This window comes from Akebia trifoliata, chromosome 8, assembly GCF_017979445.1.
Source record: "Akebia trifoliata isolate Shusen 1 chromosome 8, ASM1797944v1, whole genome shotgun sequence".
In the NCBI taxonomy this organism is placed as follows: domain Eukaryota; kingdom Viridiplantae; phylum Streptophyta; class Magnoliopsida; order Ranunculales; family Lardizabalaceae; genus Akebia; species Akebia trifoliata.
This window is the reverse complement of record NC_141382.1, coordinates 37,104,557-37,159,062: the sequence shown is the minus strand read 5'-3', so window position 1 is coordinate 37,159,062 and position 54,506 is coordinate 37,104,557. Positions and strand designations below refer to the sequence as shown.

Sequence of the window (54,506 nt, the reverse complement as noted above, 5' to 3'; positions counted from 1 at the left end):
ATTGAATTTGATTCTTCATTAGAAACTGACAATTGTAGATGTCCTTGGCATCTTGATTCAGTTCCTTCCTCCTCTTCTATTAATATGCTCCAACTAAATGTTCTGAACGACAATGAGAAATTAATGTTAAAAATATTAGATGACATACAAGACAAAGAACAATGTGATCACTATATGTTTCAAATCTTAGAAAATGTAAAAAGCAATAATAAATCTTTACGAAGTTCAAAGTACTAGGAAACCCTATTTATTCAAGACAAGATATTTGTTCTTGAATTCATAAAATTCCTCAAAAAGCTGAAGATCAAATTCTAACCTTAGCTAAACTACAACAACAAATTAATCAATTAAAATATAAATCAAAGACCTTCGCGAACAAATATCACAAATACAACAAAATGATAATGAATCCAAATCTAATAAGTTATCTGATTCTGAGGCACAAACAAATCAATTTTTAAACACAATATACTTATTGAAAATGAAATACACATATCACATTAAAAATTCCAAAATTCTCTTAAAAATTTGTTGTCTTCATAGACTCTAGAGTTGTCCTTAATTGTGTTCGAGAAGGAATTATTCCTCTCTCCTAGTGCGAATCAACTCAAACCACTTTATTAGCCGCAACTGGTAAATCCATTTTCGTAAATTATAAAATCACAAATTCTTATATTTGTAAAAAAAACTCTATCTTCTAGTTACCATTTTAGTTGTTCCAAACCTATAATAAGAAGTAATTCTAGGAATACCATTTCTTCATTAAATCCAATCATTTTTAATGATTCCGAAAGGAATTCTTTGTAAAATTGAAGAAATTGAAGGTTTATTTAATTTTTTATCTCCTCCAGCTTATGGACAAGTAGATCTTTTAATAAATCTTATGCAAGTAAAATAACAACTTAAATTTGTTAATAATGAAAAATATTTTCACCACATAAAAACCACAATAAATACTCCTAATTTTCAATCAAAAATTAGATGTTTTGAAGAAAGACTCATCGAAGTTTGTTTTACAGAAATCCCAAGTGCCTTTTGGGACAGAAAAGCTCATCAAGTAGCCCTTCCATATATACCCACCTTTAATGAAAAAGATTACCTAACCAAAGCTTGCCTTATACAAATGATTGCTCAATACCGTGAATTATGCAAAAAGGAAATTCAAGATTTACCTGACAAACAATTAACTAGAAAAGCTAAATCCCCTTGGAGTTGCACTTCTTTCTATGTAGAAAACGCAGTTGTACTTGAAAGTGGCACTCCCCAACTTGTCATAAATTACAAATATCTTAACAAAATTCTTCAATCAATTCGATATCCCGTCCCTAATAAACAAGATCTTATTAATAGATTAACCAATGCAACAATCTTTTCAAAATTCAATCTTACATTTGGATTTTGGCAAATCCAAATTAAAGAATTTGATAAATACAAAACTACTTTCACTATTCCCTTTGGATGTTATAATGAAATGTAATGTCTTTTGATTTAAAAAATGCATCCAATGAATTTCAAAATATGATGACTGATTTTTTTCCCTATATTCAAATTTTCTCATTGTTTATATCGATGATATCTTAGTCTTTTCAGCTTCTATAGATGGTCATTGGAAACATTTATATTTTTTTTGCAAAGTTATTATTCAAAATGGTTTAGTATTATTTCAAAGAAAGATCAAACATTTTCAAACGAAAATCCAATTCCTAGGTTTCTCGCTGAAACACCAAACTTATACACCTGTAAATCATGTAATTCAATTCACTGATAAATTTCTCGATGAAATTACTGATGAAAAGAAACTTCAATGATTTCTTAGCTCTCTAAATTATATCCTTAATTTTATACAAAATCTTAAATAAGAACGAAAACTTCTTTTATGACTTCTTCAAAAAACCAAAAAAGAATGCTTCAAAATTGTCTGGACTTCAAATCACACCTTAGCAATTCAAAAAATCAAACGTGTCGTAAATATCCTACCCTGCTTACATATTCAAAATCCATATTTACCCAAAATCATCTAAACAGATGCCTCTGATATAGGATATGGTGGAATTTTACTACAAAAAACTCTTACAAATGAAGAACAAATCATTAGATATATTATAGGAATTTTAAATTCTTGTCAATAATCAAAAAAGAAATTTTAGTCATTGTCTTAACAATTTTAAATTTTCAAAGCAATATTTTAAATCAAATTTTTTTACTTAAAAGCGATTGCAAATCTGTAAAAATTATTTTAGAATAAGATGTCAAAAACCTTGCATCAAAACAAATATTTGCTAGATGACAAGCTTTACTTGCAATTTTCAATTTTGATATTGAATTTATTCTTGACTCTCAAAATTCTCTCTGAGATTTTCTTACTCGAGAATTCCTTCAGCAACCACAATGAGTTCTTCAAAAAGCAAATCAAAATCGAAAGGTTAGGAGAAAATCCCTATTGAAATTCAAATTTTCTCTCAAAATTTTCTCCAATCTCTCCAAAATTTGATCATATTTCCAAAATGAGTCAAGACATTTTTACCTTGTCTTCTCATCAATTTGAAGACTTGATGATATCTCAAATTTAACATAAGCTTTTTCCTTAAAAAAAAACTCATCAATCCTAAATAGCCAAATTTGTCTTCAAAATTTTATGAAGATATTCTGTCTCAATCACAAAACGTCATTATCTCCTATAATCATGATCAAGAAGGTAATCTTGCCTATTCAAAAATTAAAATCTAAAAAATTATCAAAACTCAAGAATGGAGAACTTCTCATTGATCATCTCATTATGTCAAATCCCTTTCAAATCAACAAATCCCTTATTGGGATTATATGAATGCTTGGGAATTTATCCTTCTTATTCAAAATTCAAAAGGTTCTCATTCCTGGCTCCTTTAATTTTGTCAAAATTTCAATAATCAAATTCCATTATGATTTTTCACCCTGTGGTGGCAAATCTTTGGTGCCTTGTTAGATATTTTGCCAAATCATTATTTGCAACAATTTGAAGACTTTAGTAGTTCAAATACATTCAAAACTGAGGAACCTAATTATCAAACAATGCTCTATTTCTCAACTTAAAAAATCCCCTAGATTCTCAAATGACATTATTCCTAAGAAATTTTTTACTCTTTCCCTACCCTTTTTCATAATACTTTTGTCAAATGATGGGATAAATATGATTCATCAAAAGTTATTGTCGATAATCCTCAAAAGAATATGAACTCCAAAGATTTTCCTCAACTTTCAAAAGTCTCAAAAGCTTCTTATGCTGCAGGCGCCAAGTGTTCAACTACTTTTACAGCAACATTGACGTCATTTCCAATAACTATCTCTCCTCACACCCAACAAACGACAAAACCCAAATCTTTTTTAAACCTCCAAATGCCTGTGGCCACAAAATAAACAAAAAATCTATAACATAAGTATTATTCCTCGACAATTTCCACTATTCATGAACAGTGCCTATCGTGGACTGTCAAAATTCTGCCACCTGGACCTTTTCAAACCTTCCAAATAGTGCTTCTTGATGCGTGCACGTTTACGTGTCCATCTAATGTTCGGACTTCAAAATTTTAGTTTCAAGTCCAACTCTATAAAAGGAGGATAAACCTCATCTTCAAGCATCGGCAAATTCCGACCAATATGCATCCTATGACCACCTTCTTCGACCATCCTCCGAGCATCTTCTCAAACCATCCTTTGACCAAAATAAGCAATAATTCTTCAACAAAACCAATAAAAATAATTTCCATCAAGCAAAATGATGAAGTTTCATATGAAAATATAGAACAGTCCATACAAAATTGGATAATCCCAAAAGTACTAACACATGAAATATATAAAGATAAATCAAAATTGAAAACTGATTATATTATAAATACCATTGAACAGTCCATGTCAATTTCACCCCAAATGAAAAATATTCATTTACTTCTAAAATAATTAATTGAAAAACTACAAAATAAACACTATAATAATGTTCATTTTGGCTTAATTCAAGTAGCCATAGTTCCCTTAACTAGAACATGTTTAAACATTTCTACCTTAGCACATGTCTGAGATAGAAGACATATTAAATTCTCAGATCAATTGATAGAAATGGTTCAAGCTCCTCTTAATGATGGACCAATATTTTTCTATTGTTTTTCAAATTTCTCAGTCTCTTTGATAGATCCAACAATTTCAAAATCCTTAATAAAGGTTTTAATATGCCAAAAGCTAAAGACATAACTGCAATTTATAGAATTTATTACAAATATATGATGTATCTCATTCCAAATGTTGCCTATTAAAGTCAAACTAAAGGATTAACTACACTATTCCTAAAAAAATTCAGAAATACAGTAATCACCCCTAAAAAAATCAAATGGGACCCTATTGACAAAAGTATATAAAGTATGTGGTTTTCCATTTTGATTTTTTATAAGATAATGAGTATACTTTTAATTAAGCAAACATATATTTACGTGCGATGCACGTGCACCCTACTAGTATTCTAAATTTCTAATGTTCAAGGGTATTGAGTTGTCAACCATTAATTATGAAAGTGCCCTTTTCTTTATGAGTCAATTAGATATGCCCCCTTCATGTTGTTTTTTCCAATATTAAAGATGTCCTTGGTGTTTTTAAATTGTTAACATGCCCACTACTTAGACTTTTTCCATGTGCAACCATCCAATTTCTTTTTTGAATGCCACGGGGCCATTATAATTAGAATTGATTTCAGGGTATTTTAGATCACCCCTGTGAAATTAACAATATTAGGTTTACCCACTTCATCGAAGGCCGACTTCTTTTTGATAAATTAATGATGAACTTTTAATTTTATTCAAAACACCCATCAAAATTTCACTTTAATTTGGTAGTGAAATATAAGATGACTTGATCAAGGGATAAACTTAATCTTGGTTCTATTATTTCCAAGTTATACTAAATCTAGATTAATTTCTTCTATGAACGCTACGGGGCCATTATACTTAGAATATATTATAGGGTATTTTAGAATACCCCTGTGAAACAATGATATTAGGTTTCCCGCTTCATTGAAAGTCAACATTCTTTTTTGTTGATAAATTAATGATGAATTTTTAATTTTAATCAAAATTTCACGTTAAGTTGACAATAAAAGGTACATGTACTTTTGATCAATGGATAAACTTAATATTGATCCTAATCTTGCATTTTGCGGGAAGGTAATTAATCTAATATTTCACATTTCAAAGGAAGGTTATGTTAAAATTCTTTTTAATTTTATTTACAATACTGTTCAATTAAAAACCATATCATTAATGAAGAAATGTTACTAGTTAGACAAGCCTTATAAAAAAAGGTTTAGGATCATGTGTTCTTTTCTTGAGGATAAATCTCAACCATTGAATTTTGTGTTTATAGGTTAGGATCATGAGTTCTTTTCCATGAGTCACTAGAACTTAACTCCTTTTCAAGAATATCCCTCCAACTTTATTACCTCTCCTCTACTACTCTAATTTCCAAGAATTCTCATTCAACTTTATATATTACATTTTCCTCTTCTCCCCTGTCTACCCTTCCGACTTTATTGCGTTTCTTTCCTCTGGTACCCTCTTAATCATTATATTCCCATGGTCATTCTTTCGAGAATAGAGGTAAAGGTAATCGAGATTTTTCATTATCGATTCGCTTAAGGGATAGGCTGAACCAATCCAACTTGGCAAGAAAAGTTCACAATTGATTTGCCCAAAGGGGATGCCTAGGACTGGCAATGATCCAAAATAAACCCGATGTCTGAACCGGTCCAAATCGATCCGATCCGAAAAAACATAAAAATTTTGGATCTTCAGATTTGATTCGGATTAGAATCTTAGATCCAAAGCAATTTCGGAATGGATTCGGATCTATCCCAATGCACTCCGAAAAAACTCCAATCTGAACATAGTTTCATAATTTTTTCTAATTCTTAATTTCATATAAATACATATAGATAAAACATTTTAGTCTTTCTACTTTCCTTCTATATTTGTAATTGGAAAATAGATTTTTAAAATCTTTATATGATTTTATATTTTTAAAGTTTTTTGAACATTGATCATTTGAAAATAAGGCATGTGTTCAGATTGGTTTCGGATTAAGGATGAAATGAATGGATCGGATTCGCTTCACATATTCTTTAATGCGTCAGGATCGATCGGGTACATTTTTATAAAATTTCAGATTGGTATTGGAGAGGTATTGATCTGGTACCAAACCGATCCGTTACCAACCCTAGGGTTGCCTATGCTGATATGCACAGGGAAATTCTAACATATATAGAATCAAGATCGAGGTACAACTATTTGACACAATATTTTTTTACAGCACTGCCTTGGATGTTCTCCAATGTTTTCAATGGTTTTTACAACACCATCAGGTGCCGATTTATTTTCTAAAATGGATGGCATCCAAATGTTCAAACAGATACTAGTCTCTCGAGGTATGTTATCCATCATGGATAAGAAGCTCTGTCTGTGCATCTAGCCAACCAACTCATCCATTTAGATCATTAGATTCATGATCCATCATTATGGTTGCTACCATGATTGTCATGTAATGCCTCATTTAATAAGTTCAATGAAAATACATAAATAAATCAAAGTTCATAGAATTTTGTCCTTTACAAGCCTGTGGCATCAGATCATGTTTTTGAATGTCATAACGTGATGTAGTAAAAAAACTTTACTTACTAGTCTTATTGACTAAGCAAAGTGTATTTCATTATCAGATGAGACATACTAGTCTTATTTAGTAAGATGGTAAATCTTATTATGGGTCATTGTGCCCACATTGATCACTGAATTAGGAATCAAACACTACATGCCTTTAGATTTCGATAATTAATTATTTGTACAATATCTTAAAACACTCTCTATATTTTATAGAATTAAATTTTTTTTTTTTTATGAAAATGTTCTAAGAAATTCTAGGAAAAAAATGAGTAATTTAAAAAGTCTTAAATAATTCTTGATATATTTAAAATTACACATTAATGAGAGAATGACTAAACATAACAAATTAAACGGGTTGATGCCGCTAACTCAGACCCAACTCATTTAATAATCGTGTTAGACGGGTTGACACTATTATGACCAAATCCCAATTAGATTTGACCCAAACCAACTAATTTCATGTCATTTTCGAGTCGTATTCGCAAGTCATATTAAGATTACCACCCCTCAATATCCTCACTAAGTGATAAATTAAATTTGGGTCCAACTCAAAACCAATTGGCAACGAGTGGAGAGGCCGAAGAATTTACTTATAAGGAGACAGACAAGGCAAGGAGTGTCTGATGTAGGACTAAACTCAACATGCCCCCCACAGATGTGAGCTGGACTGGGCTAAAACACGTGGAGATATGAATGGGTGACATGGAGGAGATAAAGGTCCGCTCTTATATCATGATAAATGTTGGGGTTGTAGGCATCAAAATTTTATGAAGGTTCTCACAAATTTTATAAATTAGAATAAAGTCCTTAGAAGTCACAAATAGATTCACACATCCAAATTGGGCTCCGTTAATTGGAAATAAACCTTCTAAAGATTGAGTTTTGGGTTTTCACAAATAAAGTCCATAATCTTATAATTCCAAGTGATACATATTAAATATTGGGCTTTACACCCAAATAAATGAGTTTGGCCCACCAACAATCCATAGAATCCTTATAATTGGATTTGGACGAATTTAGCCTTTAGATAAACCAATCAAAACTCCTTAAGTTGGGGCATAATTGGAAAGTTAAATTTACTTTAAGTCTATAAATAGCAAAGCCTCCCTCATTTAGAGGGGAATCTGGATCACTTTCTCTCAAAAGATAGAAGCTCTCCATCTAGAGAAGAAGAATTTTTCAAGTCCTTCTTCAGAGATGAAGCAAAATTCTTCAAGAGACTCGGAATTCAAATAAAAAGAAGATCACGTCTAAAGCCATTATTTGAAAGTCAAGAAGTCCTTCTCAGTCGATAAAACGCGAAACACGGAAAGAAGAAAATCTACAAAAACCCCTAAGAAATCAAGCACAAACAAATCCACCGCCAAAACAACCTTTTTAACTGATCAAGTGTGAAGCCCGAAGAAAAGAAAGTTACTCACGGTCATCTTTATTTTTGTACTTGACTATTAATTATAGGAAACCACTAAGATTTGTACCATCATTTTCATCAAAATCAATAAAATCATTTGTGATCTTATTTTACGAATCTCGAGGTAGATTTTGTGAAATTTATTTTTGATAAGGTTCCAACTCAAAACCAATTGGCAATGAGTGGAGAGGCCCAGTAGCTTATAAGAAGACAGACAAGGCAATGTGTGTCTATGTGGGACAAAACTCAACGCTAAGTTTTGACAAACTACCTACCCCAAGCTATCAATGGATCGAATTTGGATTTTGGTACTAATTGGCATTGAACAATATGGACCCGATTAGATATATTATTTTAATTTGTTCCGGATCCGAATGGAAAAATTAATATTTTTAGATTGAACCTAATTCAACAGGGCTTGATATTATAAAAGCTTATATTAAATACAATAAGGTTAGGATCCAATGACTCGTGAACAACAACTCACGGAAAAAACACATGATCCCAAGCATTTAAATACAAAATCTAAAACCAATGTCTTATTTAATTCAACAAGACATCAGTTTTAACCAAAAGCGATCTCTAGACTCTTAATTAATAGATGCCATTTAAAAAAAAATGATTATCTATAAATAGACATCAATTCCTAAGTTAAATGGTGTCTTATATTTTTCTGGAAAATTATAGGCTTTAGACATTGGATTTTTCTAAGAGATGTCTAATGTCATATCTAAAAGACACCAGTTCCATGAAAAATCTTACACATCGTTTATTTTATAAATTGATGTATAATATTGTTTTTCGTGTTGTGCCTATTTCAATTGGTGTACTAGTGGGTGTCAATATAGAAATCAGTACTGTGACACTACTAATTTTATGTGCCTTGGAACATTAAATCCATTATCCTCTTTGTGTGGGTAGTCCGTGTACTCTGACTTGATTATATATAGTAACATCATTTAATAATGCTTAAAAGTACATACAAAATAATGTTATTAAAATATTATTAGAGTTTGCACTAACCGAACTTTGTAGTGTTGCCTTCCTATTAATAGATATTTGAAGGGTTTTGTTATTCAAACATTACTTGTGTTAATACAAATTTCAATTAATGTTTATTAAGCTTTGATCGTCTTCCTGTAATCTTTTTCAAAACTTGTTTTTAAGTAGGTCTATCTAGTGGCATTAAACTTTCCATAGGATTTCGCTTTGCTAATTTGTACTTGTCGACATCAAATTTCAAGATCCTTCCTCGAGTTGAGCAAAATAAGATATGACAAAGGATTTGATTGATTTTTTATATATATGAAAATGAAGGTGATACAATTTCCAATACACTCACTAGATAAAGCATTCTCCACTGATTAATAGTCGGATATTTAAAAATGATGATGTGTGATTTTCTTCTCTCTAGACTTCACGCTTTATCAATTGAGAATGATGATTTTATCTTTAGAGAATAGATACGATATTGATCTTCTCTAAAAGCTAGAGTCCAAGAGTGTAGTTGTAAATCTTAGTTGTTTCTCCGGAGGAGGGCTTGTGAACTTCTTCTGCTGTGAATAAGAAGATTCTCTTTCGATAGATAATCTGATTCTATTCTTTGAGAGAAAATGATCTAGTTTCTCTTTTTGGAGAAACTGATCAAGACTTTTCTGAATGCTTAGACTTTGACATTTAAATAATTAGGTAAGAGTGATTTTTCAATTATACCCCCAACTTAGAGGATTTAAGTAAATTGGTCTAAAGGTCAAAATGATATCTTACCAAATTAGATAGTTTGGAGATTTTTAATGGTCCTGGCCCAATCTTTCTAATTACATGGCCCATGATCAAAACGTTTCATGTTTTGACCCAACCATTTGGTGGGTTTTGATTGTTTGATCATAACTAGCTAACCCAATATCTAATATTTAGACAAGTGAAGAGCTTTGGATTTCATCTGCGAAAATACCAGTCCAAATCAGAAAAGACTATTTTTAGTAAGTGAGCCTAAATTGAAGTTGCGGGGCCCATTAGTAGTCTCTAGGGACCATGTTTGTTCTTTATGAAAAATAGAAGGGTTATCTGTATTTTCAAGGAATTTAAGAACTAGAATAATTTTTTTTTCCTACAGTACTAATCTACTATTGTATGCTTATTAACAGATCGTGAATGGTAAAATGGAGTCATCCTGAATGTAGATATTGTATAATGTTATAATGGTGATCATAACTCAAAATAAGGTTTACAACTAACTGTTTTTTTTTTATTTATCAATTTACTTCATATGGAATTGTACTAAATGTGGTTAGATATTTTTTTTTTAAAAAGTGCAAATATACAACTGTGCATGGGCTAGGGATGTACATTAGGGTAAATCCCAACTGGACCGAACCAAAGTATGGCTAAAACTAAGACCAACCCGAAAATCTCAGGTTCGGGTTCAAGTATCAAAGGTCAAAACCGAACCCAGACCAAACCGAAATTCTAGGGTATTTTTAAGGTTTAGATAGAACCCAAGTTCAAAGGTTTGTATCGAAATATTTTAAAATAAAATGAGATTTACGGGAGTCAAACCTTGGATGTGGCATGGCCACCGTGTCTTACCAACTGGCCAAGTGTTACTTTGTGCTAAAATTAGTAAAAATAAACATAATATAATAAATCGGTTCTTGGTTTGGGATTCAGTCCTGTTTTGGAGGAGCAAACCTAGACTCGAACTGATATTCATCGGTTTTGATTAGGTCTTAACCCGAAAGGGTTCGATCCATTTTTCGGTCTGATTTTTGGTTCAGGTTCTGGATAAAATGTACATCCCTAGCCTAGGGTGTGTTCATATATTTTCTAAAACAAATATCAAAAACACAACCGCTGATCTAATAGTATATAGTGGTGGAAAAATCGGTCTTGGTAGACCTTTTCTTCCTTTGTAACGAATTTCAAAGTTTTAAGACTTTAGTGGGGGCTATAGCCCCCACTTGCCTACACGTGACTCTGCCCCCGGTAAGCTATCTACAAGACACATTTTGGTTTGAGATTAAAACATATCGGGCTCTTAACAAAGTCTTATCTATTTTAAATGGCAACTTGACGTATCTATTTACAATGAAAACATGCCACATATACACCATATGTTACTATAGGGACAAGACACCATTTTGGATTGCAACTCGTATGTTAGTGTGTAAATGTTTGAAGAAGAGTAGTAATAAATGAAGAAACGTAACCTCCATAGAAGTTTCATACATAACAAGCATGAAAAAATTGGAAGAGTAATAAGACATTTGCAAGTATTAAAGACCATGCTGTCCACATGTGTAGATATGTGGAAGATTGTAAGTCATTGATCTTGATGTTTGAATATGAATCATTGATATGAAGATTCAAACTGTGAGCATAGATTATTTCCATCCAATATTGATTATGGTCATCCTGTAGGGATGTGGATGTGACTATCGTCCTTAATGAACTTGAAATTTGATGTGTTTTGGCATGTTTACATGGAAATTACATAATTTCTACTCCTGACAATAATTCAGTCCACTCATACCTTCCATAACAAGAAAACAAGTCTTTATTTATGTCTGGAATAATGATTTTCTGATGCCCCCAGTCCCCTCTGGCACTCGCCCCTGATGTGGCATGTGCTAGAACCATAGATTCTTTTCCTCAGGATACACAACTGCACATATTTATGGGATGTACGGTTGTGTATCCCAAGGGAAAAATCTATGGCTCTAATCCATGCTACTTCGAGAGGCATGTGTCAGAGGGGGGCAATAGAAAATCAGGACTCTTATTTATGTACTCTCTTTGGGTCTGAGCTCAATACCTTCAACAATGAGGCCGGATTTCCACTGCATGCCTTTCACATCTTTAAGAGTCATCTGCAACTCTCCATCTCCTTTGTCATTGAAGAACTCTACCATCTTTATCTCCATCCACCCGTCTCGTCTCTCCATAGGGAACCGCCCCTTGGTATGGGGCCAAATCTGCTACGAATTGACCCAATATGGTCCATTTGGATCTGCTGCCTCCTTCGATCAGGGGACATATAAACAATATTGTGTCGTTGTCCACTCCCCACTTGATCTCCTTGACCTTCGTGTCCGACAAATTCTACTGAGACCTTTGCAGGTGAGCTATGGAGCCCATATTCACCCTCGATAAACTTGATCACAAGGTAGGCTCCATAACTTGTGTTTGGAGACAACAATCGAGTCTCAATCTTGCCTTGGATTTCAAGCCAACACACGTCCAACAGGTCAGCCATCTCTGCAAACCTATATAACATGTATGTATGTCAAAGTACATTATAAACGTTAGCATACTCTAATATCTAAGGTTTTCTATAAAAGACCTTAGAAAGCAAATTTTTGTCTTCAAGTAGTAAAAAATAATAATATTATTATCCACAACAATTTCACAAACATAGCAAAGTTTCAGAGAGTTCAGTAGTTGTCCATTGTTTAAGCCTTTGATAAGTTAAACCATGAACCTTAGGGGGCGGAGATGTCATTTGGACCAACATGGCAGTTCTCTTGTGGGCCAAATGAGTTCTTTCACAAACACACACAAATATATATATATATATCCCTTTCGCCACCCTACGCTTTACCAAATGTGTTTTGTCCTACATGGGCTATAAGTTTTGTAATAGGCTGATTTTTGGTGAGGATGATCTCTATGGTGAGGAGATCATCCTCACCAAAAATCAGCCCATTCCAAAACTTCTAACCCCATAAAAAATGGTTTACAAAAAATGGATGGTCCACGATTTTTCAACTTGTAAACATGGGGCTAGAAATTTCAGAATGAGATGATTTTTTGTGAGGATGATCTTCTAATCGTAGAGATCATCCTCACAAAAAATCAGCCCATTCCAAAACTTCTAACCCATGTAGGATAAAACACGTTTGGTAAAGCGTAGGGTAAAGTGTAGGGTGTTGAACATTTTCTTATATATATATATATATATATATAGATATGTATGTGTGTGACACAAACGTCCAATTAATTACAGTGTTGTGGGAGACAAACCAACTAAGACAAACATCCCATCAGTTGCATTTTTGTGGGTTAAACCTCTAGTGTGTGACATAAACGTTCAATCAATTACAGTGTTGTGGAAGATAAATCCAACTAAGACAAACCTCCCATCAGTTACATTTTTGTTGGTTAAACCTCCTATCAAGTTATAGTTAATGGGACTTATTTTATTTTTTTTCTTTATTCGTTACTTCTTATAATTTTACTACATTTTCTCTTTTACCCCTTTAATATATTTGATTGTTTTTCATCTTTTACTCTTTTAATTTCAATTTTTTTAATAATACCTCTCTAACTTTTTTTTTATATTTTTACTTTTACCTTTTTAACCCAAAAGATGATGCTCTTCTTCTAATTTTACTATATTTCTTCCTTTTCCCCTTTAATCCATTTTTTTTAGAATATCTTTTATCTGTTTAATCTCAATTTTTTTAATAATACCGCTTCCATTAAGTTATAGTTTCAAATTTTATGATAATATCCTTCAACTTTCTTTTTTTCGCTTTTACCCTCTCAAATCGAGAGAGGATGCTCATGCCATAGGCACAAATGAATTCTAGTATATATATATAGGGAAATGTGTGGCACCCTATTTTTTGCCCTACAAAATTTGTCCTACATGGGGTTAGAAGTTTTGGAATGGGCTGATTTTTGGTGAGGATGATCTCCATAATGAGGAAATCATTCTCACAAAAAAATCATCCCATTATGAAATTTCTAACCCTAATTTTTAAGTTGAAGAATCGTGGACCGTCAATTTTTTACCGTTAGTTTGTAACCACTTTTCATGGGGTTAGAAGTTTCGAAATGGGCTGATTTTTTGTGAGGATCCATTCCTTCCAAATTTTTTTAGCCATATAAGACAAAACAATTTCTATAATATTGTTTACCAAACGTTGTCCATTCCAAAACATTTTAGCCGTATAAGACAAAACTTTGTCTATAATATTTTTTACTGAACGTTGTCCCTATATCTATATAGTGGGGGGGGGGGGGTTGACTAACAATCTTCGGATGACAAAATGCTGCCAAAATGTTTGTCCTATGGGGTTAGAAAATTTTGATTGAGCTAAATTTTTTGTAAGAATGATCTCTATGGTGAGGAGATCATCCTCACCAAAAGTCCAATTTGAAACTTCTAACCCCATCAAAATTATTTTAGAGTTTTGAACCGTCGAGATTTTTTATCAAAAATATCTAAACCACTTCTGATGAACTTATAAGTTTCAAATTGGGCTGATTTTTGGTGAGGATGATCTCCTCACCATAGATATCATCCTCACAAAAAATCAGCACAATTTGAAATTTCTAACCCACATAAAACAAAAGTTTTGGCAGCATTTTGTCATCTTAAGATTGTCAGCCGAACGCTCCCCATATATATATATATATATATATGTGTGTGTGTGTGTGTGTGTGTGTGTGTGTGTGTTATCACGATACTCATAAATCTCAACCATTGGATTTTGTGTTTAAAGGGTTGAGATCATGTGTATGTGTTTTATTCATGAGTCATTCTTAGGAGAAACCAGATCTTGACACTCATATATATGGGTAGCATTCAATGACTAACTTTTTGGCAAAACATTTTTCAAAACATGAGTTAGAAGTTTTGGAATGGGCTGATTTTTGGTGAGGATGATCTCTACGGTGAGGAGATCATTCTCACAAAAAATCAGCCCATTCCAAAACTGCTAACCCATGTTTACAAGTTGAAAAATCGTGGACCGTCCATTTTTTGTAAACTATTTTTGATGGGGTTAGAAGTTTTGCATTGGGCTGATTTTTGGTGATGATGATCTCCTCGCTGTAGAGATCATCCTCACCAAAAATCAGCCCATTCCAAAAGTTCTAACTCATGTTTTGAAAAATGTTTTGCCAAAAAGTTTGCTAAACAGTTAGCCATTGAATGGGACCCCATATATATATATATATATGGGAAATGTTCAGCAACAAACATTTTGACAAACATTTTGGCAAAACATTTTTGAAAATATGGGTTACAGGTTTTGGAATGGGCTGATTTTTGGTGAGGATGATCTCTACAGGGAATAGATCATCATCACCAAAAATCAGCCCATTCCAAAACTTCTAACCCATCAAAAATAGTTTACAAAAAATGGACGGTCCACGATTTTTCAACCTGTTAACATGGGGCTAGAAGTTTTGGAATGGGCTGATTTTTGATGAGGATGATCTCCTCACCGTAGAGATCATCCTCACCAAAAATCAGCCCATTCCAAAACCTCTAACCCATGTTTTGAAAAATGTTTTGCCAAAATGTTTGTTGCTGAAAGGGACCCTATATATATATATATATATATATATATATATATATATATATGACAAAATTCTAGACAAAGCATTTTATCTTATATAAACTAAAAGTTTTGGAATGGCCTGAATTTTTGTGAGGATGATCTCTATGGTGGGGAAATCACCCTCACAAAAAATCTGCCAATTCTGAAATTTCTAACCCTAATTTATGAGTTGAAGAATTGCGGACTGTCAATTTTTTACCGTTAGTTTGTAACCACTTTTCATAGGCTTCCAAGTTTTGAAATAAGCTGATTTTTTGTGAGGATGATTTACTCACCATAGAGATCATCCTCACAAAAACTTAGTCCATTCTGAAACTTTTTAGTCATATAAGATAAAACTTTGTTTGAAACGTTGTCTAAAATTTTGTCTATGGAATGCTACCCATATATATATATATATATATATATATAGGGAAATGTTCAGCAACAAACATTTTGGCAAAACATTTTTCAAAATATGGGTTAGAGGTTTTGGAATGGGCTGATTTTTGGTGAGGATGATCTCTACGGTGAGGAGATCATCATCACCAAAAATCAGCCCATTCCAAAACGTCTAACCCATCAAAAATGATTTACAAAAATGGACGGTCCACAATTTTTCAACTTGTAAACATGGGGCTAGAAGTTTTGGAATGGGCTGATTTTTGATGAGGATGATCTCCTCACCATAGAGATCATCCTCACCAAAAATCAGCCCAATCCAAAACCTCTAACCCATGTTTTGAAAAATGTTTTGCCAAAATGTTTGCCAAAATGTTTGTTGCTGAAAGGGACCCATATATATATATATATATATATATATATAGGGTCAGGTTCAAACGACAACCATTTCAACACACATATAGACAATGTGTTTTGTCTTATATGGGCAAAAATGTTTGGAATGGGCTGATTTTTTGTAAGGATGATCTCTGTGGTGAGGAGATCATCCTGGAAAAAAATCAGCTCATTATGAAAATTCTAGACCGTCCAATTTTTGTTGAAAAATTATAGACCGTCCAATTTTTGTAAATCAATTTTGATGGGGTTACAAGTCTTGGAATGGGATGATTTTTTGCCAGGATGATCCCCTCATCACATAGATCATCCTCACAAAAAATCAGCCCATTCCAAACATTTTTGCCCATATAAGACAAACACGTTGTCTATATGTGTGTCGCAATGTGTGTTGCAGGAACCCGACCCATATATATATATATATATATATATATATATATATATATAGGGTCCCGTTCAGCACCCTAAGTTTTACCACACACTTTAACAAACGTGTTTGGTCTTATATGGGTTAGAAGTTTTGGAATGGGCTGATTTTTGGTGAGGATGATCTCTATGGTGAGGAGATCATCCTCACCAAAAATCAGCTAATTCCAAAAATTCTAACCCCATCAAAAATGGTTTACAAAAAATGGACGGTCCACGATTTTTCAACATGTAAATATGAGGCTAAACATTTCGGAATGGGCTGATTTTTGGGGAGGATGATCTTCTAATCATAGAGATCATCCTCACCAAAAATCAGCCCATTCCAAAACTTCTAACCCATGTAGGACAAAAAACGTTTGTTAAAGTGTGTGGTAAAACTTAGGGTGCTGAACATTTCCCATATATATATATATATATATATATATATATATATATATATAAGATGGCATTATGACGACCCCTATTACGACTCACATTGCGACACACCGTTTGTTTATATGGGTAAAAATGTTAGGAATGGGCTGATTTTTTGTGAGGATGATCTCTGTGATGAGGGGATCATCCTGACAAAAAATCATCCCATTCCAAAACTTCTAATCCCATCAAAATTGATTTACAAAAATTGGACGGTCTAAAATTTTTCAACTTGTAAACATGGGGCTAGAAGTTTCATAATGAGCTGATTTTTGGCAAGGATGATCTCCTCACCATAGAGATCATCCTCACAAAAAATCAGCCCATTCCAAACATTTTTGCCCATATAAGACAAAACGGTGTGTCGCAATATATATATATATATATATATAGAGAGAGAGAGAGAGAGAGAGAGAGAGAGAGAGAGAGAGAGAGAGACCTCAACTGTGGAAGAGCTCTCCGCCTCCAGTATTGGGTAGCGTCTTCCCATATGATTGAAAGATCTCTTGCTCCAAGCATGTAACACTTCTTCCCACTCTCTTTCTCCAGTCTAAAGCTCTAAGACATACACCAACATTTCAATTAAATCAACATGTAAGGGAAAAGGTTATTTGGAGCAACATTTGCTCTCCTCACTAAATGGTATAAAAAAAATTATAAAAAATATATATAAAAATTGGGACCAAAGCAGAGATGAAAGCCCAACCTAATTTCATAATAAAGTTGGATCGATTTGATTATACAAGGCAGGTAATAGAACCACTGATGTTTACAGATTAAAATGCAACATTGAAAAAAATAAAAACTTGTTCTCTTTTTAACATCAGATTTTCGGCATTCCTCAAACAGTCCTAGTGTTGTTTAATTTTGGTCCCACTGCACAATTACTCAATGAAGATAATTATGCCACTTGGAAACGTGCCATGAGATTGCTAAAAATAATCTTGGCTTTTATGAATGAAAGCCCATCCAAACCAATATCTGCATTGGTCGTTGCTAAAGGTGATACTTCTATGAAGTATTGATCGTCATCAAAATAATGACAAAGGATCACGACAACACTCAATTTGTGACTACAACAAACAACTAAGATATGTTAAGGCTATATGCTACATTGGGAGACATTGTTGAGAGCTCAAAAAATGTTGTTGAAGCCTCAACCATAAAACCCCAACTCACCATTGAACAATATCGATAATGCTCAAACTATGGAAAATCTGCTACTTGTGCTTCTTTCTCTTCTTCTATATGGATTATTGACACTGGCATGTTAGATCGTATCATTCCCACAACAAAAATTGTGGTTCACGTATCCACTTTCCATGCTAATAAATCTATTTGATTGCCTAATGGAACTTTTATTCTTACTACTCATAAAGGAAACATCTCTATGTCCTCTTGCATTTAAAAGATGTCTTTTGTGCTTCCAATATTTTCACTTTCAACCTCTTACCTAATAGTAAAATTACCAAGCCTTTAAATTATGCTATCACTTTCTTTCTTGGATTTTGTATTTTTCAAGACCTTTCCATGAAGAAGACGATTAAAATGAGTAGAGAACATGGTGGACTTTACCATTATCACTTTATGCCTTGACTGCTCATCAACAAAGTCCTCATGATGTTTGTCATTGGTGCTTATTAGTCCATCCCTCAAATTCTAGCCTTTAAATTTATGCAAAATTGTTGATAGAAATTGCACTCCTAATTTTCAATGTGATATTTTTCCTCTTGATAAGGATATTTGTTCACCTTTTTGACTAATATTGAAATTACTCATGCATCTTTTACTTTACTCCATTGTCTATCAGTTCTATTTCCAATGCACATTAATTCTTAACTTTTGTGGATGACTATTCTTGTTGCACCTATTATTTCATAGGAATAACTTTGAAACACAATTCCTTCTTAAATTTCATTTTTGTCATGCTTAATACTAGGTTTTCATGCCCCACCCAACAAATACGAATCAATAATGGTCTCGAATTCATCTTTGTAAAATCTTTAATTTTTTTTATGAACATGAGGTCTTTCATAGGGGTTTTAGGTGTAGTAAAATTCATAGTTTTATTCATTTATTTTGTTGAGGACAAAGTTTGAACTCAAGAACCATTGAGTGTTGTTTGTAAAGTGTAAAAATTTCCTTAATTGGTGGAAGATAAGTTAAAACAGTTTTTCTCTTTTTGTACAAGTTGAAAGTCAAAAATTATCTTTACTTTCTTGGTTATGAGAATTGTAGAGACAACTCTTCAAATCTTTAGTCCCACATCGGATAAATACAATAATATTATTTAACTAATAATGAATCTCTTTCTCTTTCTATTGTTTGAGTGTGAGTGAGAAAGAGAGTGGGCTTTGTGTGCACATAAGGGCCTAAGGCATTGTGGGACTGCAGCATGTTGGAGTTGATGTGTTGACCATTCAGATTCTCTAACATTCAGAAACAGTTGATCTACTAACCCGTTAGAGTTGATGTGTTGATCGTTCAGATTCTCCAACATTTAGAAACGGTTGATTTGCCTAATTTGTTAGAATTAATGTGTTGACCGTTCGGATCCTCCAACATTTAGAAATGAACTAATTAAGGCCCAAAAGTATCTACCATTACTATAGTGGACCGTTGGGCCTATTATCTATAAAACAGATCGTGCCCTAATTTTTGAGACATATAGGTTTCTGATCTCTCTCTTCTTCTCTACTTTACTGTTCTCTTCGAGATAAAATCTTGCATATAATCTTGTTGGTTGTACAATGTTCAATCTGATCGAGTTCACTATAGATATGTTATTTCCAAGTGTACAGTTAATAGACAGTGACTGTTGAATCTTGGAAACCAAATGTCTTAGATCGATTGCATTGAGGATTCATTCATAAGGAGGTAAAATTGGTTTTAAAGACAACGACTTCTCCATGCCTTAATTACGGATAAGTTCTTCCAATTTCTTCGTGTTTTTATATTATTCTATTGAATACAATCTACTATTTCAAGAACACAGCCAAAAAAACCAAAACCATAAATCACAACAATCTTAAAACTAATTGATCTAAATTCTATTTCGATTTTTACACTTTGAAACATGGATTATAAAATTGAACATGTGAAACCTGATTTGTTGAAACTAGAAACCTTTAATGGGAAATTTTATCGAAGATGGAGCCAAAAGATGCTCTTTTTCCTTGAAGCCTTAAATGTATTATTCGTTCTCAAAGGAGAAAAACCTGTAGAAACATACCCTAATCTTTAAAACTAGGTCAAGATAGATGGTATTTGTAGGAATTACATTTTATCTTATCTTGTAAATACTTTGTATGATATTGACTATGTATATGAGACTTCTAGAGAATTGTGGGGGACATTACAGAAGAAATATGCAACAGAAAATGCGGGTGTCAAAAAATATGTAATCAAAATATTTTTAGAGTTTTTAATTATTGGTAGGAAGTCAATTATAGACCAAGTGAATGAATTTCAAAATACCATTCGTTAATTTGTACTTAATGTTATGAATGAAAATGCATCGTCTTCTGCTTACCTTGTCGAGTCAATTTCTTTATGGCATGCTAGATTAGATCACACTAGTATAGGAAATTAAAGAAATTAAAAAAATTAGGTAATTTACTCAATCTAGAGATTAAGAAATTAGACAAATGAGACATTTGTGCAGAATCTAAATTTACAAATAAGCCACACTATAGTGTATCAAGAATCTCTTTAGAACTTCTTAGTCTTGTTCATAGCGATCTTGAAGATCTTAAAAATAAAGTCTAGAGGAGGTAAAAGGTATTATATTACCTTTATAGATGATTAATATAGATTTATAAGAGTTTATCTTCTTAGAAATAAAAAAATGAAGCAGAAGATACATTTTTAAAATATGAAAAGAAAATAGAGAATCATTTAGCTAGGAAGATTAATAAACTAAGATCTGATAAAGGAGGAGAATATGATTCTAATCTTCTTAGTCAGTTTTGTGAACAAAATGATATTATACATAAAGTCACGCCACCATATTCACCTAAATCAAATGGAATAACGGAAATGAAGAATAGATCTCTTAAGGAAATGTTAAATGCATTGTTGATAAACTTTGGTATGCCTATTAACATGTGGGAATATGCTATTTTGACAGCATGTCACTTAACTAATAGAATTCCTCATAGGAAGTTAAGAAAAATTCCTTATGAATTATGAAAATGATATGAACCTAACTTAGGTTTCATCAAAATGTGGGGGTGTCTGTATAAGGTAGGACTCCTAAAAACCAAAAAAAGAAAAATAAGACCTAAAATAGATGATTGTGCATTTTTAAGATACTCTTAAAATAGTACTTCATATACATTCTTAACCTTAAGATCAAATGAAAATGAAGTTGATAGCAATGTCATCATTGCAGTTAGGGATGCTGAATTTTTTTAGGATGTTTTTCCTATAAAGGTTAAAACTTCTTTAAACTCTAATGACAGAAGAAAAATGGTGGAAGAAGATGGAACACCAATTCTTGAACCTTTTCCTCAAAAGATAGATCTTAGGGATGTTACAGAAGAAATAAAATCTAGAAAGAGTAAAAACTTAGAAAAAAAACTAATTTAGGAGATGATTTTTATACTTATTTAGTGGATGATGATCTGTTATTTTATCAAGAAGCAATGACATCTCGTGATGCTATTTTTTTTTTGGAAAAAGACTATTAATAGTGAATTCAAGTCAATCATGTTAAATCATACTTGAGAATTAATGCAGTTACCTAAAGGCACCAAACCTATTGGATGCAAATAGGTATTTAAAAAGAAATTAAGATCAGATATATTAATAGATAAGTTTAAATAGAGGTTGGTTGCCAAAGAGTTTAAATAGAATAAAGGGATATATTTTTTTGACACATACTTTCCAGTCACTAGGATAACTACTGTTAGAGTTTTAGTCGCATTAATTTTAATTTACAAACTAGTTGTTCACCAAATAGATGTCAAAACGACATTCTTAAATGATGATTTATTAGAAGAAGAAATTTATATGGAGCAACTCGAAAGGTGTGTGGTTCCTAGCCAAGAAAACTATGTATGTAGGTTAGTAAAGTCTTTATAGGGACTAAAACAAGCACCTAAACAATAGCATGGGAAGTTTGATTCTACGCTAAAATTTGATGGATATATCTTTAATGATTGTGATAGGTGTGTGTATAGCAAATTTAATGGTAAATCGATGCAATCATTGCTTATACGTAGATGATATGTTGATTTTGGGAACAAATCTAAAAGTTGTTGAGGATATTAAATCTTTTCTAAAATCCAAATTTGAGATGAAAGATTTAGGAGAAATTGATGTCATGCTAGGGATTAAAATAACAAAGAAAAAGAAGGATTTGTATTGTCACAAGTCCACTATGTAGATAAAATTTAAAGAAGTTTGGGCACTTTGAGAGTGTACTTATTTTAACTGCTTTAGGTCTAAACATGAAGTCAAAAGGAGTATGCTAAGATCATAGGAAATTTATTGTATTTAATGAACTGTACTCATCCAGATATAATTTTTGTTATAGGGGTGTTTAGTAGGTTCACTAGTAATCCTAGTAGAGACCATTGGATAGCATTAGTGAGAGTTCTCAAATATTTGAGATGAACAATGGATATGGGCTTACACTTTAGTGGAAGCCCAAATGTGTTAGAAAGGTATAGTGATACAAACCGGATCTCAGAATCTGATGAATCCAAACCACTAGTGGTTATATTTTCACATTAAGTGGAAGAGTTGTCTCTTGAAAATTATCTAAGCAGACATGTATGGCTAAATCTACCAATGGAATCAGAGTTCATTGCATTAAAGTTAGTTGCCATCAGTATTTATTGATTGTGATAATCAAGTAGCTATAATCAAGGATATATATATATATATATATATATATATATATATATATATATATATATATATATATAATGATAAGAATAGACACATTCATCTTAGACATAATGTGGTTAGACAATTATTAACGGATGAAATAATTGTAATGACCTTGTGAAGTCAGAAAGTAATCTAGCAGATCCATTAACAAAACTACTAACTAAAGGGTTAATGAGTAAATCATCGTGGAGAATGAAACTACAGCCTATGTAAATAATTAGTTTGTGATGGAAACCCAATCTATATGAATGGAGATCACAAGAAGTAGATTTAATAGGTAATAACAAGTCACTGAACTAATTGGTCTAGTGAAAAAAAGTTAACAAACTCTTTGTCCCTTTCCTATGGTGTTAAGTAATACTTATCTATAACGAGTTAAAGATGAATAAAAGTTCTTAATAAAGTCCATAACCTTCTTGGGTGGTGTGTAATATTCATAGAACATACTTGATGGGCTAACCTATGTGAATATTAAAATAGGATCGCTTCATATGAATATTATGGGCAAGTATTCTAAAACATTCATAAAAAAACCAAGATTTGACACATGATCGAAAAGTGTCAAATCATAAGAACTCGATCATTCTTAGAAAGAAATATATATATATATATAATATAGTTACACCAAGTCCTTGTGAGTTATGTTTATCTATACTAAGTGTCAATTAAATCCAAAATACATTGACATTAGATATCTGATATTTCACCTTGTACAAGCAGCATTTCTTTTTTTCTTATTACGAATTTGTGGGGTATTGTTGTAAAATTCATAGTTTTATTCATGTATTTTGTTGAGGATAGGGTTTAAACTCAAGAACTCTTGAGTGTTGTTTGTAAAGTGTAGACCTTTCTTTCATTGGTGAAACATAAGCTAAATGAGTTTTTCCCTCTTTGTTTAAGTTAAAAGTCATATTATCTTTGCTTTCTTGGTTATAAGAGTTGTAGAGATAACTCTTCAAATCTTTAGTCACACATCGGATAAATATAAAAATAGTATTCAACTAATAAAGGATCCCTCTCTCTCTATTGCTTGAGTGTGAGTGAGAAAGAGAGCGGACCTCGCGTGTATAGGGGGGACTAAGGCACCATGGGACTGTAGCCCATTGTGTTAGGGGCCAACCCGTTGAAAAATCTTAGTGCACGTGTGTGCATACAATGCGTGTGCAAGGGGGTAAAATTTTACTCTCTTAGGTTCATTGTTTATTTTTATCTCAACTGTTGATTTACCTACGCGTTAGAGTTGATGTGTTCACCATTTGGATTCTCCAACGTTTAGAAACGGTTGATCTGCCTAACCCGTTAGAATTAATGTGTTGGCTGTTCGGATTTTCCAACATTCAGAAATAAGCTAATTAAGGCCGAAATGTATCTACCATTACTATAGTGGACCGTTGGGCTCTTTTCAACCATTGGTCCTATTGTCTATAAAACGGACTGTGCTCGAATATTTGAGATATATAGAAAAACCTTTTTGATATCCCTCTTCTTCTCTACTTTACTATTCTCTCCAAGATAAAATCTTGCATACAATCTTGCAACTTGTACAATATTCGATCTGATCGAATTCGCTGTAGATCAACTATTTCCGAATACTTGGTAAGCATATAGTGATTGTTGAATCTTGGAAACTAGACGCTTGAGACTGACTGCACTAAGGATTCATTCCTAAGGAAGCAGAATTGGTTTTAAGGACAACGACTTCTTCGTGCCTCAGTCATCGATAAGTTCTTCCACTTTCTTCATGTTTTTATATTATTCTATTGGTTATAATCTACTGTTTCAAGAACACATAACCAAAAAACTAGAACCAGAATTCACAACATTAAGGTCACGAATTCAACTTTACTAGGGAAGTGGTTGTAAAGGTTTGAGGATGAATGAACGAGTCTTTGGAGTATGGTAATTAAGGAAAAATATGTTGAGAAATTAATGAGTAGGAGAATGAGCAAGTTAAAACCTGTTTTGGTTGCAATATTTGGAAAGGGGTCATGAAAATGTACTCGAAGTTTAAGAAGTGGACCAGATTCAGAGTGGGGAGGGGTGACATGATCAAATTTTAGGAGGACTAATGGTGCGGTGCTACCCCTCTTTGTCTCCAATTCCCACGACTTTACACCTTGTTAAGGAAAAAGAATTAGCTAGTTGGAGCTTTTTAAACCTCATTGGAAGTGATCCCTTAAGGAATTTGAGTTTTAGGAGGGATTCCAACGACTGGAAGATCCAGGAGCTCAAAGACCTAATTAATCAACTTGAGCTCACCCCAAGGGAATTTTCAAGGGTAGATAGGTGGGAGTGGATATTCACCAAAGATAACTATTTTTCTGTAAAATCTTTTTTCTTGGCTTCATTGGTTCCATTCCACTTTTTTTTATGAGTTCCCTTTCTCACTCATTTGGGGTACTAAAGTGCTTTCTAAAAGTGTTCTTCATCTAGTTAGCTCCCCATGGTAGAATTCTCACTTTGGATCACCTCATCAAAAAAGGTTTTGTAACCCCAAACTTATGTTTTTTGTGCAAATCAAGTTCGTAGCCCACATCTTGTTGCATTGCCCATAGGGTTAGCAATGGGTCGGGTGTGGGTCGGATGAAGCTATTTCCACATCCTTATCCAAAATTATATCCGATTATCCATATCCAATTTTGTACTTACTTATGCTTAGGATATCCATATCCAGCTATTTTTCTATTTTTTAAAGGATATCCATATCCGACTTGAGGATTTCGAAGTCGGATATATATATTTGATTGTGAAAATGATGGAACAACCTTTACTTTAGGTTATACATATATTTTATTGTGGATGTACCGTATTAAACTCGGATAAACAAATATTTAGGTTGGATAGGATGCATATCTATATCCGATACTAAAATTTTTTGGATAAAAATTATTACGGATAAATTTACCCGAATTCTTAATCAGATAAAAAATTTGTACCCATACCTGAATAACTAGGGCAGAATGAGTTGAGTAAGCGGATATTTTCCGACCCATTGCCAGCCCTAATTGCCCACTATCTTAGTCTCTCTCAGATTACTTTTTTTTTTCTCTTTGGCTTAAGCTAGGTGTTTCTGAATTCGGTCTTGTCTTTTCTTCGAAGTTGGGACCTAACTATGTTCTCTAGGAAAAAGAAGATGCTATGGAATATCCTGCCTTTTGCAGTGTGTTTAGAAATTTGGTAGGAGATAAATAAGAGAGTGTTCCAAGGAGATGCGTCCTCTTCTCAGAAGATGATAATTAGCATATTAGGGTTGTTATTTTTTTTATGCAAAGTTTTCATTGAGTTTAAATGTGTATTTTTTGTGTTTAGGTAGGAGTTTTTGTGCTCTTCCTAGTTTTGTTTCTCTTTAAGGTTGGTCACCTCGACTATCTTTGCATATTCTCCTCCTTTTTTTCCAAAATGAAACTATATTCATCAATAAAAAATAAAAAAAATGGAACTTCATATACAGGCTTCCACAAAATGGTGTAGCCGAAGGCAAACACACACATCTTTTGGAGGTTGCCCTTACCTTTTTTACTTAATTTATTTATTTTTAAATGAAGGATATATTTTTAAAAATATTTAGGGTTTTGTTAACGTGTGCCCTAAGTGGAATAAATAGACATTGGGAATAAGCCTCTGGGGGTATTTTCAATACAAATATATTTTTTGAGGGTATTTTCAATACACACTTCAATTTCCCAAGAGAATTTATTGCACTTTAACGTGTGATGTAACCACAACGTTAACCAAGACCCAAATATTTATATCATTTATTGCATTGACATTTATTATTATTTAATATCCAAACAAAATGCCCCAACATGTTTTTAACAAAAAAAAAAAAAAAGGATTTAATATTCAAAACTTCAAAATACCCTTGCATTTTTTATATATTAAAAATAATAATTAAGAATATTGATTTTTTGACGCCCCCTCTAACTCACACCCCTGCACACGTGCTAGGTGGGATGGTAAGTGCGGCCCACCAAAGCAAAAAAGTAAAAAACACACCCTCTATATGCCCCCTAACGTGGCATGTGCTAAAACCATATATTCCTTCCTTGGGATACACAATTGCACATATTTATGGGGATGCATAGTTATATATCCCAAGGAAACAATCTGTGGTTATAGCCCATGCCACGTCAGGGGGAGTAAAAAAATCACGACTCAATAATTAAATAAAAAAATAAGTAGGGGTATTATTGAAAAAATACATTGAAAGATGCGAATGCCTAATGTTCAAGTTATCGCTGAAAGGTTAATACGCGTTCCAGATTCGTAGTTAAAAAGAGGGAAAATACCTTATTGCCACCATCGATGAGAATGGGATGATCGCACAAATGGAAATAAAGCTCTTTCTTGGAGGAGAAAGCCAAAGTAGAAGTAGAAACTGATCTAGAGATGATCTCCTCATAATCCAACGGTAGAAATTTCTCCCATACAACATCTGAATCTGAAGCGGATTTGAAGAACGATGAAACTAGCGATGATCTACATGCATCTCGAGGACTTGTCAAGGAGAGGGCATATGAGATGCATTCTTCTGGTAGGATGTCGAAATCCATCTTTCTTTCTTCTTCAATCTCTCTCTAAGTTTAGGGTCTCTGTTTGATTGCAGAAACTTCTTTTAAGTTGTCACAGTGGATTGACCAGTGATATATAGGTGTTTAAAAATCTCCTTTGAATTTTGTGTGGGACCCACTTTAACTATTTTATTATTTTTTTCCTTTTACCTTTCAAATTTATTTTCACTCCTTTAAATTTATCATATTTCTTCTACTACCCCTTTTAATATATTTTATTATTTTTCATCTTTTATCCCTTTAACCTTAAAATTCTTTAATAATACCCTTCTAACATTATACTTTTTTTAACTTTTATGCCCTTAACCCTGCTATCAAACTTTAATTTTGTGGGACCCACTTTATTTATTTTAAACTCGACTTCTTACAACTTAATTATATTTTCTCTTTTATCTATTTAACCCACTATATTGTTTTTCATCTTTTACCCCTCTAATGTTAGACCCATTTAACCCACTTTATTGTTTTTTTCATTATCCCCTAAACTTTATTTTCACTTTTCTAACTTTATTAGATTTTCTTTTTTACCCTTTTAACATATTTATAATATTTCCTCTTTCACCCTTCCAACTTTATTTTTTTCACTTTTATACCCTTAGCCTTCCCATCAAACTATTATTTTGTGAAACCCACTTAATTTTTTTTACACTTCAAACCTTATAACTTTACTAGATTTTCTCTTTTATCATTTTAACATACTTTAATGTTTTTCATCATTTACCCTTTCAACCTTAAATTGTTTTAATAATAACCCAAACTTAATTAGGCTTGATCCAAACCCATTAATTTCTTGTCATTTTCGAGTCGTTTAGTGAAAAAGATAAGGGTGCGTTAGTCTTTTACATAATAAATACATTTATTATGCCCTTAATAAATACCTTTGTCATATTGACATTGATTGTTCAAGCGTTTACTACAATTTTTTTTATTTAAATCAAAAGACTAAAATACCCTTAACATTTATTATGTAAAAAGATAAAATATACCCTTATCTTTTTCATTAAAAGACAAAATGCAGAGGGATATTATTGAAAAGAGAATTTGATAGACAATGCCAACCCCAACTTTTACTTATTACACCCCAATTTCTTAATTATTTATCACACCACTATTAGATATTTAAACATACACTATACAAAATTTTGGATCAAATTATAATTTCAACATTATAATACTCGTAGAAACAAATTCAATAATTGTTTACAATTATGATTACTCATATAAAATCCAAAAATTAAAAATCTAACAAAAAAAAAAAAAAAATGAAACAGTTTCTATTGGCACCCCAACTTTTATTTGTTCTCAACAATTCATTTATTTTCTTTAGTTTTAATTGGGGTGTAATAAGTAAAAGTTGAGGTGCCAATAGCAGCTCTCTATAACAGATGGTTGCAAATAGCAGCTAACTGGCAGGAGATTGGATTGATCTCCATCATTAGAGATGATCAAGGTAGGAACTTTCAATGTTGTGATACATAATTTTTTTAATTTTCTTAAACAGTCTTATAGTCAATATCCCCATAAATAATCTGTAGTTTTATTTTGTAAATTTTTTTAAAGAATCTTTACGTGGTCCTTTGCAAAATAATTTTAGTAAAATGTGATTTAGAAGATTGCTAAAGTAACTTCAAGGGATTAACTATAACCAAATCCAATGAAATTTGAGGTAAATATCCAAAAGAGATCTAACAATTTGGGGTGATGGATCTGATGTAGCCTCCATCTTCATCATAGAGAAGCTTGACCATGATGCATAGAATGCATATAAGAAAGGAAGTACTGTCATAGGATATATATTGATATATCATACCATGTTATACTTAAGATTAGGAAAGAAATTAGGGTCAAATTAAGTTATGAGTCTTGATAATCTGACTCACTTTTTTGCACGCTCCCTTCACAGAACCTTACTAAACCATAAAGATCTGTCCTTGTGTATCTTGAAGCAAAGTATCTACGGTTTTGTGAAGGGAACGTATAGAAAAGTGAGTCAAATTATCACGAATCTTAAATTATAGTTAAAAGTTTACTTCTTGGATTGTTTTTTTCTTTCTATTATTCTATATATAAATGCTATTAGGATCATTGTAGTTACATCTATAGATTAAAACTCAACTCAGAGTCAACTTGTGAAACTACTATTTTCTAGACTTGGACGACTGTAATATTTCTAATATTTTGTTTCATACTTTGATACTTTATGCATGTTTGGAGTAACAATTGGACAAATGTAACATTTTTAAGTTTACTATATTTGTTAGGTCATGGATACTATATATGTATGTTTAATAGTGGTTGATTTGAATGGACGTGTGATTGATTTGTTTTATATTATGTATGCTTGTCATGTGGATGTTGTTATTTCTTCAATTTATCAATATAAATATTAAATTTTAGGTTAGATTGATGTGCATGTTTCAATTAATTCTAATTGTAAGACCACCCAAACATAATTTTCCTCTTTTACGACTAGCACATTCCCACCAATGTTCAAATTGTAAGTTAGAGTGACAAATGTTGGAAAAAATCTGCAGCTTTTTCTAGATTTTTGTGATCGAGTGGGTCTATTCGAGCTACGATTTAAGTGGGTCCCACAATTATTTGAGGTGGGACCACTTGAAAATTTCTTCTTCTCATTGAAGAGAATAATTTCATGTATTTAGTTGTTAAAAATTTATTTTGGATGAATAAGAAATTGGCTCCAAACAACCCCTACTAACCATGGTTTGTTGTATGTGGTTTGTAGAACTATTGAGTTTATTAGTGAAACTCTTTAGTCCCACATCGGATAGGAATAATAAATTTGTCTACTTCTTATATAGAACTTCTCATATCACTTAAGTGAATATGAGAGAGAGACTTGGATAAACCCATGGGCTCAAGAAGGATTTGAACCATTGGTCCAAAAAATCCTTAACATGTGTGCAGGCACACGATTCCCGCGCAGGGGGTGCAAGTTTTGACAATTTGACTTCATGTGCGTGCGCGCGACGGGCCCTTTTGCTAGACATGTAGATTGTAGTGCTGCCTCTGCACGTGTGATCACTTTCATTGATGATTTTAGCCGAAAAACATAAGTATATTTTTTGAATGAGAAATCAAAAGATTTTGTAGCCTTTAAAAATTATAAAGTGCTTGTTGAGAAAAAAGTACTTCACACGGATCGTAAAGGAAAATATAATTCACATGAATTTGTAAATTTTTGTGAGACCCATGGTATCAAAAGGCAACTTACAGCAACGCCTCAACGAAATGGTGTTTGCAAGAGGAAGAATCGTACCATTCTAAATATGGTTCGAAGCCTTCTGACAAAGAGCGGCATTTTAAAAGATTTCTAGCCCGGAATAATCAATTGGAGCATTCATATTTTGAATAGAAGTCTCACACTTGTTGTTCAAAATATGGCACCAGAGGAAGCATAGAGCGGACAAAGGCTAGCAGTAAATCATTTCAGAATTTTTAAGTGTGTTGCCTATGCCCATATTGTAGACCAGAGAAGAAAAAAAAACTAGATAACAAGGGAGAGAAATGCATTTTTCTTGGTGTTAGTGTTCAATCAAAAGCTTACAAGCTTTAGCACCAAGAAAATTGTTATTAGTCACGACGTTGTTTTCGATGAAAATCAAACCTGGCCATGGAATGAGAATGTTGTTAGAGAAAAATTCCAGTTAATTTTAATGAAGAAAATGAAGATGAAAGGAAACAACCAATAGAGAATGAGCAACAACCAGTTCCAACAGCTACTCAAGAAGAAGAGCGACCTCAATATGTTAGAAGAAGACCTGCATAGATGTCAAATTGTGAGGTAACTGGAATTGATCAATCTGAGGACCTACTTACACATTTTGCTCTATTTTAGACTATGACCCTACCACTTTTGAAGCGGCTGTGAAATAATCAAAATGGTGGAAGACAATGGATGAAGAAATTGCAGCAATTGAAAGGAATAATACTTGGGAATTGACTGAGCTTTCGTGAGGGCACAAGACAATTTGTGTCAAGTGGGTGTACAAGATAAAATTGAAGGAGAGTGACGAAGTCGACAAGTACAAGGCATGCTTAGTAGCTAAGGGCTACAAGCAAGAGTTTGGTGTGGATTATAAAAAAGTTTTTGCCCTGTTGCAAGACATGACACCATTAAATTGGTGATTGCTTTGGTTGCTCAAAATTCATGGCCTATCTTCCAATTGGACGTGAAATCAACATTCTTGCATAGTGACCTACAGGAACAGGTATTTATTGATCAACTTCCTGGTTATGTGAAGATTGGAAGTGAATATATTTTTTTTTTCATAAGTAGTATTTCATTCAAAAACATCACCAGGCATTTCGAGGTAACCAACCTAGTAAAACACTACAAATATGACACTACTCATGCGAAATACATCGAATCCCATCCCAATTATACATAAAAATCCTCGAAGAAAATCCCCCTAAACTCTTTATGCACTTTGGACCAACAAAAAATAAGACCCAAGATGGATATAATTGTATATGTACAGTCTTTTTGATTCCCATAAAAAATATGCCTATTTCTCTCAAGCCACACCCCCCAACAAATTGCGAGAGGTGTAATATTCCATAATAACTTTAGCACGCCACTAAATGAGAATCCAATTGACAATCAACAAGTGAAAACATCCTTTACTGTTTCAGGTAGGCAAGTCAGAACTCCAAATAGGTAAAAGAAGTGAGCCCAAATACCATGCGCAAACTTATAATGAAGGAGCAAATGATCTGATGATTCTCCATTACCCATGCAAAGCACACAACAACTAACCCCGCACAGTTCACATCGCACCAAGAAATCCACAGTTTGAATCCTTCCTAAAGACACCGTCCATGTGAAGAAAGCAATTTTGCTTGGCACTTTCGATCCCCAAATTGAGACATGAGGAAAGAACGTATCTCCATTATTGCACAAGGAGTGATAAAAGTTACAAACTAAGAATTTTCCATCCTTGCTAGCCATCCACGCTCTCTCATCTTCTTTACCCCTATGTAATTCGATTGACACTTATTTTTTGAAGGAAAGTTTTAAAAAATATCCATATGAGCATACACTGTTTATTAAAATTGGTAGAGGAAAAATGCTCATTGTGTGCTTATATGTGGATGATCTTATTTTCACTGGAAATGATAGTGTCAAGTTTGATAAATTCAAGAAGTCCATGATGGTTGAATTCGATATGTCTGATCTTGGAATGATGCATTATTTTTTGGGTATTGAAGTGGTGCAATATGCCAATGAAATTTTTATTTCTCAAAAGAAGTATATGCAAGAAATTTTAGACAGGTTTCAAATGAATAACTACAATTCTGTAAGCACGCCATCCTTAGTGGGTTTGAAGCTCATCAAAGATCTTGAAGGAAAAAGGATTGACAACACCCTTTACAAGCAAATTGTGGGAAACTTGATATATATGAGTGCCACAAGGCCTGATATTATGCATGCTGTAAGTCTCATTAGTAGATACATGGAATGCTCAAAGGAGATGCATCTTTTGGTTGCCAAGAGGATTTTTCGATACTTCCAAGGAACCATTGAATATTGGTTGTTCTACAAGAAGGGTGAAAAGTCAAATTTGTTTGGTTTTACTGATAATGACTATGCAGGTGATCTTGATGATAGAAGAGTACGTCTGGCTATGTATTCATGATAGGTTCAGTAGTTGTTTCATAGAGTTCAAAGAAACAACTGATTGTTACTTTATCAACAATCGAAGCACAGTTTGTAGCTACAACTACATGTGCTTGTCAAGCCAATTAGCTGAGGAAACTTCTTGAGGAGCTGCACTTCAAACAACAAGAACCCACTCTACTTTCTTGTGATAATAGTTCAACAATTAAACTTTCCAAGAATCCTGTTTTGTACAGAATAAGCAAGCACATTATGTTAAGTATTATTTCTTAAGAAACCTCACAAATGATGGAGCTATTGATCTCGTTTATTGCAGAAGTGAAGACCAAGTTACCGACATATTTAGCAAACCCCTCAAATTGCTTGCGTTTCAAAAGTTGAGGAAGTTACTTGGTGTCTGCACTTTGCAAGATTGTGATTAGAGGGTGTTCAAACTGTTGATATGTATTAAACTGAGTATTTAAAAACATCAGTTTAAGAGAGGGATTGTTGAAAATGTCATCACATGAGTATGTTATTCTTGTCCTAGTCTTTAGGAATTGTTTCTTCAATTTCCTTTATTTTTGCAACATGTGGTTTATTGTTAGTTTTACTTGGTCTATAGGAGGGTACGAGTTTATTTTCTGTTTTGCATGTTCAGATGAGTGCCTAGTTTAGTGGTAGAACATTGAATTGCAATGCTTATATATAGGTTGCTTAATTGATGAATGAAGTGTAGAGAGAATCCACAATTTCCTCTTTCATTTAATAGTTCTTTCCTCTACGTACATATATAAGTTTATTTCTTTTTATCATTCTTGAGAATGAAAAGGGTCTGGTAATAAAAAATAAAAAAAAAAAAAGTTGTTTCGTTTAACTACAAATCGTCGTCTGATCCTCCATTGATCATATGTGTTGTCTGTGGAGACATAAATGTGGAGACAGAAGGGGTGGAACCCTATGTTCACTCCTATAATTAATTCTGGTGGCTCCCTTTTCTACTCAAATGTCGAAAAGGCTGATTGTTTATTATTTTCGGTGCCTACCTTTAAATGTGAAGTGGTATATTACGACTGTGCATGTGAAGCCGAATTTTCAACAGAATTTGTGTCGTTTGGTTGGGTTTTACACACATTGATTGTTCCGCCCCTACGCCTATATAAAGGCTTTGATGCCAAGACAATATATATAAGCCAAATCTCTACGAGAAGAGTCTCTTAAGCAAAGACAGAGACAAGACAATGTCGTGGTCTCTGAGAGTGTGTGGTGAGTGGTTGAGAGTTGAGTGTTTTGTAAAAACACGAGTGAACTCCTCATCTGAGAGATAGTGAGGGTGAATGACTTTCTTGTAGTAGAGCAATTTTCTCTTGGTTTTCTGATCTCTGATAGTAGTGGAATTTGGGTGTGGGTCCGTAGATGTAGGCAGGGTTTTGCCGAACCACGTAAATCTTTGTGTCACTTTCTTTGTGCTTGCTTGCGTATTTATTTTCTTACTCACAATTGTTCCCTAACAACTGCTATTAGAGCTACAACGTTATAGTGGGAGCTATGGCAGAAAGCAAGAATCAAGAAGTTCAATGGAGTGAATTTTGGTCCGTGGAAGATTCAAATAGAGGATTATCTCTATCAGAAAGACCTCTATCTTCCTTTAAGCAGCAGATCAAAGAAACCAGAGATGATGGCGGATGTGGACTGGTATTTGCTGGACAGAAAGGCACTAGGCCCGATCAAACTCTCTCTGGCTGCAACTGTCGCATTCAATATTTCAAAGGAGAAAGTTACAACGGACCGAATGGCATCTCTGTCAAAGATGTACGAGAAACCCTCTGCCTCAAATAAGGTATTCTCGACGAAAATGCTCTTCAACATGAAGATGGGAGACAGTGGTAGCATCGCTTAACACCTCAACGATTTCAACACACTCACAAATAAGTTGGGATCAGCTTCGATAATGAAGTCAGGGCATTGCTGACTTTATCAGCACTAACGGTTAACTGGGATAATTTGGTAATGGCCGTCAGTAATTTTTTCAGCTCTGGAAAGTTGAAGTTCAATGATGTCGTGGGAGTTCATTTAAGTGAAGAATTGCACAGAAAATCCTTGGGATATGTAGAGACGTCTAGGAACACTTTGAGCATGGAAGAAAGATGAAGATCTTCAAAAATAGGAATCACGAACCGTGGACATTCTAAATCCTGAAGAGTAGATCAAAGAGACCCCAAAGGAAAATGTTAAGATTGTTGGAGCTGCAGAAAAAAAAAAAGGCATCTCATGAGAGATTGCAAAGTACCAAAGCAGCGGAGTGGAAATAATCAGGAAAGTATAAACTACATTAATCTTTCTGATAAAGATTATGATGCTTTAATTCTTTCTCTTGCAACTAGTAATAATTTTTAGGTGGTAGATTCTGGTGCATCTTTTCACGCTACCTGTCAAAGGGAGATACTACAAAATTATGTGCAAGGTGATTTCGGGAAAGTATACCTTGGAGATGACGAACCATGCATCATAATCGAAAGAGGAGATGTATAGATAAATCTAGCGAACGGAATGACCCTACAACTAACGGATGTGCTACATGTACCAGACCCACAAGGAATCTGAAATCAGTGGGCCAAATGTCAGATTCAAGATGCAGAACCACCTTCACAAGTGATTCATGGAAGGTATTGAAAGGAGCTATGATAATAACTCATGGAAAGAAAGAAGGCACTCTCTATGTGACGGATGGGACAAACAATGTTATAATGGCTGCGTCACCAGATTCCAGCCTAGATACATGGCACCGCAGACTTGGACACATGAGTGAGAAAGGTGTGAAGGTCATGCTGTCAACAGGCAAGATTCCAAATCTAAAGCACTTAGACTTGAGCTTCTGTTAAGACTATATCTATGGAAAGCATAAAAAGGTGAGCTTTTCAAAGATGGACAAAAAACCAAAGCTTGAAAAGTTGGAACTGGTCCATACAGACATGTGGGGACCAACCAAGGTATATTCTCTTGGTGAAGTTACTATGTTACTTTTATTGATAATGCCACTAGGAAGTTGTGGGTGTATTTCTTGAAGCGTAAATCTGATGTATTTTATGTCTTCAAAAAGTAAAAAGCTATGGTTGAAAATGAAACAGGTCTGAAGATAAAGTGTCTGAGGTTGGACAACGGTGGAGAATATTATAGTAATGAATTTGAGGAATATTGTGCTCTCAATGGGGTTAAGAGACAGAAGAGAATTCCTAAAACACCATAACAAAATGGAGTGGCAGAATGCATGAACAGAACCATTAATGAGCATGCAAGAAGCATGAGGATTAATGCTGGATTGCCCAAACAGTTCTGGGCAGATGTGTTGAACACATCAGTCTATTTGATCAACAGAGGACCGTCAATTGCACTTGACTTTGGACTTCCAGAAGAAACGTGGACGGGAAAGGAAGTAAACCTAACTCACTTGAGAATATTTGGTTGTACCTCTTACATTAATACAAACTCTGATGAAAGGTCTAAGTTAGGCCCAAAGTCCAAAAAAATTATTTTTATAGGTTATAACATCAATGAATTCAATTATCGATAATGGGATTTAGAAAACCGAAAAGTCATAAGGAGTAAAGATGTAATATTTAATGAGAATGTTCTGTATAAATACATGTCAAAACAAGCAAAAAGGGAAACAAAAATAATGAATTTGTAGAATTTGAAAAGATTTCTACCAAAGAAGTGTTACAACCTAGAGATGTATATACACAGGTAGAATATCAAGTCCCTATTCCCGATCAGGAAGAGTTAACCAAGGTTAACTCAACTCGTTATTTAACATCTTTGTACTATTTGCTCTTAACTGACAATAGTGAACCAGAATGTTATGAAGAAGCAGTGCAAGTTGAGGACAAGCTCAAGTAGGAGGTCAGAATGAATGAAGAAATGGACTCCTTGATGTCAAATCAGACATGGGATTTGACTGAGCTTCCTGAAGGCAAAAGACTTACATAACAAGTGGATTTACAAGCTAAAGGAATAATATGATATGACCAAGAGATATAAGGCGAAGCTAGTTGTGAAGCGATTTCAGCAAAAGGCAGGAATAGATTACACAAAGACTTTCTCTCCTGTTGTGAAGTTGTGTACCATCAGATCGATCTAGAGTATTATTGCAATAAAAGGCTTACATCTAGAGTAGCTAGATGTGAAGACAGCTTTCCTTTATGGTGATCTAAATGAAAATATCTACATGAAGCAATCACATGGATATGAAGAACCAGGAAAGGAAGAGCTGGTATGTAAGCTCAAAAAGAATCTGTACGGGCTAAAATAGGCTGTTAGACAATGGTATATCAAGTTTGATAAATTTATGTCTAGTAACGGGTATACAAGATGTAATGTTGATCACTATTGTTATTTCAAGAAGTTTGATGACTCCTAAAGAGTATTATTGAAACAACAAAGTTGAAGGAACAACTCCCTAAAGAGTTTTCTATGAAAAATTTGGGTGCAGCAAAACAAATCCTTAGTATAGATACGTGAGCTTCGAAATCCTTGAGAAGGTTTGAGCTCATATGTACAGGTTTAGGAGTAGCCACCATTCAATTAAAGTGTGAAATGGATATTATAAAAAATATTTTTTTTTAATTTTTTTTTATCTTGTAATGACTCGTATATCCAAAAGATAAGGAGAAATGATCTACCTAAAAATCTAAGGTAAGGAGGTTCGTTTGAGGGACAAGGAAGATTTTAGGCACCTTGTCCCTCCCATCTTAAAATGATTACAAATAGATGACCTTAGATGAAAATTAGAAAACTTTTTTTTGAATTTTTGAAGACAAAGAAAGTTTTAAAAAACTAAGAAAAATTAACTATAATTTTATTTTGAAAAATGAATAAGTTAATATGATGAGCAAACCCCTACTAGAAATAGGTGCTTGCTGGGATTTTTTTGTCAACTTGGACTTTGATTGAAACCCACATGAATTTCATCATTTAGAGTTTCAAAACAAGTTTAGGTACTCCTTAGGGAGACTTTATTTGTTGATTCGATCCTTTGGTGAGGTTCATGATTTAACCACATCATATAGGAATCAAGACTATATGTATGAGATTTTGTTTATTTTTGAATTATCTTTGCTAGCTTTAAAGATTGAATATATGTCCATAAGGACTTATACTTTTGTTTGTAGTCATTTTAGAAGTAAGTGTGTACAAAGTGTAAACATGTAATAGACTTATCAAGAAAAGATTACTTCCAAGGAAGTTTTACTCTCTAGCTTTATTGCCATCAAAGGAAACAAGATAAAAAATAATTATTCTAGAATTGAAATTATAAAGAATTGAAAGCATCTATGCCATAGAAATTAAATTTCATAAAAGTTGAAAGTAAAGCAATCTAATCTAATAATCTCAATGAGCTTATTGAGGACTTATCGAGGAAGATTACATCAAAGAGGGATTACTCTCTTTCTCTCTCTCCCGAAGCCTTTAAACTAAAAATCTAGGAAACTATATTAAAAAGCATGAAATTGAATTTGCAAATACGAAAAGTGTTTAAAATAAAAAGGGGGTTAATAAGAAGGGGGAGATTAAAGTGGGAGGATGGAGGGTTTAAATCCCACCTTAGCTTTTTTCTTCTTATTTTTCTTCTTCTTCTTCTTGTTTTTGGGTTGAGCTTCTAGGGATATTTAGAGAGGTTTTAAAATAATAGGAGATCTAGAAAGGTTTGGGAGAGATTTTGACAGAATTTTAAATCACCAAATGAGCTCCTCATTTTTGTCTTTGATGGGGGTCCTATTTATAAGATTTTGAGAGATTGGGGATAAACTTGTCCTAAATCATAGAGTTTCCAATATTTTCAACAAAACCTCTATAGCAAAATCAAATTTCATATTCTCTCCTTGGACTTGATTGTCTTTCACTCACCTATGGGTCTCACCAATCACGATGATCAAGAGGATAGGATTATAAAAAATAATAGTTTCTAATGAATTCTTTGAAGAGGGTAAAATAGTCATAGGTCATTTGTTTTAGGTTAAATCCTACAGAACTAGGCTAGATGGCATGTAAATATAGACTTGAATTTTAGATATTAAGGTCATCTAGCCTAACTAATTCTCTAATAATCTAGGGTTAAGAATGTCTTTACTCACAAGTTCTAGAGAATTTTATGGGTTGGGCAAAGTTATCAGAATCTCTTGAACTTGATCTAATTACATTGACTCTTCTAAGATTGACGATGGACTTAGGGGATATAAGAGTAATCTACCTTAATTTAGTTCTAACAATATGGAGTTAGAGTAGTAATTATACTCATATGGGGACCAATTCAACCAAGGGACTTTGTTAGAAGAATAAAAAAATTATGATGGTGGAATTATCAAAGAGTTAAAGAAAAGTAAAAGAGTAAAAGAGTAAAAGGAAGGGATTTCTTGGGGAAAAATTCATTAAGGAATAGATTAAAAGATAATTATTTCCAATCAAATTCAAGCTCACATGGGCTTGTAACAGAATTGGACTTAGGTGAACCAAGGCCTGAACAAAAATTATGTCTGGTCGTGGGTCACCCTTGGACTAGGTAAAACTCCTGAACATGGGTTACCCTTGGCCAAGCAAAAAAAAAAAAAAAAAAATGTTTGGCCAACGTTTAGATACGGCCAGGCTTAAGATTAAGCTTGGCCAAGGGTTAGATACCGCCAGGCTTAACCTAGAATCTGAAAAATAGCCTTCATGTCTTGTGGTTGTTTAAAAATAGGGTTTTTGAACCCTATTGAAAATTATTTTGGATCAAGACCTTTCTCGAAAAAAATTTGGTGTTCTCGAGTTCAACTTAGGCAAAAATGGGATGTCTACACTTGGTATATGGATTAGCAGAGATGGAAAAAACAAAAGATTGTGGCTATCTCAGGCATAGTCGTCAAAAGAGTACTGAAGAAGTTCAATATGGACCGTGCCAAACTAGTGAGTACCCCGCTAGCAAGTCATTTTGCACTTTCAAGAATGCAAGAAATAGTTACAAATGAATAACGGGAATACATGTCAAAGATACCATATGACTCAACAATTGGTAGCCTTATGTATGTCATGGTCTATACTAGATCAGACATTGCACAAGCAGTAGGAGTCACGAGCGAATTCCCGAATAATCCAAGCAAGGAGTATTGAAAGACTGTGCAGTGGATTATGAGGTATTTGAGAGGTACAACAAATCCATCTCTATGTTATAGTGCGGCAAAGATCAGTCTACAGGGCTATGTTAATTCTTACATGACAAGAAACTTAGATGGCAGAAAGAGCACTACGGGTTAAGTCGTTACCTTGGGCAGTCCAACAGTGAGTTGGGTCTAGAGATTACACAAGATTACTACTCTTTCGACCATAAAAAAAAAATACATAGCAGTACCAGAAGCATGCAAGGAAATGGTATGACTACAAAGTCTACTCAAAGAGTTGGACAAAGAGCAAAAGGACTGTAAGCTTTACAGTGACAGTCAGAGTGCGATTCATCTATCAAAAAATTCAGCATTCTATGCTAGGACTGAACACATCGACATCAAGTACCATTTTATACGGTCACTTATAGAAGATGGGATTATTATGTTGGATAAGATCCACACAAGCAAGAACCCTGCTGATATGCTGACAAAGGCAGTTACTATAAAGAAGCTGAAAACATGTTCAGCTTCAATTGGTCTTCAAACTTGAGGATCGGGAGAAGACTTACACCAGGTTCTGTGTATGTTGCAGTTTTACTACAAGTGAAAGTTTATCTACAAAGGAGTGTCTCCAAGTGGGAGAATGTTATGGGTGGAGACATAAATGTGGAGACAAAGGGAGTGGGACCCTATGTTCCCTCCTATAATTAATTATGGTGGCTCATTTTCTACTCAAATATCAAAAAAAAGCTTATCTTTATTATTATTTTCGGTGCATACCTTTAAATGTGAAATGGAATATCACAGTTGTGCATGTGAAGCTAAATTTGCAACAGAATCCGTGCCGCTTTAGTTGGCTTTTACACGCATTGATTGTTCCCCCCTTGCGCCTATATAAAGGCTTTGATACCAAGTCAACATATATAAGCCAAATCTCTAAGAGAAGAGTCTCTTAAGCAAATACTGAGACAAGATAAGGCCGTGGCCTCTGAGTGTAAATCTCTTTGAGAGTGTGAGGTGAGTGGTAGAGTTGAGTGTTTTGTAAAAACACGGGTAAACTCCCCATCTAAGAGATAGTGAAGGTGAAGGACTTTCTTGTAACAGAACAATCTGCTCGGTTTTCTAATCTCTGATAGTAGTGGAATTTGGGTATACGTCAATTCTTATCTACCCCTCGCAATCCTCAAATAAATGGGTGAGTAGAATTTACAAACAAATCTCGATCAACAACCACAAGAAGAGACTTGGACATACAAAAGGAAGATGGGTTGAAGAGCATCCTGGAGTTTTATGGGCTTATAGAACCACACCAAGGAAAACCACTAAAGAGTCTCCTTATGCCTTCGTATTTGGATCCAAAGTAGTCATGCCAATTGAGTTGGATCTTCCAACAACAAGAGCCTAGCTACACTTCCTAATGAGAATGATGACCTCTTAGTCAAGACACTTGATCTTAATGAGAAAAACAAGAGAAGACGTAATGGTCCAACTTGCAGCCAGCCAACAACAACTCAAGAGAGCTTATGATCAAAAAATCCAATGAAAAACCTTTAATCCTGGAAACATGGTCTTAAGAAAGGTGTTCAAGAACACAAAAGAACTCAACAATGAAAAGTTGGGGGCAAATCAGAAAGGACCATATATCATAGATACAATGGGGGTAGTAGGGGTCTATTACTTAAAATCCCCAATTGGTGATGTAGTTCAGCATCCATGGAACGCATCAAATTTACGGAAGAACTATCAGTAACATGTAATCACTTATTCAGTTATGAAAATTGTATATTGACTTGATTAGAATTTAATCCCAACTCGAAGAGTCAGCATGTTGAAAGCTTACGACTAAATGTCCTTGCTCACCAAGGTAGCCCGTGCTTCCTTACTAAAGAGCTCTCGCTCACCAAAACAAGCTTCAACTTCATTATTAAATATCCCTCGCTCAACAAGGTAGCCTTTGCTTCCTTATAAAGAGCTTTCGCTCACCAAAGAAGTTCCCCTTTCATTATCAAAAAGCTCTTGCTTACCAAGGTAGCCCGCACTTGCTAATCAAGAGCTCTCACACTCCAAGAAGCTCTCATTTCACATCAAAGAGCCCTCGCTCTCTAAAAGCCTCCAAGACTATTCATTTAGGCTTCTTTGATGAGCTTTTTTGGGCTTTTAAGCAAAGAAAACTCACCTGTTAATGTTCGATTAAGCTTTAATAACTTGTGGAGTTTCAAAATAATGCCCTAAAGAGTTCTTATATGAACTCGACTTTGAGGTGCTTAGTAAAGGAGCTTTTGCGCAAAGCTAAAGATTGAAAATGGCTTTGAGTGAAATTATCGAACCAGCTTACTTTTATCTAACTTAATCTGTCGTACACCCCTTTTCTTTATGTAAATATTTGCCTGCTTTTTATATTTGTTTTATAATTTACTCCATATATTTTTCAATGGGACAATTTTTCATTCACCCTTATATGTCCTAATTGGAATGTGGATGAAGAGATACTGCTTCTCGAGGTATTTCTTTTTTACTAACCTAATTCCCATGGTGAATGCTACATATCAATTTCTTTTTAGTTTGCCTATTATGACATTTTAATGTTGAAGGCTCAATGTATTGCCCGCCATGCAAGTTCCTAAGTGAACTCACCAAGCTTTCCTCTTCCTTTATGACATTTATTTAAAAAAAAAATTCACTCACAATGCGCACAGAAAGCCGGGATCCACCAATCACACGAGCCCACATGTATCATGCTTTCAAAACACATCCAAGACCAAGACGTATCGTCCAACTTGTCTCGGTATCAGGCATGAACAAGACGGACACACTGTAGACACCCCATTTTTGCATCCGCCTGATTAATCAAGTCGTCAACCCGATCGCAAAAGTTCCCAATGATGGATGTTTATTCCAGTACTTTATTTTGTCACCAGATGTGTTTTCAGAAATCCGAATGAGGTATCTCAAACTGACAAAATCTTAGAAACCACGCTACGCTAGGAAAATACAATCCTAGAAACGTAGAAATCATCATATTGCAGACCAAAAAGAAGCTTCACGATAAAAATTACTAAAAAAACTAAATTACCAAAATACCCCTAACATCTAAACAACCTTAGAGCTTACATTACGCTTAGGAAAATCCGTTCAAACACATAAAATGACAAATCGAAACCAAATAAATCATTTCGCCAATTTTCAATAAATTCGACAAAATTATGAAAATACCCCTCATAAAATTCACGACCATTTCACACAAAATTTTTTATAAATGACAAAAACCAACATTCCCATTGAATTCCTTACGAAAAACTGATTCCAAAACATCCTGTAACATTGAAAAACGACTTAAAACGTAAAAAATCCTCTTCGAGGGCAAAATGGTAATTTCACAATTTTAATAATTAAAATTTTCAAAATTAATAAATAAATCATTAAATAATGTAAAGTGAAACATTAATAAAATTAATTATAAAATTTAAATCAAAAAATCGATCAATCAGGCTTTCAAGAAAAATTGTTGATGGTTCGCAAGATATTTCTTTAAGGAACCCACCATTTGGGGGTCCAAAGAATCAAAGATATAATAGAGGGGGGTTCTCCAAAAATTTAAAGTCAATCAAGCAAGACTAAAGTCAAGATATTAAAGTCAATCAAATAAGACTAAAGTCAAAATTAAAGTCAATTAAATAAGACTAAAGTCAAAACCCTAATCTAATCAAGTCAATCTCATAAGACTAAAGTCAAAATCCTAAATCAAAACCCTAATCTAAACTAATCAAGTCAATCTCATAAGACTAAAGTCAAAACCCTAAATTAAAATCCTAATTACTAAGTCAAAACCCTAATTGAAACTCTAAAAGAAACCCTAATCAAACCCTAATTCTCCTAAAAAACTTTATAAATAAGAGCCTCCACACCCTATTTTCGTATCAAAGAAAAAACCCTAGGAAAAGTAGGTGAAGAAGCCTCCACAACCTCTCTAAAACCCTAATTTTGGAGCCCCAACTCCTTACCTAGCACCCCTATTTCGATTTCAGCCTGAAAAATATCCAAAAACCTCTCAAAAACATCCCAAGAATCCACAACAAATTCGATACACCCAGATCCAAGAAGGAGATACCTTACCTCGGAGATCAGAAATCAGATCCGGAGATAAAACGAAGTAAGGAATACGGTACAAGGAGCCGTTTTCACCAGATCTGAGGGAATAGCACTTTTGCAGATCGAAGGTAAGATTTTTCATTATTTTTTAATCTAGGTTTGTCATTAGCAATGTAGATTTATTTGGGATAAGTAGAGACCGGTAATGGCCGGGCGGGGTTGGTGCCTAACACCTTCCAATCCCGTAACATGATTCCCGGATTCAGATTTTCTGTAGTAGATTAGTTCATTATCCGTTTTAGAGTCAGTTTGGTTCCTAGACCATAATAACTAGGTGGCGACTCCCAAACCTCAAGGGTCAAAAGCGGATCCGCGCACCCCGCGGATAGAGGGCGCTTTCAGTGGCGACTCCATTGGGGACATTGAGGATCAGACTTGAAAAACCCCAAGTATAGTAAAATAATCTTTTTTTTTTATTACTCTTTGTCTGTTTGTTTACTCATTATTTGCATTTTTTTTTCTTGTTATTTTTGTTTCGTTCGATTTTTGAGCATGCCATTTTTTACTTTAAATGTTTGACTCCGGCATATTATTATTGTGAGTTAATCAAGGGTCATCTAACATGATCCTAAATAATGAAGGGTTGCGGAATGGTTGGTTTTATTGAAGATAATATGATGATTGGTAGACCATTGGCATTTAATTTTTACGCGTGTAAATTTTTTTTATTTTTTTAGGGTGCGTGCCATTGATTATTAGACAATGTTTTGTTTTCTTAGTTTTTTTTTTTTTTTTTTTAAGTGTGTATTTAGTTTTTTAAAAATAAAATAATTTTTTTTTTTAGGTTAAGAAAGTAGTGTTGTCCATTGACAGCAAGAGGGGAATTTTTAAAGAAAATTTTTAACAAAAAAATAGAGGAAAATGCTTCAGTTTTAGGTTCTGTCAACAAGTTGGGTTGGTGTGTCATGAACAATGACATTAACACTCGGTTTACACACCAAACTTAATAACAGCGTTTGTGTGTATGGAATGGAGTGTAATAAGCAAAGCTGTTTTTTTCCTATTCCCACATCATCTTCCCAAATGATTTAAACATGATTTCAGCGTCCTCAATAGTGAGTTCTTTCGCAAATCTTTTTTTTTACATCTTATTTCATCGTCCCCAACGAAGAGACCTTTTTTTAAAATCTGTCTCTCTGCATCTTGTCTAATTTTGTTGAGGAAACGACTCTACCCGATCGGTTTAGATCATAGATCTAATCGATCTATGGCTTGGATCATCGAAAAAAGACAGATTTTTTAACAGAAAACTCATGGATTCTTCCTCTGTTCTTGGGTCTTCAAAATGGAAGCAAGAAATTGTATTCAACGAAGAAAGGGAATGAAACCGTGGCCAATAGAGTTTGTGGAGAGTTTCCACTGCAATCTCAAGCTGTAATGGGACGTTAATGGCAGCAGTGTAATTGTTTTTTTTTTTTTTTAATCCGATTTTGGAAATCACGAGAGGAGGATTCATAAGTGGGATGTAATTGAGTTCTCTCTACTTTTCCATCTTCCAGTGGTTAAGTTTTTCTTTGCAGCCGAAATTCATCGCCACACTTCGGGTTTTTGGTTCGGTTGGAGCATGTTTTGAAAAATAATTTTCGGTTTTAATGGTTGTTTGATTCAGAAAGTTTGAGTTTTAATGCGTTTATCTGATCAGTTTTTCGAAATTTCAGATCTTACAATATTGAAGATTGAGAGAAAATTACAGATTATAATGGAATCAAATTTCTTAAATCAGTTTTGTGAGTCCCGATTTAGTTGTATGGTTCACGTTCCAAAAGGGAACTTGCTTGGAGTTGAATTTTGAGCTAATTGGTTTAAATCGATCTCGATAAGATTGATAATTGTTTGAGTCAACCGGCCACTTCGTTTCCTATTCGTTTCCATTTTTTTCAAAAAAAAAAAAAGAAAACAAAAATGTGATCTCACGTGTTATGGGTAGATGAAATCTCGCACATCTGTTTTATATGATTTACACATAAGATCATGAATGTTTGGAAAATGTGGCAAAAATAAGATGACTAATTAGCAACCCACTCTATGATTAAATAGAGAACAATTCTGATTTCTATGTGAGTTGTTATTGACACACCAATTTTTTAATGTCACTTTAATCATAGTAATTATTTATTGATTTGCATGAAAATTCAGGTGACACTAGCAAAAGATGATGTGTCAATAACGACCCACTTATGGGTTAAATTTTTAGTTTTTTTTAAATAAAAAAAAGGGATTATTTGATTTTGGATCTCCATGCTAGCGATTATCCATTTATCCTCGATCCAATGTGCCTTAAAATTCTGAATTATTTTGAACCGTCCAAAATGACCCTTGATTAAAACACATAAAGAAATATGTCGGATTAAATGTTTGTTTCTAATACAAGTATGTGCTTGATATGCTTATTTTTTAATCATGTATTTAGAATGCTGTTGATCTTGATTAAATATCTATGTGATTAAGAATGGTGTTGATTAAATATTCATGCGATTCACGTTGTAATGATTGATTTGATTGAACCCATGGGCCCATTTGTTCGAAAAGGCCCCGGGCACACCCCATCCTGTTCTGCACACACCACATGCACGTTTACTATTTTACACACTTACACGTCCTATATAGCCAACGTGGCACTAGTGCGTGGCCCGGTCTCTTCGGAGATGCGACGTCATTCATGAAAATCACAACTCCAGTCACGTACCTTAGGGTATATCAAACTGGGGGCATCAATATCGTCTGATCAGGTGATTCTGAGAGGTATATTGATGCACCCAGGCTGGAGCGACTTGAGCCTTTAACCTATTGTGAGCCACACAGTCACATGTCCCGATTGCCAACGTAGTACTAGTACGTGGTCGGTCCCCTCGTGGGATGCCAAACCATTCATGAAAGCTACAACCCTTGACTTGTACCCGTAGGTATAAAAGCTAATCTAAATATATCAATTGCACTTCTTGGTCAAAATCGGTGCTAAGCAAGATCTTGCCCCGCTGTACCCTACTGTACGAGGGGGATAGACTACATCTATTCTAGACGAGAGGTATTTAAGTAGGCCCTTGCTCAGCATTGTGCACCACCTCTCAACTGGATATCAAACTGGCTGTTTTTTGGCTTCAGAGAAGTGAGTTGAGGTTTTAGATTATCACCTATACGGTATATCAAACCAAGTCACCACGTATCGAAAGGTATATAGATGTGCTTGAGCAAGGGTGACCAGATAAAAATGCATTGCATGTAATAAGCTTAGAGTCTAGAAAGCTTCCCTATAGGTCGCAACTCGAATTTATCGTGGGTGTTCCCAGGTTGTTTATTGAATGGAACCTTTTAATTGAGGAATGTATGTGAATGGTGTGAATGGCGAGATCAGAATGTATGATTGTCCTCAAGGATCAAAAATATTATTTTTGAAAATCAAAATGGGTGCACCGACCCAATAAAGAATCCATTCTTTTACAATAATGACCCAGTCCATCCCGATCCAACAGTCATGATGGACCGGGCCATTTAAATCAAAATGGAAATCGAATTTTCAAAGAAGAAAAGGAAAATATTTTTCAGAAAAGAATGTTCTCCAAAAGAAGTGTTCTTTAAAAAAAAAAAGTTTTTCAAAAAAAAGTGTTGATCTCTAGAAAAAATATTTTCTAAGAAAAAGTGTTTTCCAGAAAATATTTTCCATAAGAACAAGATTTTCCAAGAGAAAATGCTTTCCAAATAAAAAACTATTTTTTAGAAGAAAAAGTTTTCCAAAAGAAAAGAAAATGAAGGAAAAATGATTTACAAAAGATCTATTTTTGCATGGAAAATTTTTTGAAATATGTTTTTTACCAAAAATTTATTTTTTGCATAGACCTTATAAAATTATCAAAATATATTTTTCTAAAAAGAAAATGATTGCAAAAAATAATCAGAATTGTGAAAATTGTTATTCAGTAAAAACATTATTTTCAAGAGTGCAATAAAATTATTTTCCTTCTAAATAATCATTGAATGGATGAATTGTTTAATGGATTGGTGCACAGAATCCAATAAAATCTCAGGGTTCATTTAAAATGTTATCAAGGGGGTGATACTGAAATTGGTTAATTTCACCTTCAAAGAGGTTTTAAGGGTTATCATTGTATCTAAGCTCAATCGTCCATCGTCTAGCTAGGGTTGTAAATCCGATCAGTTAGAGTAAACGTCAATATCAAGTCAACAGTTAGAAATGACCTCAAAATTTCTCAACATCATCCAGTTGTTCTTTGAAGATCATAGTGTTTCAATCCTACCGGTTGTAAGCAATATCTCAGTCCTCAGTCCTAATCAAACTCGTGTGGGTACTTGTCTTGAGTTTTCATGAGTCATTTGGGTTAGCTCGAGTCCTTTTTTCCAGCAAGGTCATGTCTTCCTTAGATTGAGTTTACTCTTTCCTATTGAGTCAAGTTAGTTCGTCGAGTCTACAGAGGTGTCTGTCGGCCCTTCTGAATTTGATTGGATAAAGAAAATCTTTGAATACCCTGAGCGCATTAATGAATTAACTAATAATCTAGCTTCAAGGATATATTTTCTCCTGAACAAGAAGATAAAAGTCGGGCTCAAGAAGGCAAAGGTCATTGACCGTGGAACATAAATTAAATCCTAAAGAGATTCAAATAAAAATTATCCTATCCCTAGAGGAACACAAGAAGATAATGAATTTTCTCAGAAATTTCAAAAGACTTGTTCGCTTGGGCCTATGAGGATATGTTAGGTGCAAGTTTGGGTGTTGTCTGACACGGATTATATATTGACTTGATAAAATGAGATTAAAGAAAATCTTACAAAATGTATCAGTGCTAGACTTCTCAACATGGTAGAGCTCCCAGCATAGATTATCATTCTCAGATTAATGAAATAGTTGAAGCAGTATTGATCTCTAATAATGGGTCGTACATCAAAGCTTAAGTTATCACTCTATGTTCAAAGCTCGAGATTCGACATCACAGTATCTCTCTACCGCCCTCAGATTAATGGAAAGGTTGAAGCAGCCAATAAAATATCTCAAAAAAATCATCAAGAAAATGTATCAATCACACCAGGATTAGTTAGAGAAGTTACCATTCACACTAGGAACACATCATACTTCAATGCAATCTTCTGCTGGAGCTATTCCCTACTTTCTAGTGTATGATATGGAAGCAATCTTACCAGTTGAAATGGAAATCCCGTATCTCAAGGCCTTCAAGAAAAGTCAATTGTTAGAAACAGATTGGGCTAGTCAGTGGCATAAAAAATTAAACTTGATCGGAGAAAAATGACTAAGAGCTTTGTACCACTTGCAAGCTTATCAAAGAAGAATCACTCGTGCGTTTGACAAAAAGATCAAGGCCCCTCACTTGCAAGTCGAGAATTTATTATTTAAAGAAAATCGGACACCTATTTTTGATCCTAGAGAGAAGTTCAAACCAAATTGAAGAGGTTCGTTCATCATCAAGGAAATATTACCAGGAAAAGCTGTCAAACTTCAAGATCATGATCGAATCGAATTACCAAAGTCAACCAACCTTGACCAGATCAAACGGTACTACATTTAAGGAGGCCATTTTTGGTCGAATCAATTTTCCTACTACCTAGTTCATTATCTCCTTTCTCAATCCCTTTGCAGCTTGTTCAAAAAGAGAAAAATTATGCATTTTACTTCTTAGCCTGATTACCTAACCTAGGGGAGGAAAAAATCCGAACTACGTTGTGGTCTGATCCCAAAAATTTGGGGTACATAGGCAACCTGAGAAGTTACTTCAGGCTCGACCACATAAAAAAAAATTAGATTCCCCAACAAAGGAAAAATCTAAAAAGAAAAAAATTCAAAAGAAAAAAGAAATATCATCCAAAATTGGGAAGAAAGTTCAAGAAAAAATTTTTAAATAAATGCCACACAAGGGGCATTTGGGTTTTTAAGCCTCAAAATTCCTTTCTTTTTATGCCTAGTCCCAAGCCTACCTATAAAAGTCCTCCTAAGTACCGTGTGAAAAAGTCAAGGAGGGTAGCAAAGCATGATCAGACAATAATTCTAGAACTTCAGAGGAGAAGAAAAAGATAAAAAATAATAAAGCCTGCTAAGTTGAAAATCCGAAAAGGACAACTTAGGCAAAAATTAAGGCAAGCTCGCAAGGTTGAAAATCTGAAAGGACAACTTTGGCAACAATCAGAGCCAAGAAAAAAAAGAAAGCTCGCGAGATCGAAAACCTAAAAAAGGCGATCTAGGCAAAAACTAGAGCAAGCTCGATAGATTGAAAATCTGAAAAAGGCGATCTAGGCAAAAGTTAGAACAAAAAAGAAAAACAGAAGAAAATCCCAAGCTGAGAGCGGTCCGAGCTGAAACATCAGAAGTCCGAATAATCAAGTTCAATACTTCGCTTAAACTAGACATAGACTCAGAAGCCACAAGTATCTTGTCCACGATCGATCTAAGAATTTTTACTTCCCCAAGTAAACTAATGGAGAGAAGGGTGAATTCTATGATGAGTCTCAAAAGGAAATATTTTGTTCTCTTGAGCCTGACTCAAAATCTTCAATAAAATTAATCAAAATTAAAAGTTGGATCTTTATTGCGCCTGTGGTAATCAAATATTTCAAACCTTCATACAAGGGGCATTTTTCTTTTTCCTCTAAATATGTAATTTCCCCCTTATACCAGGGGCATTTTTTTTAATGATGTATTCATTTATTTTCAATACCATGTTTATTGTCAAACTAGGGGCATTTTGTTTTTGAGCAATGTTAATCCTAAAAGATAATGAGAACCCCAAACTTAATGTTACCCTCTTGATAACAGTTTTTCGAAAAACTTTTGAGGTTCAAAAGAAATAAAAACTCAGGTTTTAAATTCATAAAACTTTTTGATAAATCATTGAGGTTCAAACAAAAGCATTTTGGATCTCACATAGGAGATATGGCATTATTTCATTCTCCAGATTCTTTTCCAGATTCAATCATTCTTGGAATCGATCATTTCTCTTCCTGATTCATTCCAATTAGTCTTCTCAAAATTCATTCATTCTTTCCCAAAATTCCTTCATTCCTCTGCCAGTTTTGCTTAGTTATCACCAAGGGTTATCTTGGATTTTGCACAGTTACCGCCAAGGGTTAACTTGGATTTTGCTCAGTTGCTGCCAAGGGTTATCTTGGATTGTGCTCAGATGCCGATGAGGATTTTCTCGGAACTATGCTCAGATGCCGCCAAGGGTTTTCTTGGAATTATGCTCAGATGCCGCCGAGGGTTTTCTCGAAACTATGCTCAGATGCCGCCAAGGGTTTTCTTGGAATTATGCTCAGATGCCGCTGAGGGTTTTCTCGGAACTATGCTCAGATGCCGCCAAGGGTTTTCTTTGAATTATGCTCAGATGCCGCCGAGGGTTTTCTCGGAACTATGCTCAGATGCCGCCAAGGGTTTTCTTGGAATTATGCTCAGATGTCGCCGAGGGATTTCTCGGAACTATGCTCAGATGCCGCCAAGGGTTTTCTTGCCAAGGGTTTTCTTGGAATTATGCTCAGATGCCGCCGAGGGTTTTCTCGAAATTATGCTCAGATGCCGCCAAGGGTTTTCTTGGAACTATGCTCAGATGCCGCCAAGGGTTTTCTTGGAATTATGCTCAAATGCCGCCGAGGGTTTTCTCGGAACTATGCTCAATTACCACGGAGGGTTTTCTCGGAATTATGCTCAGATGCCGCCAAGGGTTTTCTTGGAATTATGCTCAGTTTATATTTACTTCAAGCTCAGATTTGACTCATTTCCAACTCAAACTCTTTGAAATCTATCTCAGATTTTGAGCCCACACACTTGCACAGTTGTTACATCAGTCAAGGAGAATTTTCTAAAATTCAAGGATCTGACACTGCCAGTAAGAGCTCGCGCTCAAGGACCTGACATTTTTCTAGTTCGGGGAGAGTTTTATGTTCAAGGATCTGAATACCGCGACGAATTGCTAAATCAGGCTGCAAAATGAACTGTCACTAGCTTTGGCATTCGGATATCGCACTATCTACCAAAATAGATTTGCTATCTAGTTTGCTTCAACCCTCTACCAAAGAGGGGCATCTGTAGACACCCCATTTTTGCATCCGCCTGATTAATCAAGTCGTCAACCCGATCGCAAAAGTTCCCAATGATGGATGTTTATTCCAGTACTTTATTTTGTCACCAGATGTGTTTTCAGAAATCCGAATGAGGTATCTCGAACTGACAAAACCTTAGAAACCACGCTACGTTAGGAAAATACGATCCTAGAAACGTAGAAATCATCATATTGCAGACCAAAAAGAAGCTTCACGATAAAAATTACTAAAAATGACTAAATTACCAAAATACCCCTAACATCTAAACAACCTTAGAGCTTACATTACGCTTAGGAAAACCCGTTCAAACACATAAAATGACAAATCGAAACCAAATAAATCATTTCACCAATTTTCAATAAATTTGACAAAATTACGAAAATACCCCTCATAAAATTCACGACCATTTCACACAAATTTTTTTATAAATGACAAAAATCAACATTCTCATTGAATTCCTTACGAAAAACTGATTCCAAAACATCCTGGAATATTGAAAAATGACTTAAAACGTAAAAAATCCTCTCCGAGGACAAAATGGTAATTTCACAATTTTAATAATTAAAATTTTCAAAATTAATAAATAAATCATTAAATAATGTAAAGTAAAATATTAATAAAATTAATTATAAAATTTAAATCAAAAAATCAATCAATCAGGCTTTCAAGAAAAAATTGTTGATGGTTCGCAAGATATTTCTTTAAGGACCCCACCATTTGAGGGTCCAAAGAATCAAAGATATAATAGAGGGGGGTTCTCCAAAAATCTAAAGTCAATCAAGCAAGACTAAAGTCAAGATATTAAAGTCAATCAAATAAGACTAAAGTCAAAATTAAAGTCAATTAAGTAATACTAAAGTCAAAACCCTAAATCAAAACCCTAATCTAATCAAGTCAATCTCATAAGACTAAAGTCAAAACCCTAAATCAAAACCCTAATCTAAACTAATCAAGTCAATCTCATAAGACTAAAGTCAAAACCCTAAATTAAAACCCTAATTACTAAGTCAAAACCCTAATTGAAACCCTAAAAGAAACCCTAATTCTCCTAAAAAACTTTATAAATAGGAGCCTCCACACCCTATTTTCGTATCAAAGAAAAAATCCTAGGAAAAGTAGGTGAAGAAGCCTCCACAACCTCTCCAAAACCCTAATTTTGGAGCCCCAACTCCTTACCTAGCACCCCTATTTCGATTTCAGCCTGAAAAATATCCAAAAACCTCTCAAAAACATCCTAAGAATCCACAACAAATTCGATACACCCAGATCCAAGAAGGAGATACATTACCTCGGAGATCAGAAATCAGATCCGGAGATAAAACGAAGTAAGGAATACGGTACAAGGAGCCGTTTTCACCAGATCTGAGGGAATAGCACTTTTGCAGATTGAAGGTAAGATTTTTTATTATTTTTTAATCTAGGTTTGTCATTAGCGATGTAGATTTATTTGGGATAAGTAGAGACCGGCAATGGCCGGGCGAGGTTGGTGCCTAACACCTTCCAACCTTGTAACATGATTCCCGGATTCAGATTTTCTGTAGTAGATTAGTTCATTATCCGTTTTAGAGTCAGTTTGGTTCCTAGACCATAATAACTAGGTGGCGACTCCCAAACCTCAAGGGTCAAAAGCGGATCCGCGCACCCCGCGGATCGAGGGCGCTTTCACACACAAGTCAATTTTTAAAACGAGATTTAATACCCCATGTTCATTTTTTCAAATTTTTGGACAAGACGTCTCAAACGTATCGAAAAACTCGTTCGAGACAACTCGGTATCTAGCATGGATGAGACGGACGCGATACCGAGTTTTAAAACCATGACGTGTATTGAATAACATCGATAATTTATAAAACTACCTTGTGAGGCTTGACTCATCTCATTTTCTTCCAACTCATAACTTCTGATACGGATAATTATGTTTTTATAGAACATGTCTCGTGTTGTTGGAAAGAATAGAAAGGACCTTCTTGAAATTATAACTAACACCCTGATTAGGAAACCTAAAGTACTAACCAACTGAATT

General features: G+C 34.0%; 1 pseudogene across 1 annotated transcript; it reads right to left on the bottom strand.

The window, feature by feature from the left end:
• Positions 1-11,254: 11,254 nt before the first annotated feature.
• Positions 11,255-27,543, bottom strand: LOC147396660 (F-box protein PP2-B10 pseudogene; annotated as a pseudogene). The gene is made up of 3 exons (XR_015181224.1): positions 27,242-27,543; positions 17,494-17,612; positions 11,255-12,347 (listed from the first exon to the last, which is right to left on the bottom strand). The product of XR_015181224.1 is annotated as an F-box protein PP2-B10 pseudogene (transcript).
• Positions 27,544-54,506: the final 26,963 nt, after the last annotated feature.